This window comes from Primulina huaijiensis, chromosome 5 (genome assembly GCF_012295235.1).
Source record: "Primulina huaijiensis isolate GDHJ02 chromosome 5, ASM1229523v2, whole genome shotgun sequence".
NCBI lineage: Eukaryota > Viridiplantae > Streptophyta > Magnoliopsida > Lamiales > Gesneriaceae > Primulina > Primulina huaijiensis.
The window spans coordinates 4,998,681-5,070,769 of NC_133310.1; the positions used below are offsets into that span (position 1 = coordinate 4,998,681).

Consider the following 72,089-nt stretch of genomic DNA (forward strand, 5'->3'; position numbering starts at 1 on the left):
GACATTCTCATTCCAATGGGTATACCGATCATGGGTATAAGGAATGAGATAGAAATGTTCATTCAATTCTCACTTCATTCCCTTCTACCAAGCATGCCCTAAGGCAACAGACACTAAAAATTATAGCACATGAAAGGAGGTAAAAAGATTGTGTTGACGATGAACAGAAATTTGAATAATTACATACCAAACAAATTATTAATTGTCTATTTCTTTCTTAACTAATTGCATCGTGCTTTTTAAACTTTTATAAATTATAATCTCGCTGATATTATACCATCACTCCTACAAAATGCAGCTTTTATATTTCCACAAAAAGAATGCTGCCATGGAAGGCAAGGGAGCAAGACTAGACACGTTACTCAGAAGAATGGCCTAAAAAAACATGATTAAAACAAAATAGCAAGACTTGCCTTCTCAACTAAATATTCTTTCGGAGGCGAGTCCATGAAGCTCTGTGTTTCGCCTAGGCTGCCCAAAATATCAAGTCTCAGCACTGCAAATACACAATAGATATTGAGCATATAGAAGCATTTAAAAGTATTTACGATTCTAAGATATAATTTCTTGCGTTTAAGCCCAAGTTTTTCGTTGCACTGTATATTCAATAAAAATCAAAAGATGTGCGCTTCAATGATGCTAAAATCCATCTGATTCTAAAAGGTGTATGATTTAATTCCATAATCATATGCTAATCGCAGATTAACAAACATATAAACACAAACAGTAAATTAAGGTCATGTCGTTTTTGTCCAACTCTGATTGGATATTTTTCAATTTACCTAGGCTCCTACATACATAACATCAAATCCAAATGCATTCTTGCTTCATTAATTTGAAACTTCACCAAAATAAAATTGTTACAAAGCTTTGAAAAATGCAAACAGAAGCTAGAACCTAATGTTCAAGCAGCGGATTCAATTCCATTATTATCCCAACAAACGATAAAATCAATTACAAAATTTATGCTGAGCCTGAAGCACATTTAATCTTTACAATCTGAAAACTTGCAGATTCATTACTAAATCTGTCCCAATTGTGCAATCAAATCCATGAATCAAAACAACCAACTGCAAAAGAAAGCTATTTATTTCCAGAATTTAACAAGAACAGTTATCCATCCGGCTTCCGTGTTCAGTCAACGCTGCACGTAGTTAAGTTACATGGTAGAGAGTGCCAGCATGATTTTAGAAGAGCGCAAAAACAGTAATTGCTTTCCATAGGAACATCGTTTCCAAGTTTCTTCAGCATTCCATCGAGCATCGACTGTTATCTGAAACCAGGCTTCAGTTTCTGGGACCAAATATTAGTTCTCATACTTTAAATCGCCTTTTCAAATTTACGCTAGCCTGCTAGGCAGTGTACTCTAAGGTTCACACAAACATCTTGTTCTTAAAGATCATTAGCCCATACTGAATTACGGTTTTTCCTGAATGGATATCTGTTTGTGCATCAAATCATTTATATCAAGGAAATGGCAACCACACGGATATCCAGTAAAAATACGAGACACCTGTTCTGCATTACCAGACATGTCCATCATATGCACATCTGGATTCGGTTGTTTCTAAGTTTCTACAATCAAGTGAAGCTATTTATGCATGGATACAAAAACAGACAACAGTTCCTATGATCAGAGTCGTCCGACATCTGGTATCCAACAAAACCGTGCATTCAATCATGGGACGATAGATCGGATGATTGGAGTCTCTTTCCTTGGCCTATCACTATAAATAGAGGTTTTTGGCAGCGTTGTCCATCATCAATTCAGTAACAAAGCATCCATCAAAGCTCATATGAACTCTTGATTTTGTCTTGAATTCCTTCCGCTGTACATATTGTTGCTTGAGTTTTTGAGATGTTATTACCAAAGAAAGGTTGTTCATAAAGAGTATGCTTGTGAGAAGTTGAGCTTCAAGTTATTCAACAATCAAAATCTTGAGGATCTGTATCGAACGTTGAATACCGGAGCAAGAATCATTGAAGTTGGGCATGGGCATATACGTTCCCTCGAATCTCAATGAATTGGTCGATTTTATTTTATCGCACTTTTACTTGCTTTACTATCTTTTTATTTAATCTATGTAAAAATCACTAATGAAGATTGTAGCCCAAAAGAATCTACTTCACTCGCCTAACATTCTAATTCTAAAATTTAAAAAAGATTCCATGAAATCATCACCAATAGCGTGCTTACTAAAAATAATCTCACATACAAATATGCCATTGCATTGTCATTCTTTGATTTTGAAAATTGCCACATTTCTCCCTAAGTCCCTAATTCTACTCTTGTTCAATTCTTCTATATGGCCTCCCAAGCTCCAGTTGGTGAATTTATAGGCACTATCTCATGAAAACTCAGGCATTTCACCAATTATAACATATATGAAGAGACAAAGCAAAACATACTTGTTTTCTTCCTTGCTTTCTCATCAACAGAAAGTCGCGCCTTCAACAAACACTCCCTCAAGTCCTTAAAAGTGACACCCTGTACCATCAACTCTTTCTCCTCCTCCTCGATCTTTCTCAACTTGACAAGCCTCTCATTCAACTCCTGTAGTGAAAACCACTTCCCCTTCCTCTTCTCTGGCCTCAACAACCCCAGCTTCATCCCCAGCTCCGAATAATCATACAACTTTACAAGCTCCATCCCTGTATCATTCCCATCATTCTCTTTCCCAGTCCCAAAAATGGACGAGGGTAACCGACCACTCCCAACCGTAATTGTAGGTGAATCGGCCACGCTTCCTGAAGCTTGAAGCTTGAAGTTATCCTTCAACCTAGCTAATGACATCGGATCAATGGCCTTTCCGGTGGAATCGTTTCTGTTTTCAGGAGCTGGAGCAGTCGCACGCAACTGACGGAGGCTCTCGCGAATGGCACCGTACGAGAGCCTGCCACCAGCCGCTGGACCCACAAACGTTTTCTCTGAGTCGTATGGGGTGGAAATAACGTTTCTTTTGTAGAGCTCCTGGAATGAGATGAACTTCCCGGAAGAGCCAGATGGGGGAGGGGCGAAGGAGCGGAGGCGGAACTCAGCGAGCTTGTGGCGGATCTCTTCTAAGGGGGCTATTTTAGAAGCCGGTGCTTGCGTAGGAGTAGGGTCAGAGAAGGGGACGAGTCCACGGACGGTACGAGGGCGGTTTTTGGGCTGTTGTTGTCGGAGACTGGCTTTTACTTGTTCGAAATTTGAGGAAAATGAGGGTTGCGTTTGACATTCAGCCGGAGGAATGGAAGGATCAGGGGGCGAGGGCGAGGGCGAGGGCGAGGGCGTGGAGAAGTGGTGCGGAATAGGTCGGAAAACGGGGTGGGTATTAAGGCGAAGGGGGAGGAAGCGACTGGTAATGGCCGCCATGCGCGGTGGCCGGAGGTTTTCGGAGACGGTAGTACATCAATAAAGAACCAGTTATTGTGTTAACAAGTGTTATTATAACCGGACCGTTAATCGAACCGGTCAATTTTTAAAAAATGGTTCAACCGGTTCGACCGTTCNTAGTCATTATCATCTTCATCCCCACCATCCAAAAGTTCTTCCAAGTCCAAAGAAGGTATTTCTTGCATTTCACCAACACCTTTATCTAAATATTTTTTAAAAAATTAAAATAATACATGTTTTGCAAACAGAAAGCAAAAATTTGTTAAAAATTTTTTCCAATTTTCCGGTTTTTCCGGTTTAACCGGGTTTTAATCGGTTTTTCCGGTTTAACCGGGTTTTAACCGGTTTTTTCCTGTTAAACCTGTTTTCCGGGTTTTTACTTATCTCCGGACCGGTCTGGAGGCCGGTTCGCAGTTGAACCGGTCCGACCGGCCGGTCCGGTCCGGTTTGGAGAACATTGGTGTTAACAATTCAACAAATTTTGTTCTTTTGTTTATAATTGTTTTTTTTTTGCATATGAACATGGTAAATAAAGAGAATATAAAATACACTGGGTATACTCAGGAATCACATAATCAGTGTTCAAAAATCATAATCGAAGAAAATGGTTATATCAAAAAATAGATACATCCCAAGAATGAAATCGAAATACTGGGAGACAAAAAATGAATATCATCTAGCAGCCAGCGTTCGATGAACATGAATCAAAATATTCCGAAAGATAGCTTCCACATCCGACCTCTCATCGTCAAAAAGTGCTCTGTTACGAGCACTCCAAATGTGATAAACCAATGCAGCTATCCCCGAGTGGCACCTCCGTGCACGCATGGTAGTACCTCTGAATCTCCTGCGGAGAAGACGAAATAAACCTGTCATAGAACGCGCCATACACTGAACTTCCAACCACTCTCACAATCTAACCCAAAGCTGTGTAGAAGCTGTACACTCAAAGAAAACATGATGTGCAGTTTCATTTACAGTACCACAAAGACCACAAGACTTGTCTAGGATATAGGCCTGTCTGTCTTTTGTCAAGCACTTCCCATGAGCAAAAATCCAAAGGGCGAAACGATGTTTAGGTAAGATGTGTGGTCTCCATAAAAATGGTTTCCACGACCATCTACCTGCCCCTGGTAAGAAACTCATGTAGACTTCCGACAAACCCCTCGTCGTACCAAACCAAATCGACAATCTAGCAACCACCGCATCCCAACTCCCCTCACGAGCCAAAAGCTCATCACGGATCTCCACGAGCTTCTTAATGAGAACAGTATCATCCATCCTCCACCTCCAATCCATGACATCATTCCAGTAATAATGATGCACCCACCGAACCCACAATATATCCTTCTTAATGTGAATATTCCACAAGGTCTTAGTGAGAAGCGCCTTGTTCCAAGCTCGAAGATCTCGAATACCCAAAACCCCATCCTCAATTGGCGAGCAAATCTTACTCCATGCAATAGGAGGATGCTTGCTCGTCCACATAAAGCTCCTACAAACCGAATTAATCTTGTCAATCACCCCACATGTGATACGCAAGACCGAAAGCCAATAGCACTCCACACCTTGGACCACCGAACGAATCAACTCCAACTTTCCCGCATAGGAAAGAGTGTGTCTTGGCCACGCTGTGATCTTTCTAGAGATAGCATTGACCAAGACACTATAATCTGACTCCCTCAATCTCACCCCAGCCAAAAGAATACCCAAGTAACAAAAAGATAAAGAACCCCGACGAAAGCCACACATCCTCAATATCTCACTCCTATCAGGTTCTTTAACCCCCGCCATATAGATATTAGATTTCAACACATTGGCTCTCAAGCCAGCCATCCTCCCAAAACTATCCACACACTCCAACAAAATCCTCGCACTCATCACATCACCCCGAGACAGAATCAATAAGTCATCAGCATGTACCAGATGAGTAATATGCAAGAGAGCGCACTTGGGTGGAAATTGAAATCCGGCGACCGAGAAGCCCAAAGAAGAGACCTGGAAAGAATCTCCATACAAATGACAAAAAGAAAAGGGGATAATGGATCCCCCTGCCTCAATCCTCTAGCACCTTTAAAGAACCCATGAAGTTGGCCGTTAAAGAAGATAGAGAATGATGTAGTACAAACACACTCCATGATCCAGGAAATAAACCTGGGAGGGAAGTTCAAGAGCCGAAGGGCATCACGAAGGAACTCCCAATGGACTGTGTCATAGGCTTTCTGTAAATCAATCTTCATAATGCATCTAGCAGAAGAGCGCTTCCTAGCATAATGTCTCGGCATCTCCTGAGCCAAGTGGATGCTCTCAACAATAGATCTACCTGGGACAAATGCACCCTGAGCCTGACTGATAAGCGGAGAAATCACTGCCCTCAATCTGTTTGCCAAGATCTTGGCAATAATCTTGTAAAATATTGTGCAACAAGATATCGGCATGAAGTCAGTGACTGTAGTAGCGTGGTCAGATTTAGGAACAAGAGCAATGGAAGCATGATTCCACTGCTTCAACAGTCTACCAGACCGAAAGAACTCTCCCACAGCTAAAACCACATCATCACCCACAAAATCCCACGATTTTTTGAAGAAAGCAGAACCAAAACCATCCGGGCCCGGAGCTTTGTCATCATCAATACCAAACAAAGCATTACGGATCTCCTCCCTATGCACCTGCGCAATCAACCCATCCACACAATCGTCACCCACCAACGGTCCAAGAGGGACCACATTAGCATCAATGTCAGTCCTCTCCATGCCAAAACCTAAGAGGTTGCGGTAGAAGTCTAGAAACTCCCCTGCAATCACATCCTGATCCAACGAGACAGTACAATCACCAAGAGTCAAAGCCACAACCTTATTCCTCTTGATGTTACGCTTGATCATACCATGAAAGAATTTGGAACATCTATCATCGTATTTCAAGTACTCACACTTCGCTTTTTGGGACAGAAATGATCTCTCTGTCTCAAGAAGAAACTCTGCTCTTTTCCTCAACTCCACAGTACCATCATCCACAAAGCCACCAGTAAGTGCCCGATTTTGAGCATCAATAAGCTCATCATTCGCCCGCTTTGCACGGCTTGAAATATGACTAAAATGTTCACCATTAAGTTGTTTGAGAACTCGCTTCATGCGCAACAATTTCTTTTTCAGTACAAACTGTGCCGTGCCCCCACCCCCATAGAACCAATTATCACCCACAAGACTGTTGTAGTCCGAATGTAAAGTCCACATATTAAAGAATTTGAAAGGAGTGGCACGACGAACACTATCATGAAAAATGCTTACAACACTACAAGCATGGTCAGAGAAACACCCCGGAGCCAAGAAGTCCACAAACACATCAAGATTCGATTGTGTCCAGTGGTGGTTATCCATTACCCGATCAAGTTTAGAAGAAATCGCCAAAGTAGACCAAGTAAAGAAACAACCCACATGGTTCACATCCGATAACTCAATGTGTGAGATACAACGTCCCAAGTCAACAATATCACAGGGCCTAATCGGAAGACCACCCATTTTCTCATGCGGGAATCGAACACAGTTGAAATCACCCAATACCATCCACGGTAAGACCACACTATCACCACGACCCATCAAAAAATCCCACAATGGCTACCTTTCCACCACCGAATTCAAACCATAAACAAATGAGATAACAAAGACTCTATGAGAATGCAAGCAAACAACATTCACATGAATCACTTGATCCGTCATCTCCAAAAGATCAACATTGACAACACTATTGTTCTACATAAGCAAGATACGACTCTTATCACTTAACAAGAAATTGTGAATAAAAGACATACCCGAGAAATTCGTAGCCATCATGCGATCCACCAAATGTGCCTTTACTTTGACTTCAAGTAAACCAAGAATACTCAAGTTATGCTTTTTAATAAACCCTTGAGCATTCCTTTGTTTGAGGGGCTTGTTAAAACCCCTCACATTCCAACAAGCAATCTTCATAAGGGACGAGAGGCGGCCTTTAGCCGCCGAGCCTCCGCTTGAGCTCTAGTCATCAATATCGATTTCGCATTCAACTTAGGTAACCAACTTCGGGGGTCCAATTCAATAAACTCCGTAGAATTAGAGCTCGAACTCCCCGAATTGCACTGCTTCTCCAAACGCTTGAGGTAACTGATAGCTTTTTTGGTACGTTTGTTATTAGCATCCTCAAAGCCATCATAATCACACTCATCCACAAGCACCTCCACAACAAATTTGTCACCACCATCACTAGGTGTGACCATAAATATATCTTCCTTCACAATGGAATCAATGGTCTCAACACCCAAAGTGTCGCCACCACCACCCCCATCAACCCCAAGATCGGGAGGCACCACACCATCAACAAAATCCACACCAGTCTCCCCACTATCTCCACGACCCCCAATAAACCCACGGCCATCCCCATCAACCCCAAGATCGGGGGGCACCACACCATCATCAAAATCCACACCAATCTCCACACCATCTCCACGACCCCCATTAAACCCACGGCCACCCCTAGTGCCACGCCCCCTAGCACCCAAACCCACACGGTTTTGGCGTCTATTCCAACGACGTCGAGCATTACGGGACCGGCTTCGAGCACCATCCCTAACACCCCCTACATGGACATCTACTCCACGGCCCTCCACTAAAGTATCATCCACAACAATCCGATCTTTGTTACGCAAGCAATAATCCCAAGAGTGACCAAGTACATTGCAATCCATACAAAACTTAGGATCCGTCTCAAAAAAGAAATTAAGTGTTACCTTGACACCCGTGGGGAGGGTGATACTTTGGCCCCCCTTCAACACTACTTGACGATCATCATCACACGCAAAGAAGAAAGTAATCCAACCACTCGCATGAATAAAGAACTTAATATTCTTGCCCCATTGTCGGATCACCTCCTTAACCGCATATCCATTCAATTTTCTTCCAACCACACAACCAACCAAGCAAAACCCAAAGAATCCTCCAACGTATCAATCTCATCTAAAGTAAGAGTCAACTCATTGCCTACCAAAGGAATGTATTTGAGCATGCAATTTTCATTCAGCACGCTATTGTTGCGAAAAAGACTAGAATAGGATGGCTTGTTCAAAGTCGAACCCTTAGGACCCATTGATTCTTGGGCTGTAGTGTCAGTGGCAGCTTGGTTAGGAGCCACATTGCTCTTAGAACCATCGCCCAAGGCAGCAGGAATGGCGTTAGAGAAGCTGTGACTCATTTAGGCAATTCCACAAACACTTGGCATGTACAGATAAATAGCAACTCTAAAAATGTCAATGCCCGATTACAGAAGAAGGAGGATGGTAAAATCAAGATTAAACACACCTAAAACCACCAATAATCCACACCAAGCAGACGAGAAAAGCACCATGCGCCCACTTTAGTGAGTGGGGAGAGAAATTTCTCCCTCTAGCATTATGACTCTGAACAGGTTATAATTGTTAGCTTACGTTTGGATGGCTGGATTTCAATTGAATTTCGATTATAATTTTATTATTTATAATAAAATTAATCAAAAATTTAAATTTATATCTTATTATTTATACAAATTGATATAAAATAAAATGTATATTAAATAAGTTTGTGACTAAGTAAATTTGAAATAAGTTTTTTTTTTAGGAGAAACCAGATATTATGCATTAATTAAATCAACAGTAGCTACATCCATCAACCACGATGGGTAAAAACCCTCCATCCAACATGAACGAGAAGGATGAGATAAAGTAAAATGCGCTAAACAGTGCGCTAACTTGTTTGCATTTCTACTAACACGATCTAACTTTTTTAAATCTACCAGAAGTTAAGATATTCAATATGTTCAAAACTAACATTCCTTGATGGTTGCCAGCCTCAGACTTCGACGTCACCTCTTTAACAGCATTACAGGAGTCCGAGAAGACCCAAACATCAGAAAAGTTACCTCTCACAGCAAGCATCAAACCAAAATGGATAGCCGAGAGCTCTGCCTCCAACACTGATCCTGGTTTACGTATGCCTATGGCTGAAGCAGCAAAAATAATTCCACAATGATTTCGAATCACAGCACTCACGCTCTATTTACCAACAGTAACATTAAACCCAGTATCGATATCAACTCGCCACTGCCCCAATGGAGAAGGCACCCACCTCATATCCCTGCTACTCTGCACCTCCCCTGAAGCTAAATTCCAGGCACATCTAGCTGTTCTAAATTGCTCAAGATATGGTATTACCCACTCAACTTTAATACATTTGTTGGGAATATGGCTATTATGTTTTAAAATACAAATCTCTTTCCAAATCGCCCAAGCGAGCATTGCAAACAATTAAAAATCAACAGGTGAAACTTGATCCATTAGGCACAACCCACATGATATAAAAGACAGTACACCGCATTTCTTTAGATATGACCAAAAAAGCGTACCTTTCCAGATATGCCTTACAAGGGAGCAAAAGATTAGACAATGGCTTGTTGAAGCATTCGAAGAGCAACAATAAAAACAGCATCAATTGGCATGTAAATGTCTTCTAAACAAGTTCAGTTCAGTGGGAATTAATTCATTGCTCGCACGCCAAAAAAATATTCGAACTTTTTGAGGGATGTTTAGCTGCCAAATCTTTTTCCACCACTTTTCTAACGAGAATGCCGATATAGATTCATGTGGATCAAAGCATCCAATTTGAGCCATATAGCCCGATTTAACTGTGTAATTGCCTTTCTTTCCCCGCATCCAGAATCAATCATCTTCAGTGTGCTGATTTCTCAGAAGTATATCAAGAATACATTCTGCTTCGAACGAAGGAAATCTGGAGCGTACCTCAACTTCATTCCACGTTCTGTCACATGAAATAAGTTCTTGAACCTTACTCAGACCACTTGAGCCTGTCATCGAGCTTTTCCAAGAAAAGATACTAGGAATCCATCAATCAGTAAGTGCATTGATGTAGGATCCATTCCCCACCCTCACATTAATCCTTTTTGAACAAGATCTCGACTCCAAAGGATCGATCGCCATATGTAGGATGGATTCGATCCTAAACTAGCATCCATAATGTCACAATCTTTAAAATATCGAGATTTGAGCGTTTTTGCCATAAGCGAGGTAGGCTCCGTAATAATTTTTCATACGTGTTTAGCAAGAAGAGCATGATTAAATTCAGATAGATTACGAAACTCCATACCTTCATATTGCTTCGGCCTACATAATTTCCTCCAGCTAGCCCAATGCATTACCTCTCCATCGATTTTTTTATTCCACCAGAATTTATCGCACAACTGCTCCAGTTCATGGCATAATGAAATAAGTAGCTTAAAGCAGGACATTGCATAAGAGGGTATGGCTTGCAAGATTGATTTAATCAGAGTTTGTTTTCCTTCAGCAGAGAAAAACCGTGATGCCCAGCCATTGATCTTTTTGATAAGTCTTTCACGAAGATTAGAGAATTGAATGCGCTTACTACGAAGAGAGAACATAGGAAGGCCCAAATAAATTTAATGGCCTTGAACCACCGGTATAGAGAAGATAGTCTGGATTGCATTTATAGTATCCGAAGAAACACTCGGACTGAAGGTGAGGGCTGATTTATCATAATTTACTGTTTGGCCAGAAGCTCTTTCATAAACTCTCAAACATCTTCGAAGCTGTATGCACTCTGTTTCCATAGCACAAAAGAAGATTAAGCTATCATCTGCAAACAGTAAGTGAGAGATTTCTTGACAATTATGGGCAGTTTTAACTCCTTGAAACAGTTTCTTTCGCACCGCACGAGATAGTATGGCCGAAAGTCCTTGAGCACATAAAGCAAATAGATATGGAGATAAAGGATCACATTGACGAATACCATGCTTTGGGATCAGCTTACCATAAGTATTGTGATTAACACGAAATGAATAAGAGACAATAGATATACATTTTAAGATCAGCCTTACAAAACTCGCAGCGAAGCCTAACTTCAGCATGATGGCTTCCAAGTATCTCCATTCTACGCGGTCATATGCTTTGCTCATGTCTAACTTCAAAGCTCCAAATCCCTTCTTGGCTTTCCTGTTTTTGCGAATCCAATGCATACATTCAAATCCAATAATAACATTATCAGTAATTAAACGACTCGGGACAAATGAACTTTTGAATTGATCAATAGCTATGGATAAGATTGGCGTTAATCTGTTTGTGATTGTACAAGAAACAATTTTTTAGCATGTGTTAAACAGACTAATAGGACGAAAGTCCTTCGGTATTGATGTCTCCAGCACTTTAGGGATGAGAACAATGACAGTTGAGTCCAAAGATGATAAATCACCGTTTTAATTCAAAATGTTGAAAATAGCCTCTGTAACTTCATCACCCACAATATCCCAATTTTTCTGAAAGAAAAGAGCAGTAAAACCATCATTCCCCGGGGCTTTATAAGGATGCATGTCAAACAAAGCTTTCTTGACTTCCATGGCAGTGTATGGAGCACAAAGAGTACTATTCATATTATCATCCACAATCGGCCCAATATTAATAATAGCTTCCTCAATATCATGATTAGTTGGATTGGAAGAGGTGAATATGTTAGCATAGTATTTCAAGAAAATCTCTGCGATGTCTTCATTTTTCGAGCACCAATTCCCACATTCATCAAAAATCCCATTGATATGATTGATTCTTTTCCTTTCAGAAGCATAAGAGTGAAAAACTTAGTGTTGCCATCTCTCTGAGCCAACCAATTTGTCCTAGCCCTTTGTTTCTAGTGCATTTCCTCTTGACATGTCAGCTTCTCGATATTACCTTCTAATTCAGCTATTTTGGCCGCCTTATCTACAGCATTATCAGGAGTCAGTAAACTGGCCAGCTCTTTGCGCAACGATTCGATCTGTCTTGGTAAGTGAAAGAATCTGGATCCAGCCCATTTTTGAAGAAACTCGCTGAACATAGTTAATTTCTTCGGTAGATCAACCCGGTTGTTACTTGGTAACCATTGCTGCATAATCTCCTTAAAATCCTCTTCTATCATCCATTTGTGCTCAAACATAAATCTTTTCGGTCCTTTCTTGAAGATTGTTTCACTCCCCGACTTCAAAGAGATTGAGATAAGTCGGTGGTCCAACCTAAAGAAGTCCGGGTGGTGCACTTCAGCCATTGGAAAAAAGATTGTGCCATTGAAGATTGCAAAAGAATCTGTCTAGTCTCTCAAAGATAATATCTGCATTGAACCTTCGGTTACACCAAGTAAATTGATCGCCTTTGAACTTCAGATCATTTAGGCCACATGAATTAATCACCTCGTTGAAATCTGGCATTTGAGCCAAAGATCTAAGTGAGCCCCCACTTTTTTCACTCTCAAAGAGAATCTCATTAAAATCTCCCCCCAACAAGAAATACTATAAAAACATGATAAATTTGAAATTTATGACATTATTTTTCTAAACAAAAAAAATACATTTGAATGTACATCGCTCGAAACACAATCTAAAAATATTTAAGAATTATTAATTACTGACAGACTACTCAAAATCACACTGCATTAGCCATTACAGATAGTGCACCACAAATGCTAAAAAAACCACGATCAGAATGAACCACTTATGACAAAAACCTAGATAATATGACAAAAGATATATTATACAAGACTTTTGACAAAACACATTTTGTAGGACCAAGATGTGTGCTACTGTGAAATAAATATGAGACAACCTAATTCAGCTTTGGAAATGATAAGACAAAATAAAACAAACTCACAGTATCCATGAGAGAATAAATATGAGAGAATAAGTAGCACTATAATCGAGTTGACAACTCTTGGAAAAGAGTACATCAACGGGGAAGTAGCATTAAAAGTTATGAGAGCTCTTCCAAGAAAATGAGATGTGAAAATGATTTCTATAAAAGAATCAAATGATCTAAATAAAGTGGAATTGTATAACTTTTTTGTCGATCTAAAGGTATACGAGTTTGAATTAGAAACTAGAAGCGGAAAATAATCTACCTCAAATCATTCAACAAAGGCCCTTGCCATGACCATTGTTGACCCAGTACCAGAGAAAACTACTGAACAAATCAGCAATGATGTTATTTCACTGTTCATCAAGAAATTCTCAAGATTCTTGAATAAAAGTCACAGAACATATCAAAATTATAACAGTAACTTCAAGAAGGAGTCATCATCCGGTGACATGGCATGTTTCAATTGTGGAAAGATTGGTCACTTCATTGTTAATTGTCATAAGCCCAAAAAAATGATTACAAGAAGAAAGGACATAAGCACAATGACAAGAAATCCCAAAAAAGATCTCAAAGCGAGGGTTTCTGAAGAAAGTAAAAACAAGTGGCGGACTCTATTTCTGAGTCATCTCATTCTGAAAGCCAATCAAGTAATAGTGATGTTGAAAGTGTTCAATGTCTGATGGCGGATTCTCATCCACAAAACTACTGATCAGTTATTCGATTTTGACATAGATGAATTTACACGAATTGATTTAATTAAAGTGTTGCATGATATGGTTGAAGAGTACTTGAATCTTTCTCAATCATTTGAGGAAGTCAAAGCTGAAAACCAAAACTTAACTCATCAAATCAATTGGCTCACTTGTTTCCAAGAGGGCAATTGCAATGATCTTGAAGCTGAGATGATTAAGTTAAGGACTGAGAATAAAAGAGTGAATGTTAATTACGAGGGACTGTTGATTGAAAATCGGGAGTTATCTTTACTGGGAAAATAATGGAATAAATATTTTATTTCATTATAGAAGATGCAAGAACTACAAAAGCAAATTGGAGATACAATTGATCCCGGATTCAGTAGCAATGAAAGTACTTCTGAAACCAGTACTCAGTCACAGCAGAACATGTGCAAGAGAAATATGACTTATGTTTATTGTTGTTGTTGTTTAACTATATTATACAAGAATCTTAACACCAATTGTTTACTGATGGGTTGTTGTGGTTGCTCTTGGACATCATAATAGATCAGTCTTGATCAATAAGACAATAACACCAATGCTCTTATACATAATTCATAAATTAATAAGAGTGAGAATAATTACATTTTATATCCTATAATTTGTATTATTTTAACTTTTGGTGTTGTTAACAGTAATTTTGTATTTTTAGTTTTGTAATTTGTATGTTCTTTTTGTTTTGTTAGCGACATGTTTATCTTTTTAGTCATGTTAATAGCGAATATGCATTGCAGTAATGTAACTTGAATTTTTTTTTATTTTTGTCCTATTTTTAACGGACATAAATGCTGATATAGATTTTTGGAAAGAAATTTGTATATGTGTTGTATTTTTTTACAATATTAGTTGGAAGAAGACATAACGAGCTGAAAAATCATTTTTAATAGGACTAAAAGGGAAAACAGTACAAATTATAAACAAAGATATAATTTCCCTAAAAAGAACATGAGTTATTTAAAGGGCAACTTATGATTCAGTACCCTAAAATTTTTACTTTTGGTTTTGATACCTAATTTTCAAATTTTTTCCAAAATACCCCTCAAATCTTTGTTTTTAAATAATTGATTTTCTTTTAAATAATGGCCCATAATGCTTCCATAAAATAAATTAAATCTTTTACCATTTTGACCGGAGTGCCCCCGGGTTATATCCACCGAATTTTACGAACTGCTCCTCACAGTCCAACCACGCGATCGCAACCGATGGTTACCGACGCAGATTCCTTCGGCAGCACTTAGCACAACCCTAATTCGTTTCCTACCTTATGGTGTACAGTAAAAGATAAAATTTTGAAAATAACACATGAGAGGGGCTGAGAGCAAAGATCTCTTTATTCAAACACAAACATTTATTATTACATTGAAACCTCCTGCAGATGAGGAGAAACTTGTTTAGCTACTTATAGTAGCCGAACTTAAAAAACATATAAACTAGAAAGATAAAATATTACAATTGATTTTGAAATAAATAAGGAAAATGTTCGATGATCTTCACTTCATTCTTCCTGTCTTATTTATAGAAGGTTTCTTCGGATTTGAAACTCGGATTCCAAATCTTGATAAGCCTTTACAGCTTGCACATGGACCATGTAGTGGTTGAGTGGTTCATTAAAGTGGTCCCTCCATTTGAAATGTCTTTTTCTAGATCATTAATCCAGAAATCAACTTCTCTTCTTCTTTTATTTCTCTACAGTACCAGTAGCGATGAGCTTGTAAGATATCTACTAAAATCTCGTCTCCTTTTTCTTTGTAATGTTTAATGATATATCGGAGAGGTTCCAGCTGATCTCTATATTTCTTGATTCTTCTTTTCGAAACTTTTAGATATGTGAAATACATCCTTAAGTTTCGTTCTGGTGTGGTTTTACTAGTTCCATTTACCCTTATTAATAGTTGGGATTGGGTCCAGTTTTCTTGTTTTATTGGATTCTCTTTATTAAAGATAAGGTATCCAATGTTACTTTGTCCTTTACTACCTATTATTGGTGGTCCTCGTGTCTTTTACCACTCATTAGTGGTAGTCCTTGTTATTCCACTCACATGGTGGTCCTTCTTTTCTTAGTGGGTTTGGTCACCTGTCTCTTTTAATTTTATCGAGGAATCTTTGGCTTTTTGTTTTCTCGAGGAAAATGTGATTGTGGTCCTTCCCCACTTGTCCTTGTTTCGGTAAAATGTTTCCGATCAGATCTCGGTTTGAAACCTTTACCTAACTCCGGTTCTTTCTGATTCTGGCATTCATGATAGATGTTTTCTGACCATCTTCCTATATGTGCCATATTACAGAATTTTCGGCGAGTCTCTTCACTGGCCGGCATCTTGCTGTTCCATAGAAGATTTCTTTTCTTCTCGAATAAATCTTCTGCAAAACTTGTTGTCTTTCCTGTCATAGTGTTTAACATGAATGATCCATTTAAAGAATTCTGATAAAACTTAAATGGAAACTTGACTTTGTCCATCTCTGTGAGACATACCCATATACCCCAAGCTCTTCTGGTAGAAATATCATCTTCAGTGATTGAAGCGACCAGGGGTGTTTCTTCTGTTGGAGGGTCCTTGATAAATTTCTAAATATTTGTATCTGGCCTCCTTAACTTGATGAAATGAAAGGCATCATGTGAACCTTTCCCTGCAGGTTCTGGTGCTGCACTAAAAAAGTATAGCTCCAAAACATCTCGTCTGGACAAATAATCGTTATTCACCCAAGTTTCATGAACAGCTTCTTGAATCCATTTGGGTAGTCCTGAAATTTCTGGAAAACTGGGTGATGTGGTATAAACTGAGGCAAGAGCCCCGAATTCATACCAGGCTTTGACCTCCTTGGGATATGAATTAGGTTTCATCCATACCCTAGAATATTTTCCTGAAACATCAACCCGATTGGTAGCTGGGTTAATGCTAATTCTTGTTTTTAATTTCTCCCAATTCTGTTGGTAAACCTGAAATGGAAAAATTGCAGCTTCATTAGTATCAACCTTAATTTTGCCTTTGTCAGTTCGAAGTCTAAGGTTGATCTCTCCCTCTTCAATCCCCGAGGTGAAGGGTTGACTTGAGGACTCGAGATAAGGATCTGGAGTCTCAATTTTTGTTTCGGCCGACTCATCTGGAGATGATCTCAACTTAACACTTGTGCTAGGGGTATTTGAATCTCCTGCTCCAGGTATAGAGTCTTGTACTCGAAAACTCTCCATTTGGGAAATCAATGGTTTCTCAATACCTTGGAGGATAGGCCTTTGCATTACAGACCATAGCTGAGTATATGCATGTAAACATCATGTGATTCGATCAGAGACAATTCTCTTATCAGCTTGTTGTAGCTTTCCCGCAACTTCTGCGTTTACGGCTAACTTGTTAATCTCGGTTTGAAGCATTTCAAGGTGTTCCCTCAAATGCCTCTGCATCTTGATAATAGCATCAATGTCAATGATGTCCATCTCTTGTTAAAAAATTTGCAAGAATGTTTTCATGAGATTTAATTATCACAATATCAAAATTGTAATTTTGACATAATGCTTGCCATCTTAATAATCGGGCCTTCTCAGGTTTAGACTCAATTCTATTCCTTAAGAAAGCTTTCACCTGTGTGTTATCAACTTTCAAAATGAATTTCTTTGCAAGTAAAAATAATGGCCATTTCTCAGAAGCCCTTTTTACTGCATAAAATTCCTTCTCGTTGATATGCCATCTAATGGCTTCTGCATCTGAGAATAAACCACTACAATACCTGCATGGTTGCTCTCCATCTGGTGTGAGCTTAGTAAGAACTGCTGCCCACCAATGATCACTGGCGTCGGTATACAATACCAGATCATCCTCATCTTGAGGAATAGCCATCTTTGGAAGATTCTTACAAATATCCTTTAATTGGCATAGTCCCTTTGTGTGTTCATCTGTCCATATAAATCTAGCATCTTTTTTCAATAATGGACTAAACACTTTCCTTTGTTTTGCTAGGTTCTTTATAAACATCCAAGCAAAATTAACAACTCCTAAGAAACTTTGAAGTTGCTTCTTGTCTTTGAGACTTTCTAGAAAATTCTGCACTTTTTCCACAATGTGTTCTTGCAGAATAATTCCTGACTCATCGATTTCAAAGGAATTCAATCTTTCTTGTAGCAATGACTGCTTTCTTTTCAGATAAAATCAGTCCTTCTTTTTTACAAACATTAGAGAAAATCTCCAAATGTTTAACATGTTCATTCATATCTTTAGATGCTATTAAAACATCGTCAATATAAACAAACATAAATTTAAAATAATCTTTAAAAAGATTATCCATCTTTCTTTGAAATATCTGGGGTGAATTAGTCAATCTCATTGGTAATACTTCCCAAATATAATGTCCCTGAGGTGTGGAGAAAGCTGTGAATTTCTTGCTTTCTTCCTACATCCGAATCTGATAAAATCCGGATTTACAATCGAACTTAGAGAATATCTTAGCATTGCGTATGTAACTTATTAGATGTTCTCTACTAGGTATAAAATACCCATCAAACTCCAGAATCTTATTAATTTCTTGATAATTAATAACTAATCTGGGTTTTCCTCGTTTTATCTCACCATGATTTCTTACAAGAAAACCTGGACTGCTATATGGTGACATTCCTGCTTTAATTAAACCAAGGACCAAATGTTCCTTGATTATAATCTGCATATCCCTTTGATCAATGATCTTCATTGGGATAGGCTTGCAATGGAAAAATTCATACTCTTTGCCTTCCTTAATTTTAAGGCAAGCTTTGAGTTGATTTCTGTCCCACCATGCCAAAAGATCTTCATTGTAATTTTCTTTGATCCTTTTCTTGACATCTTCTAAGGATACCTTAGATTCAAACTCTATTTCATTCTGATGCAGAGTTGTCTTTAGGTATTCCATATCTTCTGTTGGAGCGTTTTATCTGCTCTCAACTGGAGCATTGTTTCTCCAAACCTTCTAGAATCTTTCATTTTTGGGTTCAGAAGTTGTCCTGAATCACCACGCTTGCTGCGAAACTGGATTGACAATTTTCTGTAAAATGCCTCTCTTAGTCTCTGGACTATAATTTTGTGGTTACAAGGAGTTGTAAACACTAATCTTCTAGTATCATTTTCTTGATTATATGACTTGAACATCTGTAGAAAATTGTTTCCTAACAAAATGTCAGCTCCTGTATCATGAAAATAAATTGGTGGTGTCTTCACCTTGTACCAAGGTGTTATTCCAGCACCACCAATCATTATTTCAGTCATCTTAATTCCTTTACATAGGATTAATATTCTTCTGGAAAAATCTCGTCCAGCAATCTTAGGTTGTTCTTCTTCCAAATTATTTGGAAAAACTCCTCGTTTTGTTGTACATATTCCAACACCTGAATCAACATAAGCAGCAAAATATTATGCCTTATATTGTTCATATAACATTCCTACTGAAATGTATATGGAGAATAGACTTGTGGTCATTGGATTTTCCACATCTTATCTTTTGCCATAAACTTCATTCCATACTCTAGACGTTTCCAAGATTTATGTTCCTCAAGAAACTCTAGTCCAAGAACCAATTGATCTGGTTCTTTTCCCGGAATCCATGTGATATGAACTTCCAATTCTCCAACTTGGATCATTCCTTGGTAAGTTCCTATCATAGGTTGCTCTAAATAGTAGATGGTATTACAAGGAAATTGATTCCTTTGTTTTGTAATATCAAATACTATTTCGATTTCCTTCCACCTTTCTGGGCATCTAAGTTTTCCTATTGTTGAAAAACTTTTTAGCTCCTGTTGGGTTTCATGAACATGGGTTTTTCCCCATCTATAGCTTGTAATCATATCTCCTTAAAAAAATAGTCTTCTTGATTCCAATCTAAGACTTTGATTCCTTTGTAGAATCGGTTTGTCTTATATTTGGATATCTGTTTCCTGTATTACCAGAATCTCAACTCGTTCTGGATATATTGCCTGAGAAACTTTTTCAAATATTTCTGGTATCTCAATAAACTCATTTCTAATAAACAATTCTGAATGATGTGTATTAGATAGAGCATATGAGATCTGATAAGTAATAGAATATGGTCTATTACCTTCCTTCATCAGTCTTTTCTCCTTGAAATTTTGATGCAATGTCAAGGCTCGACTGAAATCTCGATCTGCCAGGTTATAGGCTATCCTTGGATAGATAACTCCTACAATCTTGCCTGCACAGAGATTTCCTGAAATAGTTCCCAGCAATGAATTTTGAAGGTTCCCCATTCTTTTATCGCATATAGCAATATCAATGGGTGAATCTATACCTTCTTTGAAAGTAGCTTTTATCATAATCTGGATTGCTCCAATATGAATCCAAGACATAGTCTTTGCTACTTCTTTCTTGAGTTTTTGTAATTCCTCCTTAATTTCTTCAGAATGAATTAATTGCATCTCCATTCTATTTCCAGTAAGTTCCATTGGGATTGCCATTTCTCTTCTGGAAACTTTATAGATTAGATGATGCTTTCTGTTTCTTAGGCCAAGATTTCCTAAGAACTTTTCTACCTGTCCTACAGAGAATCCTTGATATCTTTGTAGACTAGGATTTTTTTTCATGATACTTTGGACCATGTTATGAGATATTATTGTCTGGCTAAAGAACCCAGACAAATCTTCATGTGTTTCGTGTCGAAACACCTCGTTTTCAGTCAGATTCCGATTCAGTTCCATCGGATTCTTCCTGACTTAGGACTTCTTCTTCTTCATATATACTTTCATCTGAGGCAATGTTCTCAAATCGGTATACATGAATAAGATCTTGGTAATAAACTGCTTCTTCAATATCCGGAGTTGGATCGAATCGTTTAATGCCTCTTTTTTCATTCTCTGGACAGTTGGTCGAGATATGACCTCTTGCTCCACATGTCCAGCAATTACAATCCTTAAAACTTTCATTAGCTAAAACTTTCATTAGCTCGTGTATGAGCTTTTCGGAAAGTTTTCTTTGTAGGTGTTCTTCCTGTGCTTTGAGATGTACTCGATGCTTGGGAGGATGTCATACTTCTTGATGGTCCGCTTCTTTGTCCAGATTTATAAGATCTGGTTTTCTGTCTAGACCAAACGGTTCTTGGTTTCCAAGAACTTCTTCCACTTCTAACATAAGGATGAGTCCCGAAACTTCTCCTTTTATGCTTTTGTGGTTTAATTCCAATGATTGTTGGAAGATCATTTTCCTTACAATACAAAGGAGTACGTTTATTAATACCCCTTAAACGTTTGTAATTCTTTTGTAATGCTGTCAAACGACACCATTCCGTCAATTTTCCTTTAAAAAAAGAAGCTCTTCGTGCCAATGTATCTGGATTTCCAAGTACATATTCCCTTATGAGCATTTCTCTCCAGGGACTTGGCATTTTTGCGAAGAAAAGCTGCATAGCTATATCTTCTTCGACTCCTGAATTCTATCTATATTTAGTGAATAACATAATATATTCATCTACTAAACAGATGTCATGTAATTCAAGACTATACAGAGCTCGAGTATATTTCTTCCTCTTCTCTGTATCTTGACTATTAAAATAGTATACCCCTATAAATTGTGCTTTAAATAGGGTCCGACTATCTCGCTTAAAGATTATCCGGCTAGGACTGACTCTTTGGTTTCCACCGAAGTCATGTCCCAAGCAATTTTCACTGATCCCATAAGACTCATTTCCAAGAGTTTAATGAATCCTTTTCTGTTGAGATCAAGTGTTCCTGCTGCGATTCTCATAGCAAATGTCCAATCGTCTATGAGTTATTCTCTGTTTTTGAAATCTAATACATCAAGGTTAAGCATAACCCCGTAAGGATGTAAAGGATCTAAAACAGTTTTCTCATAGGGTGTTTGGTGCAAGGGAATTTGATTTCTCCTTGTCCTTGTTCCCGCAGGGTGTGATCCTCCACCAGTATGGAAATCAGTTTGAGATTCTCTCAGGTTTATATTTTGAGATCCCACACTTTCCCTTGGTGGTTCCTGAGAAGGTGACCAAGTTATAGCAGGTGTTTCACCTCCTGCTGTGTTCATCTTTAGATCTACAACTTTGAGATTTGCGAAAGATTCCGCAAGTTCTTGTAGATCCTCCAGACCAATCCTTTCTAGAGTTGTCTTCATATTAATTTCTTTTCTGAGACAGACTTAATTAGATTGATCATCTTTTCTTCTTCAGTTAATGGTTTCGACACCACTCTGTCTTGCCCTTGTTGATGTAACAAAGGTTCAGTACCAAATGATGGTGGTAACCAATCTCCTGAAGTTCTTTTACTAGAATTGGGTTGTTGTTCTAGTTTTTGAATTCTTGTTTTAATATCTTTTAATATTCCAAGAATTTCTTCCTGGTTTTCAATGATTTTTTCAACTCGTTGAGGTACAAAATATAGCATATTGTCATAGTTTTGTACTGTTTTCTGAATTTCTCTAAGATCTAAAGAGAGTTTAGAAGAATCTGGTATAATTTCCATAAACTTGTTAGATTGAATCATAAGTTTACCTGAGGGTTCTGAGGATTCCTTTCCTGCTCTGGATATCTAACAATAGTTACATGTTTTTGTCTATATTCCAAAATATTGGAATAATCCTAGTAACTTATTTTTCTCGAACATAAGTTCGGATTCATAATTTTTCGAAATTCTCCTCCTCAAACATTTCGTTTCTTTATAATAATAAATTTTGTGTTTGAAATAAATTAACCATAGGCTCTGATACCATTTCGACGAAGCGCGAGGATCAATTAAATCAAAATAGATAATAAGGGCATTTTCTATATTTTTAAAGAAAATTTCTCTCTCCAGGTACTAAAACCAAAACTCTTTTTCAAAATGTACTGATACACAATTAACCCTTATTTAAACAAATGAGGCTGACATCTATGTCCAATATCTACCAATGGATTGATTGAATTAAGAGTGTCTATTATTGTTAAATTTGATTTTTTAAAAAACTAATTTTTATAAGAAGAATATGATGAATAAATGTATTTTACTTAAAAATGGTAGGTATCATAAATATTAAATCGTTATGGAACTATTTTCAAATAATTTTTGAATAAATATTTTTATATTATTAAATAATAATTAATGTAGTATCAATTGAACATCATAGACATTGAAAATTATTTTTTATAAAGTTTCATTTTTGTTTTGACTCCGAAATAGAAGAGTTAATCTATTAAACAAAACAATGAAAGACATTCTTCTTCTTTTTTTCAAACAAATTAATATATTCAACATAAAAAATTAATATTTTTTTTAATAAGTGACTTTCATAAAAATCATGTGTTAAAAATATTTAAAATATTTATTATAATATTTTTATACTATTAAAAAAATAAATAATTTAAAATATGCAATAGATCTAAAACTATATGATTTTTATTATTATTTTTGCTCAACTACTGGAATAAATTTGTTAAATTTTTTTTTTTGACAAAGGGATTTTAGAAAAATTACCCCTAAATACTAACTAGATAAATTACCATTTGACTTATTATAGTTTTATATCCTTTGATTATTTGTCGCGTAACATAAATATTTCCCATAATTATAATTATTTTTAAAAATAAAAATAATATTATAAGCTGTGTGGATTAAGTATTAAATTAATTTCGAACTTAACCGTACCTTGGACTCATCAGCCAGGCCCAACCCACCCAGACCGGCCCAGACCAGATATAAATATTTGTCGCCTAATGGCTGTTGTACGGCAGTAGTGAAGGAGGATTTGAGCTTTAGCCCAATCTGCTTAGTAGGTTGTCCTTGGAGGTGGTTGTTTTGTGATTCGATAGTTTTGGAGGGGCCAATTGCAATTCCTCCTCGTCAAAATTAAAATGACCGAAAATTTATAAAATAACATTAATCAACTATTTTTTTAAAAAAAAAACATTGTCAAGTATATTTGTCAACTATTTTTTTGTTCTTACAAAAAAATAATTGTGAAATACATTTGAAATAGTCGTTTTCTTATATAGAAAAAAAATAGTTAGATACTTGTGTGAGACGGTCTCATGAGTCGTATTTTGTGAGACAGATGTCTTATTTGGGTTATCCATAAAAAATATTACTTTTTATGCAAAGAGTATTATTTTTTATTGTGAATATCGGTAGGATTGACTCGTCTAACAGATAAATATTCGTGAGACAGTAGACCTACTCAAAAAATAATACCCTCAATGAAGGGTTAATGTGCAGAACAAGTCTCGTCCACAAAGCCGAGTGAGAATATTCGAATCAAAATTCTCATAACTATTTTTTTATTCAATTAATAATAAAAAAAATTCAACGTTGAATTAATTATTCAATTATGTCCACACACAAACTTGTAGTTGTAGGAGCCACTACGTAGAATATCGTGCACTCGTTTAATTATTTCGGCTAATCAAGAATTTAAAGTCAAACAAGCAGTTTTAAAAAATAACTAATATCTCTATCTCAATTATACAAGTTTCCTTTCCTTTTTAGGGTATTACAAATATATAGTCCAATTTGTATTTTTACTTTTTAGTAACATCTTTTCTTGTTTTTTNTTTTTGGTCATTGCATCAAGTGGTTCTACAGTTGACCCCATAAATTGGAATAAAAATTTATCAAGTGTTGATGTTTAGATTGTTTCTTCGTGTATCGTAAGTTGAAAAATAATTTAAAGTTATCGAAAGAAAATGTAAAAGTATTTTTTATTTTCCAACCCTTTTCAAAACTACCTTCTAAATAAATTGCATATTATCATTTATATAACGTACGGTTTTGGGGTGCAATAATTATCCTTTCTTGTTAGATCAATTGAAACGTGATGCTTAGACTGTTGTACTATTTAAAATATTTGAGTGTCATCATTATCATTAGCTATAGTTTTTGATAAAACGGAAACCGCTAGGTCCTATCAATTGGTATCAGTGCCGGTTGTTCTTGAAAAAACATTTGGAACTGATTTAGATATTTAAATTTTCAAATTTCATATTTTTCAAACATATATATGACAAGTTTAATTCTCGAACAGCTTACAGCAACTGTGAGAAAAATGACATAAATTTTTTTTACTCGAATATCGAAATGTCGAACCGCTCTTTGAATTGCAAACTAGACTTGTAGATGATCGCAAGGTATAAAATTTGCTGCATGTTCATGTATGAGGAAAAACGGTTTATTCATTCAAGTCAGACCATATGTGCTGCAGCATAAATTAGATTATGGAGAAATTTGGTTAGTCATCCTTATATTTTTATATATTTCAAAATTTCAGAGATATAGGGGGAAAACTCATTATAATTTTAAGAGAGAGATTGATTTTAAATCTCGTGGGAAAAAATTGTACTTAAATTGTTTTGAAAATATTATTTTTTTATTCGTACAAAAAAAGGAGAGAAATGTGTTAGCTGAAATCATTATTTATCCAAGTCTTGTTATCATCAAAGGGGGATATTTTAGGGTTTAGAAAATATAGCAACCTTAATTTTGTTGATAAAAAATTTTTTTATTGTGTTTCTAATATATTTACTCAAGTTTGAAGTTGCTAAATAAAGATGAAAGTTGTAACTCGAATTTAGCCAAACTAAAAATCCGGTAAGTTGCAGTTCTTTGATAATATCTCACAGCTAGATGATGCAAATGACCAGTGGCCGAAATGAATAAATAAAAAACTTAATTTGGGAAAATTCGTATTCCACGTTAGTTGGGCTAAACGGATATTATCTAGACAAACTTATGGCAGCAAGGTTCATCGGTTTGACTCGTCATAAAAAATCCATAGGACATGAGCATTTGCAGTTTTTTGATCAGCCTGATAAGCACAATTATAAAAATGGAATGATTCAATGTGCATTGTGAAAATAAAACGATGATCTACAAATCATCTTTGCAAGTCAAAGCCTGAGTCGGAGTTTAAGAAGTTGATAAAACACGATGAAATAGTTTGTTATGCACACGATGTAATCGGTGAGGCTCAGCCTAGCTGACGAGAGTCTAGCTGATGGATCAACCTAAGTAACAAGCCTCACTGACATCGGACCTCAAAATTAGTCAAGCTCGGGAAAGCGTCCAACAAGACGGAAATTATCTTTTTAATGTCAGAAACAGTATAGAATCTTTCCAAACAACCATATTCTTGTGTCTAATGTATATATCATACTTGGAGCCTATAAATACAGCATCTTAAAGATCAAATACAAGATTTGGAATTTGATTCAAAGCATGAGCATCCTACATGAAGAAATTAGATAGAATGAGAGTAAGTCAAAGTGTGAGAATATATTTGAGAAATATATACTGTAATTGATTAAATGTGAGAGATATACACAGCATAATTGATTAAATTCTCACACACAATCACTCACACATATACATGGGAGTTGAGTTTCAAAGTTTAGTTGAGTGAGTCTTCACACAAAGCTATTAAAGATTGAGTTTGTAGTTTTTGCATAAAAGACGTTAAATATTACGCAAATTGTGAGGTTGTGGCCTAGAATCGAGTGTGCTACAAGTTTCAAGACAATGGATAAGTCCTAAGTTGAGCTAAAATAGATCGATTCTTGAAATATTAAACACCGTTGAATTAAATCGAGTTTTTTTTTCAAACCGAGCGGAAGATACTCAAACCTATTTTAGTGTGATATCTCTTGTCCCACATTTTAAAAATTAAATATTTAAAATGAGTTTATAATATGTTACAATATAATTGACTTCTATAACAACTTGGGTTAATCATTTTCGTAAAGCGAGGACAAATACGAAATAGTTGTTATAGGGGCCCATTGTGCAGTCACGCAGACACGAGCCCAGGATCGGGGCGTGAAAAGTTATAACATGCTAGTCCCCACGATTACAAATATTTGATCGATAATTGATCATGAACATCCATCGAATAGTCTGTTTGTGCCACTTCAATGATAAAGACTTTGAAAATCATGCCCTGCTGCTAATATATGCGAAAATGATAGCCTTTTTTATTTGTAATTTATATATTGTCAACTATTTATTATGAGTTTTTTTATAATATAATATATAAAAATCTATCGTTTCATATTATCTTAATTTATCAAGAAAAATATATAATTGTTAAAATAGCAACTCAATTGCGGTGAGAGAGAATTGATTACATTGTAGTTAAAAAAAATTTATAGATTAGTGTATATATTTACAAACAAGTCGTGGCATACGTGATGTGTTGGTTGAAAAAATAGAGAAAAGAGTAGATTTTTCTAAAAAAAATTAAAAAGAAATTTATCAATTTTTGAGATTGAAACAGTAGACAATAAAATATGATGGAAATAGAAATATGAAATATGGAGTTGAGTGGTTAAAGAATATTTTTAAAAAACTTTAACCAACGAACTAAAAATCAGTTAACCTATGTTGTTTAATTTTAATTAATAGTATAAATATAATACTAAAATTTACATTTCATTTTGTTTTATTTTTTGTTTCTATCACCTATTTGAAGTATTAGAATTTTTTAATTTTTGAATAATAAATATTCAGTTGAATATGTTGGGTGTAATGAATAGAGCAATTGAAACATGATACTTGAACTGTTGTAAGGTTTAAAATATTTGAGTTACACCGTCACCAATAACTATAACTTTTGGTAAAACGACAAGTGTTCGATTCTACAAAACACGAATTTTATCAGGATACGAAAAGTAAAAAAAAAATGATTAAAAAATAGTGTGTTTAAAAAAATGTATAGTTTTTATTGTAGAATAGGGTACCTGCGTCTATTTCCTATGTTTGAGGCTAGCTTGGTTCATTTACGACACAAAAAGTCTAATCAGAACACAACATTTAAAAAAAAAAAAGAAGAAGAGAAATTAGAATATCTTTAATAATTCATAAAGTGTAAAGAACGAAACATGAGTAGTCAAATGCTTGCCGATCAAGTATATGCCAACTTTATGCCCCAACTTAAATAAAAGGAGAATAAACTTTTTCATATTCTTAAAGCTATTCAAATCTTTCATCCACTTCCCACTTTATAATTCATCGCTTTTTTTAAAAAAAAAATGATGTTATTTTTTATTTATATTATCAAATTTGAATCTTATTTAAGTCATTTTTTTGTTTTTTAATTATAGTATTTTTTCCTGGATTAACGCTCTGATTGAGTATGACATGAACCTGACATGTGCAATGTCGCATCAACATTTTCAATGAAAATGACAACAATGTCAAAACTTGAAATGTAGAGGAACATTTAGTGATATAACGATTATATAACTAAATGTTACGTTAGGAAAAGAAATAATTTTACTAATACAACATTGTTTTTCTGGGTTAACGTCCTGATTGAGTATGACATGAACCTGACATGTGCAATGACGCATTAACATTTCCGATGAAAATGACAACAATGTCAAAACTTGAAATGTAAAGGAACATTTAGTGATATAACAAATATATCACTAAATGTTACGTTAGGAAGAGAAATAATTTTACCAATACAATATTTTTACCAGAATAAATTTGAATAATCTCACAAGAATTACATGGCTGTGTTCTTACGATCAACAATTCATTTACGCTGATGGATCACTAATACAAAAACCAATCCATCACAGCAGCAAAGCTCTTTCGACCTTTAAATTAGATTTGTCACAACATGAGTATATACGTTTTCTTTTTACGCCTATCTGAAAACATAGCACTCACATATATGTTATGAAGACAATATATTATAATTAATAAACCAAGAAATATAAATATTCTAATCAAATAATCATTAAGTACCACTCAATATTTGTATTTTTGAGTCTTCATATTTTGAAACATTTGTACAATAACTTCGTTATCAATTGTTTAGAAATATTTATTTCTTTGGATAGACAACATGACTGTCATTCATCCAATCTCACTCATTTGATTGAAACATCATCTCTACTGTAAATTAATATAAAATATATTATTATTATTAGCAATTTTATTATTTATTTATGTTTTGATCGTAGAGTAATGTATGACATATTTTTTTTAAAAAGAAAAATGGCAACTTTATTTCCTTTTAAATGTCGTAGTGCAAATTGCACATACTTAGGTTCTAATGGGTCGGATTGTTAGGCCATTAGTCCGGAGAGGTGCGTATCTATCTGCTGGTGCTGACTCATGTATTTCAGATATCAGTCTAACCGTTTCTCTACCATTGGCTCTGTTCCCAGCAGAGACATTATTACCATTTAAGATCTAAAGTCACTCTTTTACGACCCACCTAGCCAACCAGATCAAGTGGCGTAATGTCAGCAGCTTAACGCTTGAAAACTTCTCAGGAGGTCACTCATCTCAGTACTACTCTAACTCATGTACGATTAACCCAATATCCCACCCAAGAAATATAGAAATGTGCTTCTTGGGATATTTGAACTCATAACTTAGCTCTGACATCAATTGTTATGATCAAACTCTTAGCACTGAAACGAATTCAACATTTTTTTTTAATCATAAACTCAAAAATATTAAATAAAATAACTTAACATACCATAAATCATAATAATTTAACCTTTGAAATCTCGAGTACACAAAAATCTCTAAATCATCAACTGACCAAAAATCATGCATTGACCTTTTAAAAAGATCAACTAACAATAAAATAACGCATAAAACTCCCTAATAAAATCGTTAACATAAATATTTAAATCTTTTATCTAACAAGCTAATGCGGAAAATAAAAGTCTCTCGGGAGTGTACTGCCGCACTCGATCCACTCAAGCGTTAGTGCCTCCTCAAATCATCAAATCCTGCATCATTCAAACCTAGTGAGTCTAATGTCTCATCACGTTCTAAACATGAGTAGCAAATAATACATATACAATCACATGCATTGAAAATCATACTTTTATTTAAAATAACTTTGAGCATAAATAAACAATTTAAAATAATTTTAAGCATAAATAAATCATATATCATAAAATCGTAAAATCTTAAAGCTTTCAATCATTTATCATTTTAGGTGAAGTTTGATCCTTGAAAGTGACTAGCTTTTATCCTGTGGTCAACTGATCATTCTTCAGCTCTACATGGCCCATGGGGGCGGGCACTAGGCTCCGCCATAGAAATACAATCGTCGGGCTCTTTCTGGGGCCTTTTCTCGTAAACGGGCTCTTTCTGGGTCCTTTTTCCTAACGACATCTCCACAAAATTGTAAGTTCACCGTTCCTTCTTAAAACGGATCTCCCACATATCATATATCATTTGTCACAGTCAATTCACATCTCTCAAAATATTGTTTCCTTTTCTTTTAAAGCATAAAATATCATAGCTTTCAAAAAATAACATTTTAACAGTAAAAATTGCACAGATTTATCATAAATCATAAAATATCATATTTTCATCAAAATCAATACCTTAAATCATTTAACATGCATTATGATCTTTCGGGACGCTGTCAAGCTTTTACGTAATTATCAAGTGTAAAATGACCGTTTTGCCCCTAAACGTAAATTATTATATTTTCATCAAAATCATCATTTTAAATCATTTAACATGCATTATGATTTTTCGGGATACTGTCAAGCTTTTACGTGATTCTCAAGTGTAAAATGATTGTTTTGCCAATTTTATTGTTATGTAGTTAAATGACATTTATTATTTTGCATTTTGTTGAGAAAGTTTGTAGCCTAGATATTATCAAATTTTTGGGTCCGCTACTGCTAGTGTGAGCCAAGGGAAGCTCTACTCATAGTTGTCCATAAATTGATAGATTTATGATGATATATTTCAAGTCAATTAATTTCAAATTTCTTGACTTACTTATATGGACAAAATTTAAGTAAATTTCAAATACACTCATAATGCATGTCATTTTAAGAGATCCGTCTCACGAAATACGACCCGTGAGACCGTCTCACATAAGTTTTTGCCTTAATTACATTATAAAGTTTTTGAACGTCATATATATATACTTTTTATTGTGAATATCAGTAGGATTCATCCGTCTCAGAGATAAAGATCGTGAGACCGTTTCACAAGAGACCTACTCTGTAATTAAATACTAAAACTAAAATATTCTAAACAATCACTTAAATAATACTCGTTTAGTTGTTTTTTGGCAAAAGTGTCGATCAAATTTGAATAATCAATATGTTCAAGCTCTTTCTTATCAATTGATATTATAGTCAATTCATTCAATTTTTCTTGAGACATCGTAAATCGAAGATAAATTTTGATCAATTTCAACATATATAAACTCATTTCTGCAAATACAACTGTAACTGGTATAGTCAACAAAATTCTTTAGCAGCATAAGTATTTGAATAGCAAACGTCCATTTTCTTTAAATAGTTCGACATATGAATTGTTTTTGTTTTTATTTTGCTTCTGCTGCTAGAGAGGACTTCAAAATTGTTAAGTTCATTAATAAATCATATCCATCAATATCGGTACTATCATTATACCTCAAACATTTTTCAAGATTTTCACACGATCTCAATCAACAAACTATCATCACCAATATTTTTTAATCTCTATAAAATAAACAAAAACTCAAAAGTTGCTTAGTATGTTTCAGATTGTTCAAATCGAGTTTGTAGTAAAGAAATATCTCGATCGATAACAAAGAGAAAATAATTAGCTCTAAAAGATTCTTCCGTTGTTTGTGTTATCTCATCATCACAACTACCATCGAATTGTTTCTTTATTCGGATAATACATTTTTCCCGAGATATAGCTTGAACTCTCATTTCACTTGCGATTTGTTTAGCTTCATCCATACTCTTATCAAATCTACTTTCTCAGTTATCAACTTGACCAAAATATCTTTGAAACTCATAAAAGAATGTGCTAACAAGCGTTGCTCAATTGAATTCTTGTTTTTCGAAATAAGTTGTAAACAATTTTTTAACATTATCTATTAATATATTAAAGTTGATACACATATTCGTTGCGGTATGATTTTATCATATTGCTCCTATCAAATTTTATAATTATCATATTATCTCTATTTCATTTAAATTACAAATTATCTTTATTCTACAATCTAATTCCAAAAATTGATCAAATAAAAACAAATTAGTGACATAATCACGATTGAACAAGCACACAAAACGTGCTCTAGAACGCTAGTTTTTCTGAATGATTTCACAGCTTTGAAACGAGTTGATGTATTTATCTTCATCGCTTGCACATCAGCAAACATATATTCACAATGTTATTTATGATCTACGATGAATTTCATCCTCAAATATGAGTTAACTTAAGATCTTATCTTTTAGATTATGTGATTAATGGATTTAGCGTACCAAAGCACACAAATTATTTATTTATTTATCTATTAAAACCATCCATATGCATTTATGAGTAAGTTAGTACACACGTGAATGTTTATTTATTTTATTTTAAGGCATTTATATCTTACCAGCATATCATTGCGTAACGCATAAATATTTGTTATTTAAAATCAATTTTAAAATTCTTATCATATAGCTAATAATAATCATCATCCAGACAATAAAAATGCTTCTTTGAATAGAAGTTTTGATAATCACAAAAACTAATTTCAGACGGTTTCATTGGTTAATTTTGTGAAACAGATCTTCAACCAAATTTAATTCATGAAAAAATATTGTTTTTCACTTTAATTATGGATCGGACGGACCCGTTTTACGAAAATAGAAATATGATACCGTCTCATAAGAAACATGTGATTTTGTAGTATGACAAATATTAATAAACTCGTATCACCTCAACTGTTAGTAAAATTATAAGATTTTATTTGAATAGATGAATTTAATTCATAATATTAAATATATTTATTTGGTTGAGTAAATCTATTCAATCACAAAAACTCTTGTGAGACGGTATCACAGATCAATTTCGTGGGTCAAACATCTTATTTGGGTTCACGAAAAAATATTACTTTTTATGCTAAACGTATTATTTTTTATTGTGAATATCGGTAGGGTTGACCCGTCTCACAGATAAAGATTCGTGAGACCGTCTCACAAGAAACATACTCCTATTTTATAGTGTCTCGATTAAAATATTAAAATTTGTGAGATGATCCATATGATATGATAATAAATTTGAAATTGAAACAAAAAATATACTTATACATAAAAGATTTCGAATGGATATGAAATATAGATTTGAAATTAAATCTACTTAAATCATTTTATTTTTTAAATCATCGTAATGTAATTCAAATCTATTTTCCAATATAGAATATTTTCAAAATCTAATAAACAAAAAACATCCGAATAAGTCCTTTATCGTTTGCACTAATATTTATACAAGGTCACATGAAATTGTCTCAATAATGTCGTGACATATGGCGGTATATTCGGCGCCTCTAGAATTTATCCCCAAGCTACACTCCAGCTCCAACCAAAAGGACGTGAATCACACGCACCAATCTCGTCCTCGCCTCCTCCATCATCAACATCATGAGCGTCCAATAAACGTACACAGAACGAGCGTGGTATATTCTCCCAACAACAGCCCATTGGATAATGGGGCACAACTCACCACCCTTTTTCTCTCAACCAACCGCCGGTCCATTAAAAATTGCCGAAAGTGCCCCCTCATCTCGCGTTATTTACTGAAACAACCCCTCCCCGTCTTCTCCTATATAAACGATGCTTCACTTGTTGTAATGTTTGCCAAAATAGATAGCCAAACGGCTCTCCATAAATAATAATTTCCCCAATTTTTTTTTATTTTAATATTCAATGAGTTGATATTTGGAATCGAAGGTACAACCGATGGAAGCGTCAACCAGAAATAGATCCTCACGAGGTACCACACTTGTGGGCCACTTCCAGCGTTCCCTCTCCCCGTCGGGCCGCTTCTTCCCCTCCTCCATCTCCGCCTCCTCTTCCAGCACCTTCCCAGCCCCATCCGATCCGATTATCCCCCGCCCGACCAGCCCCACCCGGGTCACCCTCGGAAGATCCGTTTCCCCGTCTCCGTCCGTCCGATTTTCCGCCTCCTTGAAGCACCCACTCCCCGCCGCTCACCACCACCACCACCACCAGAGACCTAGCTCTCGGTCGTTGAATCCGGGTCCGAAGAAGACGTGTATGTGTTCCCCTACTACGCACCCGGGTTCCTTTAGGTGCAGCCTCCACAAAGGCAGCCTATCCCCTGGGTACAGCACGAATCAGACGACGTCGTCCTATCGCTCGAGCCACCACCACCTGAATATGCGGAGATCTGCTATGACCAACTCTTTGGTTAGGATTGGAACTGTGGAAGGTGATCTGATGAGGCGGGCCCTCTCGGCTCTGATCCGTCCGTCTTCCCATAGCCTGCGCCGCCGCGCCGATTTCCGGGCGCAGAAGAGCCGGCTCTGTGTGATGTCCAAAGCCGAGGACTTGTAGCCAATTTTTCCCCATGTGTGTGTGTGTGTGTGTGTTATACGAAGTTTGAACCGGTGGGTCTGAACTTGGACGAGGACAGTTTTGTCATTTCATATATATCCTGTTATTTTGTTCACCGTCTTTCTTTAATTTATTTCTTCTATATTTGAAATCAAATATAGTCCAAGAAAACATAGAGTGATGATGATTTTGGCAATTATTCCAAGTGGTTGTATTTGTAAATATGATAAATTTTGGACCAGATTTTGCAAAATCTCGTCGGGTATTCAACACATTACGATAATTCAACGGTCTGGGTGGATTTACCAGAATCCACTGAAAATGTTGAACCGGTCAATAATAAATATATATCTAATATTTAATCATTATTATTATTAGTTAATGTGATTTATTTTTATTTTTATTATTATTATTATTATTATTATTATTAATCAGGAGTCTATGTTTTGTTTACGTGCAGGCAGGTATGATGGGAGCAGAGAATTGAAGATAATGAAGTAGAAATGTAAGTACATTAATTTCCTCCGTTCTTCGGCATACTCAACCAGGAAATATTGGTGTGCCCACCGGATCCTGATCCAGCTACCACAACCCTCATCGGACGAGGAGCCATCGTTTGTTGATTCGTTTACCGACCAAACCTAAACTAATTTTTTTTGGCCCAGACCTAATTTAACAAATAGAATAGAGATTAAAAAAGGTCAATGAATTAAAAAAAAAAACTTTGGAAAAAGACGAATCTTCTATTAAAACTAAAAAAAATATGTTATTTATTAAAAAAAAAAGAGAATATTTTTTGTTGGGATGTAATAATTTTATGGCTAAATGTGATTAATTAACTGGGATATAGCGAATATGGTGGAAAAAATATTCAATTCTCGTCTGCTTCTGGAAGCTGCTAATGTTTATAATAGTTCAACAGATTGGTCCCATGTAAACAAATTTAATAAATCATTTTATGTATAAATTAAAAATAATTAAAATATTAAATGTCAACTGTTTATGGCATTATATCTACGGACTAAATTAGTGTTTATTTAACTGAAGAATGGATGATGCAATGGAAAGTTTTGAACTGATCAAGGACGGACTAATTCAAAAATCTCCCCACTTTTAATATCCAGATTAAAGCATAAATTTTCTTTCGGGTAAGTTCCCACTTGATTTCATTTTATTTTTGGGACCAAGCTCTAGTCAAATTTCAACTTAATCGGCCCATTTTTGAGAGAGTCCGACCATTTTCATTTAGATTTTTGATTATTTCTACAAACAACATGACCGCAATTACAACACGAGTTGACAATACCAGCAATTGCCAGCTGGCGAGCTTGTGGGACAAAGTCAAGAGATTTGCTTCAAATTTATCGATCCAAATTCGATCTAATGCAATTTTAAGTTAATAAGTTTTCTATAAAAAAAAATTTTGATGAATTCTTGCGTTGATTATGACCACAGATCAGGTGAAGTGAATAATCATAATAATATTCTTATAATACGAAAATGACAAAATGCACAACGGCCAAACAAGATATACAAAATGGCCCAAATACCAGTTTCTTGTTTTGCTCTTTTTAAAGCCTAACTACAAGATACATATTGGCTATGCCTGATTAAGGCTTCTTCCCTTCATGGTTTTCAGAGTCTTTTTCTTTCTCTTCCACCTTAACACAGCCAGTTTCTCAAATCTCCGCTTGCGGTATCTCTGACGATTCTTTAACCAAGCTGTGTAATCTTTTCCTTGTTTGCATTCAATGAAATCAACCAGATCCTCAAAACCAGATGTTCTTTCACCCATCATGCAACTCAAGAAGATCTCTCCGTTACTCGTCTCTTCTGTCTCTTCTTCCAATCCCACAACAGCCTCCATATGCGATCCAGTTGCTAAACCACTTTGTGAGCTCACGTTTGCCACTTCTTTACACCTGTTATCGTTCATACCGAACAAGAATTGACATGCCATTTTAAATTAGAAAATAGAACCCAATTAAAATCAGCAGACACAAAGCCACCATATATGCATGGAAAATATGGTCGTGGTTTGCATGTGTCCCTTCTACTTGAAAACTCAGGTTAGGAAGGTGTTTGCAATCGAGTTTCAATTTCTACAACATGATTGAAGACGGAAGCTCCATTATCTTAAATTTGACTGCATTAAAGGAGCTCGCTTAAAATTTGGTCTGAGAGAAGTTGAGGTGGTTGCAATAGGATTTCATGATGGCCAGCAAATAATGAGTCATGCAAATGCTTCGCATTATGTTGTAGGAGAAAAATGGCATTCTGGAGGAACATATTTCTAAAACAAATGCACAAATCAATGTCATTTACCGTGAATATAATGACCTTATCTTCTGAAACTTTGATGCAACTACGATGCTGGGGTTTTGATCCACCATGGTCTGCATCATCATTAAAAAATTGAACATTTGAAACTATACAGAGGTTACATAGAAAGGCCCAAAGGAAGAACAAAACAGCAGCTACCTCCTGGATTCTGACGACAGGAAATCCAGATGACAGCGATCCTGTTTTGGAATCAACCATTTTGTTTAATGCATCTAACCCACCCTCTTCAAAGATGAATAGATTCAATAGTCCCAGAATTGTCAACAAACTACCCTTCACTAAGCAATCAAGTCCACAGAAAAAGCTTAGCGACATCAGTCCTGCGAAATGCAGAAACATCATTTTGGAATCCTTGCTTCCCTCAGAATGACATGATAACACATTTGATAAATACTGTTGCAACGGTAGATCAGTTGGAAAATCTCTGAAACAGGTCACTGCCCCCAAAATGAAATCATATTCCTTACTCGAGGAGAAATCTTTCGAAGTGTTCAGGCAGCACAAGTCATTGTTATTTCTGAGACACCAAATGACTCCTAGCAGTGATGTGCCCATTAACTTCAATAAGGAAGCTAGAAGATATCTGTCCTGCATAGTCATAGCCTCCATTGAATACCTTGTAATTTCATCAAAGCTTCCAGAAACTTGGTGAATCAAGCAGGTTGAGATGGCTAGAATGTCATCGTGGCAAGATATGCCATAAACATTTTGGAACTCCTTTACTACTCTTATAGAAGAACAGACCAGCTCAGATTTAATTTTAGAGAAACGATCATGCAACCTCTGATTCGAAGCATGATTTAATTTGGCAAGTAGACCATCAAACCTTTTTTTTGTGTCGAGTGAAATGAGAAAATCAAAGGGTAGATGAGCAGTTTCATCTGATGTACCAGATATAGCGCATTCGCTGGCACTTGTAGAGTAGCCATCTTTTTGCAAGTAAGACATATGTGACTTGTACAAACTGACTGACTTTTCAAAAATTGCCAAGAAACAGTTGACTAGTTTACGATCTGGTTTCAAACTTTCAATCTTCATCACAGCCTGAGTAGCTCTAGAAACCATAAAAATCAGATGTGCTTGCATATATTTTGGCCCAGATTTCATAATAGGACAAAAAAGCAATGATACGGCTGTACTCACACTTAAAGCTGGAGCTACAAATGAATATCTATTTTCCTCAGCATGTGCTGAAAATAATCGACTGAGAAAATCGTCAAATGCTTGTTTGTCAGAAAATGAGAGGATAAAATGATTGCATATGGCTTCCATCACAATCCCAAAATCCCCCTGAGAAGGATGAGGATTTAACAGTGTTTCATTCTTCGAAGCAACAGAACAAATCATCTTGAAATATCGTCTCAAGTGTCCATTCACAAAACATTCATCTACAAACACCTGTGCACAAAATTTCAGTTACATTTAAACTTGACTACAATTTGGTTAAAGATCCAGTAAAATCTGGGTCAAACGATAGACAAACTTTTGTCCACGCAAACAATATAAAGAGGCATTTATTTCTTCCAAACTACATAAGAAAGATCATGAAGCAAATTTTCAAGTGGCACTACCATATGTGTTAATAGAAGGGATTGAAAGAAATGTGCCACTTCCTACTCTTAGTTGAATTCCAACTATTTATCACTTTAATAAGATACAGTTGTTATTTTAAAAAAAATGTATTTGATGAGAAGGGGGAGTGTGCAGGTTATGCAGGTCAAGTTAGTGGACAAATGCATTCCACCTCCTTATGTGTGCGCAAGTAAAAAACCAAACCAAAAAATATTGCATAAACCTTAGAATTATATCAAATTCTAGAATTTTGTCCTGTTGGAGCATGTCATGTATATCTTATGAAGAATGTTTTACTCAATCATTGTCCAGAAATACATGTCTGTTAACATCCAGTCTTCTACACAGTTAATCATTTCTAATTAAACGCCACCAAATTGTAAACCCAGGAACCTCATAGAAAATAAAAAGTACATATTCTCTCCATCAAGTGATTGATCATGAATGTACATTCAAAGGCAGTAAATTACCTCAAGCATAGCACTCATGAAAAAATGAAGATGATTACAAGGCTCCAAAATTTGTAAAGAAGCAGTGAAGTCCTCAGCAAAGGAGGTGGAGCAACCTTTGCTGCCAGGATCGCACCGACGAAAAACTGATTTATTATATATGAAGACATGTTTGCCTTTATTCTCAACCCAAATCGGAGAACACAACTTCTTAATTACTCTTAAAAGAATCTGCCCTTTTTCTAGCATAAGATTTTGTTGCGCCGCAAGTAAAGTTAAGAGCAGCATGCAACATCGCAACAGCAAATTCACTACTTCGACATCATCAAGCAAATGAAGGTCGGACTCGGTTTCGTTCTCACTCCGACTCTCATTTTCGGAAATGTCTAACAAAGTAGAGGAAATTTTCTCAAATCTTTCCGCTAATTCAGCAAAGAGTGAATTAGAGAGCACACAAACATCTTCAAATGTCACTTTGATCCCAATATAGCTCGTTTCAAGGCCAAAGTAACCAGAACCAACTGTATTCTTGGGACTCCATTTCACGTTTGAAGAAATACCGATAAGCAGGCAATATAACTTCTTCAAGATTGGGGGCTTAATTCCCTGTAACAAAGAGTCCAATGTTACCGACAAATCACAAGTAGCAAACCTTTTGGCTATGGTTCATAGTTTCGGGACTTACTGCACTAACGAATTTTGATCAGGCTAACCTACAAATTGCCTCAAAACATTTCCCATGCAAGTAAATTCACAAAATATCAATCGGAATAGAAGGGGTTAAAAAGGAGGTGTCTTTATCTGCAAATCTTATTCCCTACTCACAAAGGATTACACTTTTCGCATTCCAATGCCAGTTTTCAAAGAAGATTTGCACGACAGCCCTCCTAAATCTTACCAAACAAATTTTTTAAAAAAAAAAACAGAAAAGAAGTACACTCTTCGAAAAACCAATGGGCATTTCAAGGACAAGCATAGAACTCCAATCTATGGCAAATCCGCTGAAAAAGTAAATAAAACCCGAACCTCAAGTGACTGGAAAACAGAAATTATGGCCCGAAAATCATCTAAAAAGCACCCATTCGAGTTTTGGCTGGGAACTGCTTCCTTGTGGCAGCTCCTCTTCTGCGAAACCATCGTCAATGAACTTTTGGCGCGTAAAAGTCGGGCGTACACTTTTTGATTTTTGGACTGAAATGGAGGAATCAAATTTGCCGTAATTGCAGAATACCCCCGATGCTAGAATTACAAAATGCCCCTTTGAGATTTTTTAAACTCTGCCGACATTCAAACGTAAAGTTTTATTGATTTTTTTGGATCGATGATTTTATTTTAGTAGAGATTTTATAATAAAAATAATAATTTCTGTTATAATACATTAAAAATCAAATATATAAAATACAAAATAATTATTTTATTGTAAACCAAAAATTATCTAATCATAAAATTAATATAAATAAAGTTATAATGTTAAAACTCACTCGTTCTGTCTCAAATACATAGGCTTCTTTTGTTTTTCACACAGACTAAGAGATTCATTCAAAAACAAAGTTTACAAACAAACTTCATATTTTGTCTTTATTTAAATAATTAAAAAAATAATTACACGTTTTTCAAAATTTAATTAATAGGATATATTAATAAAAAAATGCTACTAAATGTAGAAATTGTACTATATATCAAAGAAGTTAAAAACTTGTGAGACGATCTCACGGATCATATTTTGTGAGACAGATATTTTATTTGGGTCATCCATGAAAAAATATTACTTTTTATGCTAAGAGTATTAATTTTTATTATGAATATCGGTAGGGTTGACCCGTCTCACAGATAAAGATTCGTGAAACCGTCTCACAAGAGACCTACTCATGAAAGAATACTGAAAAAGAAAAGAATCATATATAATTGGGTGATCTCCTTCCTCTAGTTCTTCCGGCCGACAAATCTTGCACTTTCTTCTTTATCTTTGACCATCTTCGTTGTTTTCCCTTCTAAACAATGGTGGCCATTCTCAGGCGTGCTTGCCTTCCTCTGACAACATTGCCGATCCATAATATGTTCCAGATTTCCAGGTTCAATCTTCCTCACGTATGGTTGCAAATCTCCAAGAAATTGGCAGATTTTCCCATCTACTTGCATTTAAGGGGTTTGATTTTTGTCTGAGGTGCATCTAAAATTTGTATATTTCATATTTGCATGGTTTACTCTGAGACTCGGGTTGATTCAATGGATTGGGTGAACTGAGTTTCTTTGGTGGAATCTTCCTTAACCATGCTTAGTTGTTGTGTTTCTCTTCATGCTTCCTTGCCTTGCACTCTTCATGTGTCTCTTTGTATTTGCTCGAAGTATCCATTTTTATCAAATTGCAAACAAATTATACAACAATTGTTTTAATTTGTGTCCAATTTAACCTATTTATGCTGAGAATTTAGTTGATGGTGTCAAGTGTTTAGTAGATGAAAAAACATGATAAGAAGTAGTTTTTCTAAACTTACTCATTGGAAATACATATAAGTTTGGTTCAAAATGACGGTGATTTTCCTCAAAATATATGCTTATTTTCTCATGTTATGTACCAAGTTGCAAATAAATTATACTGAAATTGTTTTAATTTGTGCCGAAATTAATGTATTTATGTCAAAAATTTAATTAGTTACTAGTATATTGTGTTTAGTATATCAAAAACATGATAAGAAATAGTTTTTGTAAACCTTAATCATTGAAAAGACGTATATGTTTGGGTCAAGATGACGACGATTTCTATCGGAATTTATGCCATATACATTTAAGTTCGGATCAAGACGATGGTGATTTCCATCAAAATATATACTCAAATTTTTCTGTTATTTGTCACATTTTCCATGAAATATTATGAAATTGATTTCCTCAAATTCAGCAGCATGCTCATTGCCTCAAATTCGGCAGTTTGCTCATTGACTTTTCGTCACTTAACTTCGGCTGTCAGTCGATCGATTTTGCTTTGTGTGCCGTTGAAATGGAGATAGAACAAAGAGAATGGAAATGTACATTTACATTATAATTCGAGTATAATCTAATTTAATTCTAGTTTATTTCGTGTAAATTATAACACAAAAAGATGAAATTTAAGCATTTTTTTTAGAAGAACCACCGTTGTCTTTATTCACACTAATATGTATAATTTAATTCATAAGACTTTAGAAAACAACTTCTTACTATGATTTCTGTCCACCAAACACAAGACAATATCAATATTGTTATTGACACATAATATGTAAATTCGAGTACAATATGATGCAATTCCAGATTATTGCGTTTAAATTATGATACATTGCATGGAAATTCGAGCAAATATTTTGAGAAGAACAATGTCGTCTTGATTTAAACTCATATGTATATTTAACTCATAAGAGTTGAGAAAACAATTTCCTATCATTATTTTTATCTAACAAACAAACAACATTATCAAAATAATTATTTGCACAAAATATGATTACTCGGAAATAATCTAACGCACTTCAAGTATATTTCGTTTAAAATATGATGCATGGTGAGTTTGAGTGAAGATGACGGTGATTCCTCTCAAAATATATGCTCGAATTTCTCCATTATGTGTCATAATTTACACGAAATACATTAGAATTAATTTAAGTTATCCCCAAATTATCATATTTTGTGGCAATAATAATGTTGATAGTGTCTGTGTTTGGTAGATAAATATCACGATAAGATGTTTTTCTAACTTTTGAGTTCGGATTAAAAAAAAAAAAAGATGGTGGTTCCCATCAAAATATATGCTTAGATTTCCTCATTATGTGGCATAATTTACACAAAATACACAAGCATTGCATTAGGTTATTCCTGAATTGTCATATTTTGTGCTAATAATAATGTTGACGTGTCTTGTATTTAGTAATGATAAAAAATTATAGGAATTTGACTCAGGACGACATTGGTTCCTCTCGAAATATATGCTAACGTTTCCCTTTTATGTGCCACATTTTACACGAAATATACTATAATTGTGTTAGATTATCCCTGAATTATCATAAATTGTGTCATGATAATGTTGATAGTTTTTGGTGTTTAGTATATAAATATCATGATAAAAAGTTGATTTTCTAACTTTTATGTATTAAATATACATATGAGTTTGGATTTTAAAAAAAGTGGTCGTTCTCCTCAAAATATATGCTCAAATTTCCCCGTTATGTGTCATAATTACACGAAATACACTGAAATTATATTAGATTATCTCCGAATAATCATATTTTGTGCCAATAATAATGTTGATAGCGTCTTGTGTTTGATATATAAAAAGAATGATAAGAAGTTGTTTACCTAAATCCTACTCCTTAAATATGCATATGAGTTTGGATCAAGACGATATTCGTTTATCTCGAAATATAGGCTCAAATTTTTCCTTTATGTTCCATAATTCACACTAAATACACTGGAATTGCGTTAGATTATCACTGAATTATCATATTTTGTGTCAACAATAATGTTGATAGTGTCTTGTGTTTAGTAGATAAAAATCGTAGTAAATTTTTTTTCCTAACTCTTGCTTCTTAAATATACATATGAGTGGCTCTATACGACATTGGTTCCTCTTGAAATATATGCTAAAATTTCCTTTTTATGTGCCATATTTTACACAAAATATACTAGAATTGTATTAGATTATCCCCAAATTATCATATTTTATGTCATGATAATATCGATAGTATTTTTTGTTTGGTAGATAAATGTCATTATAAGAATTTGTTTTCCTAACTTTTATTATGCATTAAATATACGTATGATTTTGGATAAAGAAAAAATAGTGGTTCTCCTCAAAATATATGTTCAAAATTTCCCGTTATGTGTCATAATTTGGATGAAATACGCTGAAATTCAATTCAATTATCTCCGAATTATCATATTTTGTGTCAATAATAATATTGAAGTATCTTGTGGTTGGTAGATTAAAATATGGTGACAATTTGTTTTCTGAACTCTTACTCCTTAATATCCATATAAGTTTTGAGCAATACAACATTTGTTCTTCTCGAAATATATGCTCAAATTTCCCCTATGTGTATCATAATTTACACGGAATACATTGAAATTGCGTTACATTATCCCCAAATTATCATATTTTGTACCAATAATACTGTTGATACTGTCTGGTGTTTGGTAGATAAAAATCATCGTACAAAATTGTTTTCCTAAATTTTATGCAATAAATATACATAAAAGTTTGGAACAAAACAACAATACTTCATCTCAAAATATATGCTCAAATTTCCCTATGATGTGCCATAATTTTACATGAAATTCTCAAGTCATCACATGTTACTCTTTAGGAAGAATATTTCACAGCCATCAAGTATTTAAATGTCAAAACATCAAACATAATACAGTGGACAAAGTTATTGCATTAAATTAACAAATATCAACTAGTAACAAGTCATCACATAAACAATATATGAAGTCACCGACCATATCTTTCCACATCGTACAATGAAGTCAAATATTCAACGAGTATAATTTTTTCACACACTAAGATACCGTAAAGTAAAAAGGTAATCAAGACAACAATGTGCCACCAATACAACCACTAGATCACATACATCGTCTTGTAGATGCGTCCTCGTTAATCTTTTGTTCTATCAATCTTTTTTCCGTGTATGGGAAAGTCTATGAGTTGTTTTTAGGTCAATCATAATTCTGAAAGGTAAAAATACACGAGTATACGATGTTTTGCTCGTAAATCAAACAACTCAACACTATTTTCACCCAAAAAAAAGATAGTTCATGGCTTCTTTGTAACTGCGTCGATTGTGGTCTCGCCCATGAAACCGATTACATTTTGATACACGTGATTCGACTTACAATAGTATCATTTGATTCTTCATAAACTTATTCATAAAATTACAATCACCAAGTTTAAAACAAGCCTCTATAAATTCACAACTGTAGAAAAATAAGCATGATAAGCAATCACTAGATTAATTGAAAACACACTAAAAGTAAAAGAAATTTTTTTTTAATAATTCCTAAACTATGGGGTGGGAAGGACTCGAACTTGAACTAAGTACAGAAGAAAAGTGGGTGAGACCACTAAGGCCAAAGCCCGATCTCAAAAGTAAAAGAAACTTAACAGCATACTCTTTAAAGAAATGAAACATAGCAATAAAAAATATTAGAGGGTTTACAGTTTTACAAAGAACTCGACAACAAATACCAAAACCACCGACAAAACGAACAAAAAACCTGAAAAAATCTTTTAGTTTAAGAATGGGGATTTATCAGAAATTTGTCTTTTTTTATTATTTTATGTTTTTAAAATTTAAAAATATTTATTTATTGTGACACCTAAATCCCCATTTTTTTAACAATCGCCAATATCGCGGAGAAGAAACATAAAAGGAGCACCCTATCTTTTCAAAAGGCATTCAATTGGAACAGTCGATCGGTTTCAGGAAGGGAAAAGGAGGGAGAAATGCGAATGCCTTTCTCTCTCAGGTGAAATTCATCTTTTTTATTCGTGATTTGTGTATACATTTAATTCAGTTTTTTTTTCCAAAATTCATGTGAAATAATTACTACTTTTCTTGGAATTCCAGGGCTGCTTGACAAATTCGTTTGTTCGTCCTTCCTGTTCTCGATGTTGGTGTTCAGAGCCCTGCTACGGTTCGTATCCATTGGAGCCCTGGTTCTTTATCTTTTCGCCTGCATGGGGTACGTGTATGCTTTTCAAATTAGCGATTCTCGGTGTGAGCCATTTTTGCTGTTTTCTGTTTGGAATCGTGGAAGGACCGGTGGGGTCGGTGGATTTACTTTGGAAAAGGAATTTATTTTTTATGCATATTTTTCCAAAATTACAAGTTTCAGGAAAATTTTACTTTTGTTCATCTGATTCCAAATCTGGGTCCACCCTGTTGGTAGGACTCTTGATTGAGCTATAAATATGGATCATTAATGGTGGGATCTACTTGTTCATCTTTGTGCATTGGTTCGGTAAAGTACAACAATTTTTTGTTCTGAATTGTATCTTACTTTATTTGGGACTGATTAGATTAGCTGGGGGTGTGTATCTGTTCAGTTTTGATGGTTTTGGTTTCTTAAAGTTCGAAACCGTTGGTTTCAGTTTAAAAGTTTTTCCAAACCAAAAGCTAACCAGATATTCAGTATCAGTTAAAACCGCANGAGATAATGATAATGGGTCAGTATAAAATTAAAAAGTTTTTCAGTTTACATTTGGGTTTGATTCAGTTTTCTTGGTTTTTGCTGTTGGTTCGGTCGGGTTTTGGTTTAAAACACGAACTATTAAGTTTTGGTTCGAAACTAAAATTATTTTCCTTTTTTTCTTGGCATCCGGTAATCACGGTTTCAGGTTTGTTTCTTGGTCTCGGTCACGTATACCTCTAAGATTTGGAATAAAAAGTATAATATGTTTGTCTCAATTATGAAGTCTTTTTACTCTATAATTCTAGCTTCAGAGTGATGAGTGTTCTTTATCCAGTTAACTTATGGATTTTTGGTAACTCATAAGATAATTCACAAGTGGTTGGTAAAACCGTTTAAAAAAGATCTTACAATGCTTAAGCTTCTTAGATCTTTTAGAAAAGTAAGACAATATCAATTTAATATTTAAGATCACATGATTTTTATTCAAAATAACCTTAATGTTTATCATTATATCTCAAATTACTCTTAAATCTATTTTCTTTTTATTTTTTTCTCCTTCCTGCTCAATGATTTGTTTTTGTTTTCTCTTGATTTTTACAAGTCAACTTATTTTGTTCAAACGCTGCAAGATCTTAATCTTCAAATTCTATTTTGGAGCATATCAACTACTAAAACATTTTATTGCCTCTAAAAGCTTATAAGGTATTTAACACGAGCCAAGTCAAACGGGCATGTGATTGTTTTTTTTTATTTGCAAGTTTTTGTGGTTTTATTTATTTGCATCATTATGTAAAACAAAAAGTATGTGGGTGTGGGGGAATGTGCTTGCTTTGTGTTCTTGCTCCAAGGTGTGAAAATAGTAGAATGAATGTTTTATTTGGAGACTGGAGTCTTCAATCTGTTATTTTAGATGTCGGAGTTGCGACACTGTTACATGTTGCTTGACAAGGATGAGTGGATTTGGGAAATGCCTGATATCTACAATTCCTAGAAACTTTGGTGACTTAATGAATCAAGTACCTTGAATGGGTAATATGAGGACAACAGATTTTTCCTGAGTAAATAAACTTGATTGAACTTCCCTGTTCTATCTGAAAAAGGGGTGAAGGGATTGGTTAAAACGCATGGAGAAAGACAGTGCATGCATGTGTTGCTTGAACAAAAAAAATAGAGGAATACCATAGGTATTATTGTTAGATTAAGTTGAATTCTTACAGCATGTAATACAATTTGGAACAGAGCAGTGGTTGTCTTGGGTGTGATACCAAACCCAAACTGATTTCGGCAGCTGATGATCCTTTGAAAGGACAGAATAGCCAAGTTTGGAAAGCATCAAAAACTAGCAGATCAGAGAGTTTTTTTACCACCAGAACTTGTGAAATGGACAATAGTAATGCGTCATTGGATGGATGCGTCTCGTTGACACATGATGCCCTTGGTGCTAGCACTTCTGCGAAACCATCTGAATTTGTTAATCATGGTAAGATCATTACTGTTTTCACTCTTTTCTTCGTGATTCAACTCTTCCCAAGCATTTGTATCATCATCACACTTGGTTTGTGGATCAGTGAAATCTAAGCGCAGAGGCCCTTTGCTGTAGGTTTTCTTCTCTGGAACCAGAGTAGACAAAAATGGACGGGGAATAAAAGGCCTGAGAGTCGGTCACAACAGCTCCTCGAGCCCAAACTAAGGTAAGATTTTACGGTGTTTTGGCATAACTCAGCGCCACAGATATTAAACAACTTCAACAAATTAAGTTGAGATCAGTTCACGTCTTGTTTTCCAAATCTTCATTTTCATAGCCTATAAAGTAGTTCAAGTACTTATGTTCCTCTTTCCCTTTACTTCTCTCTCTGTCCCTTCTCCCTCCCTCTAACCCTTGAATTCTTTTGGTGTTTATACTTTGTATGGAATGTTTCTTCTACATACCACCGACCATCCCAACGTATGAACTGATAAAATTTGCGAACAAAGTATGAGAACAGCATAAATTTATACCTTTTCTTGAACCACCTTCTATCCCTGGCTCCCCTCTTGGTATTTTTGTCTCAAAAGTTCTGTCTCTAATTGCTAAAATTTTGGCTTTGCAGTTGGAATGCGACCTATGATAGTTTACTAAGCAGCAACAAACCATTTCGTAAACCTATTCCGCTTGGGGTAAGTCTGCTCCCGCTCCCTTGTAGCGTTATGTGCGTGTTAATTTGTTTATGTGTACCATTATATGATGGGTTCGATGATTAATTGGCAGGAAATGGTTGATTTTCTTGTTGATATTTGGGAGCAGGAAGGAATGTACGACTGAATAAAAAATAATTAGAGTAATTATCACGGGTCGATGTTAATGAAATCAAGTAAACTCTTTACTTAACTGAAAGGTATGTTGCATATTGGACAGAAAATTGTTGTTGCATGCCATTTTTATTTGGGTCATAAAAATGATTCTTGAAGTCTGACCCTTGCAACTATTTCCATCTTGTTTACATGCTATTTTTATATATGTTTGAGGGTCTGCATCATATGTTGTCTCTGTGGATAAATGCATATTTAATCTGTCAGATATTTAGATGCACAATTGACAATAATTATACAAAAGAAATATCTTGTTGGAGCATGGCTCTAAAGATATAAAATCACCCAGCAGCTCGAACTCAACTCCTTCCCAATTTCATGGGTTCACCAAATCTTGACTAATTGGCCATATTATAGCAGTAGAAGTGGAGTTGGATGGACTAGAGGCTGTTTTTGTGCACCGAAATATTTTGGAGATGTCTGGAGACTAAATTTGGTGCATATCCCTAGAGTGGGCATAATATGGTCTAAACCGGAAAATCGAATTCCAAATCAGAAAAAAATTGAAAATCAAACCGAACTGTAATTCGAAGTTTTTATTTTGGTTTTATAACATAAAATCGAAATTATTATAGTTTGATTATGGTTTTATGTTAACCGAATCGATCATTTTGATGGTACTTTAAGTAAATAAATAATTTATTTATATTTAGATTATTAGTTAATAATTCAAATATATATTATTTTATTTCTATTTATATATTTTTCTATTTATTAAATTTGTGTAACTAATTATAGTTGTACTACAATATAGATTAGTTTAATTTATAACATACAATTAGCAAATCTATAATAAAATATCTAAATAACTTAACCTTACTAAAAAAATAAATTGAAATAATTCGATTATAACATTAAATAATTTTAACCCCGAAAAACCGAATGAAAACTATAGAAATTGAATTTAAATTATTATTTTACACCTTTTTGAACAATACATGATGAATTAATTGAATTTGTTTGCTAAATCATATAAATCGATCTTATAAACCAAACCGTAATACTATAAAATCGAACTAAACCGTAATAAAATGTTTGATTATCGGATTAAGCATTTGAAACACCGTCAATCAAAAAATCAAACCATAATTACGTAAAAATGAACTATACAAGCCGTAGTCCATCTTTATATATCCCCTTATAGATTTCAATTTTTAAAAATAATTTTATTTTTTGTTTTGTTTTCAACATTGTCTCTTGCTTGGATATATGTATATAATTTTTTAAGTATAATCTTATCATTATGGATGGTTAAAAGAAACAAAGGAAAATCACAATTATAGTTATGTAAGTTCATCTATTTTGAGTTTTAGTAATGTTATTTGTCAAAGTTTGGTTTCATTCTTATCGTTGCCATTCATTCTTATCGCATTGGCAACATATGAGAGGATCAATATCAATGAACAATATTTTTGTTAATTTAGTGGCTTTGAGAAAAAAATCCAAACAAAAAAAAATCCTAGTTACCGGATATATTATACATATTAAAATTTATCTAACCAAAAATAAAGATAAACGGCGATATTTTTTTTCACCCAATATGAAATATCGGATGTTGTTTTATTTTATTTTTTCTGTTCGTTTGTTTAGATTTATTTAATGTTTTTAATATAGACTCTACTTTTGCTATAGAAGTTACATAGAAAACATCAACGTCAAATAAACAATATTCGATGAGTTTAGTGGCTTTCGACGAAAAAAATTCAAGTCACTGGATAAAAAAATTTGACAAGTTATAAGAGTGAAACTCAATAAAACAACTTACCTCACTAAAATTGTAATTTTTTCAAGAAATGATTTTGTTAATTTCTTTTAAATGATCATTGTTTTAGACTATGCTTACATTGAAGGAGGTTATCATTAGTTTTAATATATACAAAAAATACATACAATCATTAATTTTTGCATCTTTTTTGAGTATTGATTGTAGAGTTAGTTTGACAAATGATATTTGAACTAATATAAAATTAGAATCTTATTTTAATGTTACATGTCATTAGATTGATGACACTCGGACTGCTAAAAAAAATTATATTTAGATAAATTAGAATCACAAACTAGATATACTATAGCTAGATATATTTTAAATGTTGCTAAGATTTATGTTATATAACCGATGCTGTTATGAATGATTTTGTTTCAAGTATGAAAGATAAAATTTTAAATATTGGGATACTATCCCAATTGTACATGGCTTAGAAACTTTGCTTGACTCCATAAAATTTCGGTGTTATAGAATGATGGAAAGTTAATTCGCAACTTTATCTAGTCTCAGTGGCAATTGTAAGAGATGTTCATCAGTTCAATGTTTAAGTGTTGCTTCTGAATCATCATTTTCAACCTATGACAGAATGATTGGTGAATAAAGAACAATTTATAAAGTAATAAATATTTAACATGTTAACATGATTGGTTTGAGGTATCTGGAGCAATAAAGGAAGATCCATAGTTTTCCAAATATTTTTTTAGTATATTGTGATAAATTTTAAATATTTAATGTAGACATCAATCTTTCATTTATGTTTATTTTTTTGAATGATGTATTTTCTCAACTCAATGTAATTAAAAATAATAATTTTTCTAACACGTCTCCTTCTGGACATGAAGGAAACTTTTACCACAGTTCGGAACTCGATGTCACTTGAACTACGACTGTCGACACATTACCAAAATTTGTGGTGGTGCAGGATTTTCCAATGGTCACTTCAACTTTCCACGACACCTGACTCAAGAAACATGCCATTTTCCCCAAAAAAAAACACATTACTATTTTATTTTTTTGTGTGAGATGTCATTTTAATCTGCGGAGATTTGTCAAAGTCTGCAACAATCTTGTCTCTTAGCCCAAAAACACTCGTCCCCTTCACAGCCTCACCCTTACTTCATCCACTTCAAGTTTTCCTAGCTCAACAATAATCTTATAAATAAATACATTTCCTTTGTCAATATATATATAACTGATCATCAATCAATTATATATACATATAGCCTGGTCTGTCTCGCTCGTCTCCTCGTTATTCTGATCATGGCTGCCCTTGCCCAATCAAGAAAACGTCAGCTATCTCTCAGTTTTGCAGTCATGGCTATATTCCTCTTTTCTCTCACTTTTCTGCCTCATAAATCAGGTAATTAAACTCCATGCAAGCAAGAGTTAGCTAGCCTGCAAGAGAGGAGGCTACGTTTTCATATGTTTCTTTAATTTCTTCTGATCTCTGCCCTTTGTGAAAGAAAAATTTAGTTTATACGTTTTCTTCCCAATCCCCAGTGCAAGTTTTGCACCCAATTTCTACATATCCAACCTCATTTTTTTTCTTAATATTAATGTTTCAAATTATCATCTATATTAGCATGCTACATATACATGTTCGAGTTAACATATATTAGCTTCTATTTTTCTTTGCAATATGAATCAAAAATACATTTTGTGTCATCGTATAATGCATGTGAGATAAAAAAAAAAAAAAAAAAAAAAAAAAAGACACGTGGACCTCGAAATTTACGTGAAAACAGGAAAATTAATTTTCCTGTTACACTTGACAGGTGGGATTGAGGCAAGTAGCATGGAGGAGCAGCAGATGAAGAAGATGATATTGGGATCGAGGCCACCAGCTTGTGTGAACAAATGCATGGATTGTAGGCCGTGTTTGGCAACCCTAATCATCCCACCTCGCCAAAATACCATCAATAATTATAAAAAATATTCTTTTGGTAGAGATAAAGAAGATGACAGCTACTATCTTCTTTCTTGGAAATGTAGGTGTGGAAATAAGTTCTATCAACCTTAATTCACCGAATTTCAAAAAAAGTAAACATCAAAGTTTTGTATTACATATAATTTATTTATCAGTGTCAGTGATTTATGTAATTGTTTAAGTTGTATCGATCTTTTAGCCCATTTCTTCAAATGTGTGATTGTGTTGGAATATTGATATATAATGCCAAAAGAAGTAGGTTTGCACAGGGTGAGTCAATGTTACTTTGAAATATTTACTCTCGATTTTTGTTTTATATATTTAAAAATAAAAAAATATTTACTCTCGTTTTTTATTTTGTATACTTGTTTTTTATTTTACATCGAACAATTATCTTTTATGAATACAACGTGAATAGAACTACAGGTACAGTATAAACTTGCTTTTTTTTTTTCGATTTATTTCATCCTATCCATGTGGGCATTACTCCCATGATAGGATTGATGGTCAAGATTTGTCCATGCATATATAAAACTCACTTTTTTTTTAAANTTTTTTTTTTTTTTTTTTTTTTCTTTTCTTTTCTCACCCATCACTTCAACGTGCACGCAACAGTTCCATGTTCAGCCCATCTCCAGAAGTCAAGGATTTATATATATATATAATTAAATTAACAAAACAAATCAAATATGTGTCTCAAATTTAAAGGTGAATAGTATTGCATCTCAATAAAAATAAAAAATTTTAGTGAATGAAATTTTTTAAAAACGCAAATAATGCATATTAATAGTAAATACAAATCAAATAATAAGTTACATTCTAAGCATCACATATTTTTTTAATATCAAAATTGATCGAGAATATCCATAAAAAAATGAACTGCCAAAATTTCATTTTTTTCTATTAAATTACGTATTATTTGAGTTCAAGGAGTTGAATGTAGTTTCGATATGATATATTTTTTTGGTACAATTAAGATTAAATCTTATTAACCTATATTTTTAAATCTATATTAACCTATTTCTTCTACCATGTAGTTGGTGACAAAATAAGTTTGTAAGTTTATCACGATTGAATTCTTACTATTTTAATTTGAAGTCATTACATTCAAGATAAATCTAATTGTCATTATATATTGACTCAAAAAAATTTTCTTTTGACAATTTTATGTATTTGAACCAATGATAACCATAAATATGTACGTGCAATCGAGCATGTAATTACCTATTAGTTAGTTATTTGGTCAACGATGTTATACGGGAGTATTTGAAAATAAAATATTAAAGTTAATATAAGTTAAAGTTCGAGTGTTTGGAAAAAAAATTCAAGTTTTTTTTGTAAAATTATAATAATATTTACGTAACATTAATTTTTTTAATTATCTAAATTTTGATACTAACATCATTAACAATTTATTTATATAATTATTATCAAATTCTATAATATGAATTTTTTAAATTTTTTATAAGATTTAATAAAATAAAATATAAATCTAAAAATTTGTGTTGGCGTGCGTTAGTATTCTTCATAGATAATCCAGCTATAAATTTAAAAGGGACGATTTTTTGCAGTATACCTAAATTGGACTACATGAACCAATACAGTTGTAGACCTAAACCTATTTTAATAAACAATTTGTTTTTTGTTTTTTTGTTTTTTTATAATTTGTAGTCAAACTATGTGCGAGAATTCTTCAATGATTGGACAATTTTCTAAACTCTTTTTGGAATATTTAATATTTAAATGACAATGGCTGTGATGTGCAATAAAATAAGGCCAAGTGCATATGGTGGTTTCATGTAGCTTGATGACTCCAAAAGCATGTAGAAGAAAACCAAATATGGGGTCTCATGTGGTTTGAAAGTTGCTAAGATTTTGTGTGAGATGGTTTTACTGATTTATTTATGTAAGACGGGTCAATCTGACTCATAATTAAATAAACATTAATATTTTTAGAATAAAATATAATACATTTTTGTGAATCGGGTTGAATTGAAGATCTGTCTCACAAATTGAGCCGTGAGATTATCTTATATGAGTTTTCGTATTGAAAGTTTCTTGTTTCCATAAATTTAAATATAGAAAGAATACCGGGTCTTAATTATATTAATTAATGGCGCCTAATCCAACCCATTTAGCAAAATATAATGTATTATCTAACAAATATCTTTAATGAGTTTTCTTTTTAAATTAGGAAACTAGCTTGTTAATTTGATTGTATTGTTTTTGTTATAGGAAAAATTTCAATTTCAATTTTTTTGTACCCAATTTTTGTCATTAATATACTATGTAGTTCAAAATAAAATATATTGAAAATTAATTGTTTAACTGTTCTAACATGTCAAACCCATTAAATTTATTTCAAATATATGTCGACACATGTATGAATCATTCAAAATATTACCGTACTATTTGGTCTCAAGTTCGGGTAAATCCGACCAATCGTCATTCCTATCAGTACTCTTATAAAAATATTTTTAAAAAATCAACTTATTGCACTACGACGACCTAATTTTTGTTAATTAAATATTTCCATTTATATCAATATTAATTAAATTTGAAATTTATTATAATTATTAATGCAAAAAAATATTAAAATTTAAAAATCTATGAATCCGATATCTAATTACAATAAGACCATCCAACAGTTAAAACAAATTTTAGAGGATTTTTAAAATTTGATAATAAATTAACTTAATTTTTTAATCCAAATATGCCTAGAATGAAACATAAGCAGAACATAAACAAAACTTCAGACATCATCTGCATCACACATGGAGTCTTGATCAAACTATCAAGCATGCCCCGAAGACGGTTATCCTCCCCAAAGAATTGATCAGTTGGTCGACTCCACGATCGGCTACAAATTATTATTCATTTCGGATGCACATATCAATAGTATCGTCGTCCCCTTTGGTTTAAAAAACTGTAGAGACAATTGTTACTCTTTGTATTGCTATATAATTAATTATAGGAAGTATTAAACTGCCACACAATTTAGAATTGCTGTATCATATCATATGTAAGAGAAAATTCTTCGATCTTATTCTTTATGAAGGAAAAATATATTATATTTATCTTGACTTGGTCTTAGTCTTAGTCTTAGTCTTAGTCTTAGTCTTAGTCTTGGTCTTGGTCTTGGTCTTGGTCTTGCATTGAAAACCCACAAAAACTGGCTTTAGATATAATCATATTAATATATACATCGTCTCCGAAATTCATGCGCATTGACACTAATATTCGAGAACATTTCGACCACAAAAAATTGGGCTAGTGCTTCTTCTGTTCCATTTGTTGGTTTCACGTATGATAGTTTAAGATAATAATATGAAAATAAATATAAAACTGGACATCGATATTTATTATTTAGATGAAAAGTCCTTAAAAATTATTTGGATGAAACCACATGCAAGATGAAAAAAATTTCACTATAGTATTTTATGGTATACAACCACTCACTGTGTTTCTAAAGAGAACACAGACTCTCTTAATACAGGAGAACAAATACCTCACAAATATTATAGAACTAAGCACTCAAATGCTATATTACCGGAGAAAGAACTCGATGAAAGGATGATTTTTGAATGAGGAGAAGAAGCTCTATCTATACAACTCCTCGTCCGTGTGAAAGCGCGTATAAAAACACGTCTTCCGTCTGAACATTTCTTCTATCTTTCATCCGAAAAGTCAGCATGTGTGCCATCATTAATGCTTCTTGCTGTCATTCATTTATTTTTCTAACATTTTTCTCACTTTGAGATTTGATTGAGAATCAAACACATCTCCGCTCATATTTTCAATCTCACAATTACATGTTGCTTACGTTTCTGATATGCCACTTGAGGATCTACACCACTCAAACTTATCAGTGTTCACTGGCTTGATGATCAGAACATCAACTATGTTGTCATTTGTATAGATCTTCTGCATTTCAACACTTATTTCATCTACTACTTCTCGAACAAAGTGAAATAAGACTCCAATGTATTTAGTCCTGGACTGAAAGGCTGGATTGCTTGTGATATGTAAGGCACTTTGACTGTCACAAAACAAAAGAACATTTTCTTGTTTGAGTCTGATATCTTCCAATAACCTTTTGATCCATATTGCCTCCTTGCAAGCTTGAGTAGCTGTCATTTATTCTGCTTTCGTCGTAGATAACGTCACAACTATTTGCAGTTTTGAAACCCAACTTACTGCTCCCCTGCAAGTGTAAACACATAACCTGTAGTAGATTTCCTCTTATCATGATCACCTGCATAATCTGGATCGAAATAGCCCTGAGTGTAAAATATAAACCTCCATAACATAATGTAGAATTTGAGGTGCCCTTAATATATCTAAAGATCTTCTTAAAAGTACTTCAATGCTCTAGTCCAGGATTTTCCATATACCGACTAACTGCTCTCACTACTTGAGTAATGTCCGGTCTTGTACAGATCATGAAGAACATAAAACTTCTCACTGCTGATGTATATGGTATTCGAGACATCTCCATCCTCTCTGCGTCACTGCTAGGACACGTTTCAGAGGATAACTTGAAATTAACAGGAAGAGGGGTCGAGATTGGCTTACTATCATGCATGTTGAAGGGTTGCAAGACTTTCTTCAAATAATTTTTCTGGAAAATCCAAATCTTTCGGTTACTTCTGTCTTGTTGAAATTGCATCCCTAGAATCTTGTTTGTTGATCCCAAGTCCTTCATATCAAATTTCCTAACCAACTGTGCCTTCAATCCTTGGACCTATTTTTGTTAGGGTCTGCTACCAACATTTCATCCACATACAACAGAAAAATGATATAATTATCACCAAACCTCTTGAAATATGTACAAGGATCTGCACTCAGTCCGTTGTATTCAAGGCTCATGATATAAGAATCAAATCTCTTGTACCAACACCTTGGCGCCTATTTGAGACCGTACAGAGAGTTGTTCAATTTTCAAATCAAGTTCTCTTTGCCTTTTTCGACAAAACTTTCTGGTTGAAGCATATAGATTTCTTCTTCAAAATCTCCATGAAGAAACGCAGTTTTCACATCTAGCTATTCTAGATGTAGGTCAAACACCACACACAATGCCAATACTACTATAACTATTGTAAGCCGAAAATCAGGAAAAAATATCTCATTGAAGTCAATACTTTCTTTCTGAGCATACCCTTTTACCACCAATTTAGCACGATATCGCTCCACTTGGTTATTTTCATCACGCTTGATCTTATTGACCCATCTGTTTCCAATGGATTTCTTCCCTCGTGGTAGTGTAACAAAATCCCAAGTTTATTCTTGTCCAATACCTCTAACTCTTCTTGTATTGTTATCATCCACAAAGATACATCCGAGCTTTGAGTAGCCTCGTGGAAACTAGATGGCTCACCATCCTCTGATAATAGACAATATACAATATTGCTTTCAATGACATAATCTGATAGCCAACCTGGTGGTCTTCTGTCTCGAGTTGACTGTCACACATTGTAAACCTCAAACTCAACATGTTTTTGTTCTTCGTGCTCTTGTACTGCTTCACAAGAAATTTGACCTTCGTCTATCTTATTTTCCACATGAAATATAGTAGTTTTTGAATTCAACGTGCCTTTGTCTCCCTTTATTTTATCTTCTTCAAAGATAACATCTCTACTGATGACCAGCTTGTGGACAGTAGGATCCCATAAGCGAAACCCCTTTACTCTATCAGAATCCAACTTCAATCTTTCTTGCTCATTGTATAGAACGAACATAGGAATTCCAAATGTATGCAAATAAAAATAATCTGTCGACTTCCCGGTCCACATCTCCATCGGAGTCTTCAAATCAATTGCCACTAAAAGAGAACGATTGATAATATAACAAGTGGTTTTGACTGTTTCTGCCCAAAATGACTAGTCTAGACTTGCAGTCCTCAACATAGCTCTTGTTTTGTCCAACAAAGTTCTGTTTATTCGCTCTGCCACCCTATTCTGTTGAGGTGTGTAAGCCGTCGTGAACGACTATCTTTTAACGTCCTCATGTTGGCAAAATGCATCAAATTCATCACTGATATATTCTCCTTAATTGTCAGTCCTCAAATATTTGATTTTATTTTTAGAATCAAGTTTAACCCGTGCTTTGAAATATTTGAATATCTGGAAAAAATCTGGTTTCTTCTTGATTGAATATACTCAATATCTCCTAAAGAAATCATTAATGAACCAGACAAAGTATCTCGTTCCTTCTAGGGATACAATCGGTGCTTACCAAACATCCGAATGAATCGGCTCCAACATGCTTTTGCTTTTGTCTTTGGAAGTGCCAAATTTTAATCTGTGTTTTTTACTGATAACAAAATGCTCACAAAAGGGTAGTGACACTTTTGTGAGACCAGGCGGCAGCTTCCATTCTGAAAGAATTTTCAACCCTCGTTCTCATATATGTCTGAGCTTTCTATGCCATAACACTATTAATTCTTTTCCTGAACAAATCTATGCAACAACTAGTTCTGCCTCTTTGTGTATTTATCCCAAAAGTACATACAGATTTGCAGCAACTTTTTAGCTTTCATAACCACAAGTGCGCCCTTTACAATTTTCATGATCTTATTTTCATTACGTGTTTTGCAACCGATGTTATTCAATTGCCCCAAGGACATAAGATTTTTTGTTAGTCTCTTCACATGTCGTATCTTATGTATAGTGCGAATGATTTCATCAAAAAATTTTATTTTAATATTACCGACCCCATCGATTTCCAAAGTATGATCATTTCTCATGAATACAGATCCCACTGAGACTGGTTCATAATGATCAAAAAATTCTCTCTGAGACTTCATGTGTCATGTAACTCTTGAATCCGTAATTCATGTGTCACAAAATTTTTGTCTGTCTTCTGTAACTGTTGCCGCTTCGTTGGATAATATTTCACCAATGCCTAAATTACTAGTCACATTTTCTTGAGAACTCTTCGTCGTACACTCTTTCTTGATGTGTCATTTACCGCCACATTTAAAGCAGTAAATATTTTTCTTCTTACTTCTCGACTTTGATTTACCTCGTCTTTGGCTCCCACTGGAATCATGGTCCATAAATCTTCATCTTATCATCGGTAAAGCCTCTACCTGCTTCTTGCACTAGCTTTCTTCTCCGAGAACCGCAATTAGGACATCGTTGAATTTTAGAGAATCCATAAGAATATTGTTGGTAAAATTGATGATAAGTTGATCATATGAATCTAGTAAACTTTAAAGTGGAAGCTCCGCACGTTCATTTTTCTCTATTTTATGCCCTATAGAAATGAGTTGAGTAAATAGAGTATTTAGTGTGTTGATATGATTGGTCACCGATGAAAATTCTGTCATTCGAAGAGTTTAAAGCCTTCTCTTTAGCAAAATCTTGTTGTATGTTGACTTGACCTCGTACATCTTTATCAGAGTATCTCATATAAGTTTTGCTGTTTTTATCTCATAGATACTTGAAATTACTTCATCTGCTATAGCCAGGTGTAAATTAGCAACAACATTATTATTTATCTCTTTCCACTTTCCATCGTCCGTCATTTCCAACGGTCTATCTCTAATAGCCGTCAAGAAATTCTCTTTTTCTTAAATCTGCTTGTATTTTATTTTCCACAACATAAAATTGCTTCAATTGAACTTTGTTATCTTGTACCTGCCCGTCATTATGTCTATAATAATTTAGTAAACTAGACAAAATAATCCCGCCTCAATAAAAACTACTCAAAAAAATCCTTTCTGATGTAGAAGATCAGTCTATGCTCCAACCACAAAGCATACTCAGAATTTTAAGAAATTTTAAACCAAAGCTGTTATATCACTTGTTGGTTCCACATACGACAACTTGAGATAATAATATGAAAATAAAGTATAAAACTGGATACTAAGATTTATGTGGAAAATGTCTAAAAATTATTAGAGTAAAAACCACGGATAAGATGAAAAAAATTCCATTATAATATTTTATGTTGTATAAATACTCACTGTGTTTCCAAAGATAACACACGCTATCTTAATATATGAGAACAAACACTCACAAATATTATAGAGCTAAGCACTAAAATGCTATAAGATGAGAGAAAGAACTCGATGAATGGATGATTTCCAAATGAGGGGAAGGAACTATATTTTGTTTGTACACTTCTTTTATCTTTCATCAAAAAAGTCAGTATGCACATTAATTTTGTGCCATCATTTTGTCCTTCATTAATGCTTCCTAATGTCATTCATTTATTTTGCCGATACCATCCTCAAAACGAAGAGTTATTTTCACATACACGAAAAATTATGTACCATGTCTTTTCTCTTGCTATCATGCCTCGAATAATTTTTTTATCACATATTTTTATTTTCTTAACAATTTTGACGAACTGGACCCATGAAAGCAGGAGAACTGATAAATTGGCCTATCAGATGATCGATTGAACATAATTTATTAAAATATAAATAAAATGTTACTTCAGATGTCACATAAATTGAACCGAATTACGAAGATGCTTATTTTTGTTACATCTGAAATGGGTAATGTAAAGAAACCGTAAGAGAAAAAGAAAATGAATTTGAACGTGATATTTTTAAATAGTTAAAAGATATGACACTGAAAAATGCCCTTGTAACTTTTATCCAGACAAATTTTTATGCCCTTACAGTGATAATCTAGGACATTATTTTACCGTGACATTGCCACTGTAACGAGATCGGCATTTTGTTATAGTGGTATTTAATTGATGGACACAGATGTGAGTGTCGTCTCATCGATGCTCACATAAGTGTGCATGGTGGGTGTGCAATATATTAAAACACAATTATGTGAGTATCGATGATCAGGGACGGATCCAGGAATATGAGTTTGGGGGGACTTGAACTCAATATAATAAGTTATATATTATTAAAAAAATTATATTATATTGTTCAACGAAATTGTGCCCTACGAGATTTTAATACATTAAATTCATCTATAATAGAATTTACATTTATATGTTTAGCTAAATCTCGTTCAATATAGAGTATCAAACAATCAGCAAGAAAGTCATCCTCCATTTTATTGCGAAGTGCCGTCTTCACATGCTTCATTGCTGAAAAAGCTCGCTCAGTACTGGAGGTAGACACATGCAACGTCAAAACAAGATAAATCAATCTAGTCAACATAACACAAACATTTGACTGTCCACTCTCAGTCAATTGCTGACGCAACTCAACAGGTGTAGAAACCTTCAAATTCTGCATCACATGAAGTTTATAATGTATCAATTCATACTCCAAAGCAACAATGTCTTGATCTGTGAAATCTCCAGGATAAAACTTTGTTGCAAGTTTGCAAATATCATCACTGTTAAATGAGTCAAATGAATTTTAAGGATCTAAAGCCGTACAAAGATAAAGAAGTTCCACCGATGACTCATTGAACCGAGTATTTAACTCCATCAAAATGAAATCTATTGCTGCATTAAAAACATCAAATTGGTAATGATGTTCTATTGTAGTTTGCCAACGGGAACGTCCAATCTTATATAGACAATCAAGGTTAGACATATCAATTTCATTTCTCGAGCAAAAAACTTTAACTTTCTGAAGAAATTCGTCTCCTTCGCATTCTCTAAGTTCTTGAATGCTAGTTTTGTTGGTAGTGACAAATGTAATAGCAGTCAAAATGTCTTGAGATTTTCTTTGAAGAATTTGAAAAATAGTATTTGTTGTTCTCATAATTTAATGCATTAAGTGCAAAATGAACACAAATTCTAAGCTTGCCATGTTTCTGTAAATCCCCCGAACTTCAGCCTTAGCTCTTCCATTTGGAGAATGATAACTAAGAACTTCAAAAACTTTGGAAGTTGCAGTGTACATACCTCTCAAGCTTTTTACCGAATCATAGTGAGAACTCCAACGAGTAGCTCTTGAACATTGCAAATTACCAATCTGATTGGCACTACTTCTAGAATCATGTTCTCCAATTGACAACATATGCTCATTTTCATTTCTTTGTGCAATATGTAATTAAGCAATGTGCTTAGTAGAAGAAGTGACAATATTGTCCAAATGAGAAAATAATTCCCAAATAACACCAACATCCTTAGCTGCAGAAACCAATATTAGTTGTAAACGATGGGCAAAACAGTGGACATAGTATGCATATGGACAATCTTTGAGAAATAATGATTGAAGTCCATTCCACGCTCCGCACATATTGCTAGCACCATGATATCATTGGCCTCTGATTTTCTTAACATGGAGATTATGATGAAAAAGAATATTTGATATATCTTTTTTTAGATTCATTGAAGTAGTGTCACTAACACTTTTGATGACAAAAAATCTTTCTGTCAAAATCCTATGATTGTTCACAAACCTCAAGATAATAGTCATTTGCTCTTGTTTAAGTATATCTCGTGCTTCATCAACAAGAATACAGAAGCATTTATCTCCAACTTCTTCATGAATCATCTGTCGTACTTTATTGGCCATAATATGTAAAATCTCTTTCTGAATTTCTGGAGCGATATATTGGGCATTTTTTGGATCATTCTCAAGTACAACTTCATCAATTTCTGTATTCATTTTTGCAAAATCCTTCACCAATTCAAGAAAATTTCCACGATTAGATGAAGATAGAGATTCATCGTTATCTCTAAATCCACAACCTTGAAGAGCTAGCCAACGAACAGCTACAATTAAGGTGCTCAAACGCAGGAGATTTTTCTCTTTTTCCTCTTTAGATTGTGCATGCATCACTTCATCAATATGTTGCGAGGTCCTAATCTTATTTTCATCCCTTCTCTCACACATAGTATTAGGCGAAGAAGCTGCAGAACCAATATAGGCAAGAAAAGCACATGTTTTTCCTTGGTTTACCCTTTTCCAATTGTCAAATCCTTCATTGAACAGCGCCGAGATATTATATGAATTAACATCATTCAGGGAAAGAAATCAATAGAAACAATATTCCTTATTTGTTGAAGGCGAATACTTCAACAAATAAAAATTGTGAATTATGAAACCATTTTTTCTGAAAACGATGATTCTTGCTTCCAAAATTTGTACCTGGATACTCCAACATATTTGGTTGATAAGGCCTCATATTTAGATATGAACGTCTTATCTCATCTCGTACATTAACATGATATTCTCATATCTGTTTTCTTTTTCTTGGATCTCGTTCAATACAAGTAGATGATGACTGATGATCGTCTCTAGAAGAGGAAATTAAAGGAATTTGGATATTGGAAAATGGAGACTTTCATTGGATTGATGTTGCATTGTAAGGACTGTAGAAATTGAAGTATCTTCACTAGCTTGACGATATCTATTTTAAAAAAAAAGAGGATATCAATGTTTTTCCTTCCTTTACAGCAGATTGATATTCCATTTTAAAATAGTTCAAGTTATAATCCTAAACAAGTAATAAAATAATTATCAAACAAATAAACAAGTAATAGGAAATAAATGACTCAACAATAAACAATCAAGATTCAATAATAAAAATGAAACTAACAAAAATCTCAAATTGTTTGAAAAAATCATCTATAAATATTTATTAATCGATAATACAACATATTATGGAGAATGGAATAATGAACGCATGGCTGATAGGAGAGGGGCTGTATTATCAGTGAGGAGTATATAGTGACGTAATTAAATGTGTTCCACAAAAAAAAATCCCAATTAGTAATAGCATATTGATGTTTCATTTTGAAATAGTCCAAGTTATAATCTTAAACAAGTAATAAAATAATTTTCAAATAAATAAACAAGTAATAGTCAATCAATGACTCAGTAACAAATAAATATGACAATAAGGTGTACCTGTAGGTTAGGGGTTGTGAATGTATTTGACCAATAGTGCAGAAATCAAATTGAATAAATGAAAACAACATATTCTAAAGCAAAGCAAACTCCCCACCTCTTTTTTGACCTTTTTGTCTCGCATCAGATTTTTCACGGCTGACACATCTTCCCATCTCTTCTCTTTTGTATACATATGCGAATAGTAAACTCTAGGTAACGATCGGCAGCCTTTTCTGCTAATACCATGCATTTCTTGATGCCCTAAGCAGCTAAGGAAATTGATGGGCTAGACTAAGGCCTTGGAGGGTGGGCTAAAAAGTATTAAAAAAAAGGGTTGGGCTACATCCCAGTATAGCCCTCAAATGTATCCGTCCCTGTCGATGATGTGTTACTCACCTATTGGATGTATAGTACACGATGGATGTACAACATATCAAATCTATATGTCTCGATTGTTGATGGATGGTTCTTTCACACACTTAATATGTCTCGATTGTTGACGTAACATATGCATTGTTTCACACGTGAAATGATATGATGTATGATATATGAATAATAAATTGATAATATAATGATTTATTATTCTAATATTTAAATTGTAGAACTTTTAGCAAAAAGTTGCAGTAAAAGGGATAATCGAGTTGATTTTTTGAGAGTAAAAATATAAAAAATAATGAAAAAAAACTCAAAATAAACGGTGAATTATCCTATTAACTATAACCATGCATGTAAATGTAAAACAAACTTATAATAATGAGTGAAATTTATTTGGAAAAATAAATACAGGGCCTTCGATTTTGATCTTGTAAGTTGTAATAATTTTCAAATGCGTCTGGTTTTACGTCAAATTTCCCAAAAATTTGAATTAAACAAAACTATATTTTTTTTTAAAAAAAAAAATAATTTTATGCTTCTGTATAATGGTTCAAATTATTTTCGAACTACTGATAAAAAGAGCAAAATCTGAAAAGAAACGTTAAAAAAAAAAACATTTTTCTAAGGTTTCGGTGCTTGTAAATTACAAAAATCCCATACAAAAACAAATTAATTCTAATTTTTTCTAAGTAAGTCGTAAGCTTCAATATGCAATGACACCATAACTATTTGGCAATCAGATTCAACTATGACATGATCGACTTGCAATAATTCTGTGTCAGATTCATCTTGTTTAGTTAGGTTTAATAGTTGAACATTGTAAAATCCTATAATATTTCAGTTTAGTTCAAAAAAAAAAATATTCCTTCTAATTAAGCATCATCTAAAATCAAATCCTTATATCCAAAAATTATTCATTGATATTCAGATTCTTGATAAGAGGTAAATAAGAATTCTGACTAAAAATAGAAATGAAATAAATTTGAAAACATATAAATTTTTTTATTTATAAAAGTGTAGCCCATGTCCGAAAGGGTCTTTGTCAATCAAACGTTTGACATTGAAGCTAGCAACCTTGTCACACGCCCTTTGGCTTGCCACAAGTGGCGGATCCACCTTGGTGCCCCTGGTACCCCAATTTTTTTTAAAAAAAAAATTATATGTGGAGTTTGTATAAATTTGATATCAATCTGGATAGAACAATTTAAAATATTAAAAGATTTTAGAGTTTAAAATTATAGTTCGAATAAGATCATATTCGATTCTATTTCCTGGCTCCGCTGTTGCTGGACACAAATGTACCAACCTCACCTCGGATTTTTTTCCAATCAGTTTTGATAAAAGTGAGTCGGGTCATTGTCTTTCTCCAAAATTTCAATTTCTCGACAACCGCTGTGTGATGTAAAAATGTGTGGCTAAATTAAAGACTTCCATGGATTTTAATATTTGATAACATTCTAAGATAGAAACGCCTCAGCAAAATTATGGAGATATGGCTTTTACTCAGGGTAATTTTTTATTTTATTTTTTAAAAAATGAAATTATACACCACGTAGTATTGTGCTCCCGAGTTCCTATGTCAAATTGTATGGACTAGATGAATTTATACTACAACGAGATTGAATTTTCGGTGTGTTTGTATAAGATGATTGACTGATAATCTTATTGTAAAATAAAAAAATATTGATTAACGACATTTTTGTTTTCAATTGAGATGATCGACCGAGCATCTTATACAAAACAAAAATCAAAAGATTTACTCTCGATATAACATATATTCATCTGTATGAATTTAATGTAGTTCATCTTAGCAAGTCTCCTATGAAACAAACTCACAAANCACAAATTTCAATATTCAACACCTGATTTTACCTGATTTTCAACATTCAAACATTCAACATTCAAATATTCAATACACACATTTAAAATATTATTTTTCAACACTCCCCCTTGTGATGATGATCATAATGATTGTCTTCATTACGTGTTTTTATACTGCCTCGTTAAAAACCTTACTAGGAAAAACCCATTCGGATAAAAACCATAGTAAGGGAAAAAGAGTGCAGTCACGTATACTCCCCCTCATGTTGACACGAACAATTCTTCACAAATTTCGTAGATTGCTCATCCCAATATTATATATATGTTTTCTGAATATTGTCGTAGGAAGTGCCTTTGTGAAGAGATCTGATGAGTTTTCACTTGATTGAATGTGACGAACATCAATACATTTATTCTTCTCAAGCTCCTTGGTGAATGCGAAGAACTTAGGAGGAATATGTTTAGTTCTGTCGCTTTTTATGTATCCTTCTTTCATTTGAGCAACACATGCAGCATTATCTTCATATAGTATCACAGGCTTCTCGTCGAATGATAATCCGCATGAGATTTGGATATGTTGAGTCATTGATTTTAACCACACACATTCACGGCTTGCTTCATGTAGTGCAATAATCTCGGCATGATTTGATGAAGTTGTTACAAGTGTTTGTTTCTGTGAACGCCAAGAAATTGCAGTGCCTCCACGAGTAAATACATATCCAGTTTGAGAACGTGCTTTGTGTGGATCAGATAAGTATCCAGCATCGGCATAACCAATTATACTTGGATTAGCATCTTTTGAATACAAAAGTCCCAAGTCTGTCGTTCCTCGTAGATAACGGAATATATGTTTAATTCCGTTCCAGTGTCTCTTTGTTGGATATGTGCTAAATCTTGCCAATAAATTTACGGCAAAAGATATATCAGGCCTTGTACAATTTGTAAGATACATAAGGGCACCAATAGCACATAAATATGGTACTTCTGGACCAAGAATATCTTCATCATCTTCACATGGACGAAATGGATCCTTTTCTATGTTTAATTATCTAACAACCATTGGAGTACTTAAAGGATTTGATTTATCCATATTAAAACGTTTAAGGATCTTTTCTGTATAATTTTTCTGGTGAACAAATATTCCACATTCTTTTTGTTCAATTTGTAAACCCAGACAATACTTGGTTTTTCCAAGATCTTTCATTTCAAATTCTTTCTTCAAGTATGACACAACTTCATGAATTTCATTATTCGTTCCAATGATGTTTAAATCATCAACATATACAACAATAATTACGCATCCGGATGTTGTTTTCTTAATGAAAACACAAGGGCATATTGAATTATTTACATATCCCTTTTTCATCAAATGATCACTTAGCCGATTATACCATATTCGACCAGATTGCTTTAACCCATATAATGATCTTTGTAATTTCACATAATAACATTCTCTGGGTTTTGAACTTTGTGCTTCACGCATCTTAAATCCTTCAGGGATTTTCATATATATATATATATTACTATCAAGTGATCCAAATAAGTAAGCTGTAACAGTATCCATAAGACGCATTTCTAAATTTTCAGATACTGCCAAGCTAATCAAATATCGAAACGTAATTGCATCCATCACGGGAGAATACGTTTCTTCATAATCAATTCCAGGACTTTGAGAAAAACTTTTTGCAACAAGTCGAGCTTTATATCTTACTATTTCATTTTTCTCATTTCTCTTTCGAATAAAAACCCATTTGTATCCAACAGGTTTTACACCTTCAGGTGTAAGGGCTATAGGTCCAAAAACATTACGTTTATTTAGCGAATCCAATTCAACCTGGATGACATCTTTCCATTTTATCCAATCATGCCGATTTTTACATTCACCAAAAGATTTTGGGTCATGATCTTCATTATCATTTATGATGTCGATTGCCACATTATAAGAAAATATATCATCAATTTCTTCTATATCTTTTCGGTTCCATATTTTTCCAGTATTAATATAATCGATAGAGATTTCATGATTCTCGTCAGTTTGTGGTTCTGACAGAACATTTTCATCATCATGTGTCTCTTCAGGAACAACATTCTCTATTTTGTGATCATCATGTGTTTCTTCGGGCACATCTTCTCTATTTTGTAATCATTGTGTTTCTCTATGAATTTTCTTTTTCGAGGATTTTTATCCTTGGAACCGACTGGCCTTCCACGCTTAAGGCGTTTTACGACATCATGACTTTGTTCAATTTGTTTCTTTGGAATTTCAATTCGAGCAGGAGCATTTACAGCATGTATATATGATTTAGTTACCCCTTTTGTATCTGTAAATGCATCTGGTATTTGATTTGCTATTCTTTGCAAGTGCACAATTTGCTGTACATCTTTTTCACATTGTTGTGTTCTTGGATCCAGATGTAACAATGATGATACATACCATGTAATTTCTNGCATGTAAAATTGCATGTCCCCATATAGAAATAGGGAGCTTTGTTTTCATAATCATTGGTCTAGCAATCATTTGCAGACGTTTAATCAATGATTCAGCCAATCCATTATGTGTATGTACATGAGCAACATGATGCTCAACAATGATTCCCATAGACATACAATAATCATTGAAAGTCTGGGAAGTAAATTCACCAACATTATCAAGTCTAATTTTCTTGATTGTATAATCGGGAAATTGATTCCTCAATTTTATTATTTGAGCAAGTAATCTTGCAAATGCAACATTTCGAGTTGACAATAAACATACATGTGACCATCTGCGGGAGGCATCAATCAATACCATAAAGTATCTGAATGGTCCACATGGTGGATGAATTGGTCCACAAATATCACCCTGATATTGTATTCACCATTGTTTTAATAAAGTCTACAGGACCTGATATTGTATTCACCATTGTTTTTGTTGGTTTTAGTTCCAAGAAATATCTTTTATCTCGGAGGATAGCGTGCGTTGTACCACTATCAGGTATGCAAACTTCAGCTTGGTTCATAGCATTTTTCATATTTGAACTTCAAAAAATATGCAATGAAATAAAATTACTGACAATAAATACAATATAATATAACACACTATAAAACATTATCATACGAGTACATGAAAAAATACAATATTTTACATATTTATTCCACCAGCAAATTGATCATTATATGAGAAAATAATCAGAAAATCTCCAGCATCAAAATGAGTTGAACCACTCAAAGGTTCACTGTGTTCAGTAAAGTTGGTCTCATTTTCTTTCCCCTTTATTGATTCTTTATAAAGTTTACAAAGGTGCTCATGGGCTCGACAAATACGGGACCAATGTCCTGGAGTACCACATCTGAAACAAGAACTTTCAAATCTTTTTGAGTGATTCTCATTAACACTCATATTCTCTTGATGCCTTTTCGGTAGATGGTTTGGGACACTCTTTTGAGATGAGTTATAGAAATAACTATCTCGATTATTTTCAAAACCACGGCCGCGTCCACGACCACGACCACTTCCACGTCCACGTCCACGTCCACGACCTCGATTTTGTCCTCAACCAAATCTTGTCTATAACTTTGATTTTGGTTTCTAGGTTTAAATTCATTTTTGCTTACGACATTTACTTCAGGAAATGCCGTTGAACCAGTAGGTCGTGCCTGATGATTTCTCATTAACAGCTCATTATTCTTTTCCGCCACGAGAAGACAGGCGATGAGTTCAGAATATCTCGCAAATCCACGCACTCTATATTGTTGCTGTAGAGTTATATTTGATGCGTGAAACGTGTAAAATGTTTTTTCAAGCATTTCTGATTCTGTAACCTCATGTCCACAAAATTTTAATTGCGAGATTATTCGATACATCGCCGAATTGTAATCACTTACTTTCTTAAATTCTTGGAATCTCAACGTATCCATTCATCACGGGAGGTCGGAAGTATAACTTCCCTTATATGCTCGAATCTTTCTTTTAATCCCTTCCACAAAGCCATGAGATCTTTTTCAATCAGATATTCACATTTTAATCCCTTGTCGAGATGTCGACGCAAAAATATCATGGCTCTTGCCTTTTCTTGTGATGTGCATATGCCATTTTCTTTTATGGTCTCATTTAGACCTAATAACTCAAGATGCATTTCTACATCGAGAGTCCATGGCATATAATTTTTTCCCGTAATATCAAGAGCAATGAATTCGAGCTTTGCCAAGTTTGACATGGTGGTACCAAAAAAAATTACGATGCATTTTATTAGTTAATGAATATTGCAATACAAAGTAATGGATAAACAACAAATACAAGCATTCGTAAAAATAAAGAAAACACACGAGGAGGATATTCTCTGATAATTACAAGATTCGTGAGTATTATAACCAAAATAATTAAAAATAACTTTGTGAAAGACATCTTCTTTTTTCTTCAAAAATTTGATGAAGAATAATTTTAGAGAAGAAGAGAAAGTTGGAGTGATTGAATATGTTTGTGAGATCATATTTATAGGGCAAAAACTAGTCGTTTTGTTACCGTTTATGTCTGTAAGTGTACAAGAAAATAAATGTATGTATTTGTATAATTTTATGGTAATAATATTGTGTATATAATATTAGTAATGTTTTAAATAATTATGTATATCATATCACAATATTATAATGAGGTGTAATAAGATATTTTGTTTAAAAATCTTATTGATTTTTATACTTGTCGTATCCCTTACCGGGAGTGTGGGATGTCGTCTTAACATCCTCCCAGGATTTATAACAAGTTTTTTGAAAAATTTATTTTTATTATTTATAATAACATTATATTATATATTAAATATATAAACAATAAATAAATAAACAATAAAATAAATATTATTACTTTTGTTACCTTTTTCTTCTGTTTTGGAGCTTGGAAAAATATGGAGGACTTTTAGAGCTTCGTGCTGATAACGTGTTGTGAAAAAGTAAAAATTTACGGTAAAAAGTAAAAATCTCAAACTCTCAAAATTATCACACTACACACTTTATAATATTTTTCTCTCAACTCAATTGTGATTTTCTTCACAAATGAGAGATCTATTTATAGAAAATTTTTACAAATAATCCAAAAATAAATTACATCATTACCTTCATCATCACACACAAATTTCAATATTTAACACCTGATTTTACCTAATTTTCAACATTCAAATATTCAATACACACATTTTAAATATTATTTTTCAACAAAATATATATTTTTTTTAATGAAATGACGCGAGGGCGCGACCCTGGGACAAGGCAACACGACCTACTACGAAAGGATGATTGAAGCTTACTACGAAAGGATGATTGAAGCGTCAGAATGTCTCGGGTTCCGATCCTCAGAATCCGGGAGGTTGGCATCGATCTGGTGGTACGGACGCTTACTACGAAAGGATGATTGAAGCGAATCCTGGGAATCCTCTCTTGCTATCAATTATGCCAAATTCTTGAAAGAGGTACTATTTATTTATTTCCTGGCAGTCAGAGCAATAATCCCAAATTTGAAACTTTGATGTCTTACGAGTTACTCGACATTGATGAAAAGATACTGTTGATGGTTACCTTCATCAATAAAATATTGCAGAACTCTTGTAAAATTTTCTACTATATGTAATAATTTGGAATTAAATGTTCTGATGGATACGGGATGACTCGGAGCCCATATACGATGTAATCTTTGCTGACCAAAGTTACCCGCATAACACTTAATCAAGACGCTGTAGATCGTTCGGGACTTGGTAAGCCGAGCAATACAAAGTTCCAGCCCGGTTCGTCTACCTAAACTGATGTGAAGTATAATATATTTGAGTCATTAATTCTAGCTGAACAGAAGGATTTCACCGGCCTATCGCGTGTCTGCTAATCTAAAGTCCTTTGATGGTTGGGAGGCTAGTTCACTAGCCATGGACATAATATAACTATAGTTTGATCTTCTATCGTACTCCGGTATGGCTCCGGTCATGGATAGGTATTAAAGAGCCTGGATGATATGGCGAAAGATAAGCAATACTATAGCACCCATTTCACATTTTCTTTCCTAATCATCAGACATTATTCAGAACTTTCGTATTACTCACTTATGGGATACCTGTAGTATGACAGTGGATGTTTAGTACTAGACAAAATGGTACGGTAGCCAAGAAAATTGTTTACTTGTGTTCTTGTCTAATTATAAATGCTGTGGTACATCAATCGATTTCTCTTAATCCTGATACACACATGCATCTATGTTTTTGCAGATTAGGGGAGAATTTGCAAAAGCAGAAGAGTACTGTGGGAGGGCAATACTGGCTAATCCAATTGATGGCAATTTTCTTTCACTTTATGCTGAGCTTATATGGCAGACGCAGAAAAATTTTGCCAGAACTGAATCCTACTTTATCAAGCTGTAGAAACCGATCCCAGTGACTGGTAAACCACAAGAATTTACCGACCAAGTAGCCCTGTCATGCATCCAACTTTTATCATAGGGAAACACGCATGCTACATAGAGGACGAATTTAAATTTTGGA

General features: G+C 34.0%; 3 protein-coding genes across 7 annotated transcripts; 1 reads left to right on the top strand and 2 right to left on the bottom strand.

Annotated features, from left to right (window-relative positions):
• Positions 1–314: 314 nt before the first annotated feature.
• Positions 315–3,414, bottom strand: LOC140976509 (uncharacterized). The gene is made up of 2 exons (XM_073440722.1): positions 2,410–3,414; positions 315–496 (listed from the first exon to the last, which is right to left on the bottom strand). Exons 1-2 carry the CDS (start codon positions 3,353–3,355, stop codon positions 390–392), a joined length of 1,053 nt encoding a protein of 350 aa, XP_073296823.1. The 5' UTR covers positions 3,356–3,414; the 3' UTR covers positions 315–389.
• Positions 3,415–35,542: 32,128 nt separating this feature from the next.
• On the bottom strand, positions 35,543–39,642 carry LOC140976510 (uncharacterized). 2 transcript variants are annotated; one of them, XM_073440724.1, is made up of 5 exons: positions 39,463–39,642; positions 38,458–39,042; positions 36,554–37,813; positions 36,398–36,468; positions 35,543–35,994 (listed from the first exon to the last, which is right to left on the bottom strand). In XM_073440724.1, the coding sequence occupies exons 1-5, from the start codon at positions 39,571–39,573 to the stop codon at positions 35,673–35,675; spliced, it is 2,349 nt and encodes a 782-aa protein (XP_073296825.1). In that variant the 5' UTR covers positions 39,574–39,642; the 3' UTR covers positions 35,543–35,672. The 2 variants fall into 2 exon arrangements, with proteins under 2 accessions (XP_073296825.1, XP_073296824.1); XM_073440723.1 differs by having other exon boundaries at positions 35,543–36,009.
• A 5,133-nt stretch (positions 39,643–44,775) lies between these two features.
• Positions 44,776–48,107, top strand: LOC140976511 (uncharacterized). 4 transcript variants are annotated; one of them, XM_073440725.1, is made up of 6 exons: positions 44,776–44,925; positions 45,027–45,141; positions 46,836–47,071; positions 47,192–47,282; positions 47,682–47,748; positions 47,840–48,107. In XM_073440725.1, the coding sequence occupies exons 2-6, from the start codon at positions 45,068–45,070 to the stop codon at positions 47,891–47,893; spliced, it is 522 nt and encodes a 173-aa protein (XP_073296826.1). In that variant the 5' UTR covers positions 44,776–44,925; positions 45,027–45,067; the 3' UTR covers positions 47,894–48,107. The 4 variants fall into 4 exon arrangements, with proteins under 4 accessions (XP_073296826.1, XP_073296828.1, XP_073296830.1 ...); XM_073440727.1 differs by having other exon boundaries at positions 45,027–45,093; XM_073440729.1 differs by having other exon boundaries at positions 44,793–44,925; positions 45,027–45,093; positions 46,831–47,071.
• Positions 48,108–72,089: the final 23,982 nt, after the last annotated feature.

Coding starts and splice junctions, on each gene's coding strand:
- LOC140976509 (XM_073440722.1), bottom strand. CDS start 3,355: ATGGCGGCCATTACCAGTCGCTTCCTCCCCCTTCGCCTTAATACCCAC. Junction 497..2,409: donor GAAAGCAAGGAAGAAAACAA/GTATGTTTTGCT, acceptor GTGTATTTGCAG/TGCTGAGACTTGATATTTTG.
- LOC140976510 (XM_073440723.1), bottom strand. CDS start 39,573: ATGGTTTCGCAGAAGAGGAGCTGCCACAAGGAAGCAGTTCCCAGCCAA. Junction 36,469..36,553: donor CTGTCGTCAGAATCCAGGAG/GTAGCTGCTGTT, acceptor ATGATGATGCAG/ACCATGGTGGATCAAAACCC. Junction 36,010..36,397: donor ATAAGGTCATTATATTCACG/GTAAATGACATT, acceptor ATTCTTGTTCGG/TATGAACGATAACAGGTGTA.
- LOC140976511 (XM_073440725.1), top strand. CDS start 45,068: ATGTTGGTGTTCAGAGCCCTGCTACGGTTCGTATCCATTGGAGCCCTG. Junction 45,142..46,835: donor TATCTTTTCGCCTGCATGGG/GTACGTGTATGC, acceptor GGAACAGAGCAG/TGGTTGTCTTGGGTGTGATA. Junction 47,749..47,839: donor GTAAACCTATTCCGCTTGGG/GTAAGTCTGCTC, acceptor ATTAATTGGCAG/GAAATGGTTGATTTTCTTGT.